At 45.7% G+C, this 72,089-nt stretch overlaps 1 protein-coding gene and 1 pseudogene across 2 annotated transcripts; both read left to right on the top strand.

Moving 5' to 3' along the window:
* Nucleotides 1-18,429: 18,429 nt before the first annotated feature.
* LOC146193944 (uncharacterized) lies at nucleotides 18,430-30,940 on the top strand (annotated as a pseudogene). Its single transcript, XR_014706499.1, has 3 exons — nucleotides 18,430-18,498; nucleotides 20,748-21,012; nucleotides 30,579-30,940. The product of XR_014706499.1 is annotated as an uncharacterized LOC146193944 (transcript).
* Nucleotides 30,941-42,787: 11,847 nt separating this feature from the next.
* LOC146193943 (uncharacterized) lies at nucleotides 42,788-49,451 on the top strand. Its single transcript, XM_084602900.1, has 4 exons — nucleotides 42,788-42,880; nucleotides 44,490-44,723; nucleotides 46,826-47,090; nucleotides 48,680-49,451. Exons 2-4 carry the CDS (start codon nucleotides 44,500-44,502, stop codon nucleotides 48,992-48,994), a joined length of 804 nt encoding a protein of 267 aa, XP_084459026.1. The 5' UTR covers nucleotides 42,788-42,880; nucleotides 44,490-44,499; the 3' UTR covers nucleotides 48,995-49,451.
* Nucleotides 49,452-72,089: the final 22,638 nt, after the last annotated feature.

Genomic DNA, 72,089 nt, shown 5'->3' with positions numbered 1-72,089 from the left:
CACACGAATATTGCGTAAACGAGGGAATAATGCACTTCAAACAGCTTTGTACTATCTGGAATATAAAATAATTTGAGTAGCGATGAACAGAGCTGACTTTATTCATAGTAGAGCGCGTTAACGAAAGAATTGAGGAACGCTTGCACAAAAACACGGATTCTATGCGCAGCTCCCGCGCGTCCCGCAGTCCCCGAGCCATGAGAGCCGACAAATGACGTCTGGGGCCTAGAGTAGGAGCACGTTAGCAGCCTGCTTGCGAGGGTAAAAGAAAATCATGTCGGTATATTGCGAATCCCGTTCAAATACACGCCTTGTTATTGGTTCCTAACTCCAAACGCAACGGTTGTATGCGTCTTGGTTACAGGGTGAGGTACTTTCTTTTGTTGTTTGGAAAAGGTGGAATTGTTGAATTCTTGAACTCGTCAAGCTGTGGTTAATTAGCACGAGAAGAGACCAGAAAGAAGAAGAAAGACTTTGATATGGGGGAAGGTGATTAATAATAATATCATACAATGCAAATTAGTTAACCCTTAGCCCTTCTGAAGTATACGTATCTGAAAAGACAGCTGTTAAAAAAATGAGATGGCGAGTGCTACCAAGCGTTCATGTAGGATGGCTCCAGCCCGAAATAGCGCGAAATGCGAAAGTTCGTTGTGTGTGTGTGTTAACTGCATCACCTCCTTACGACATGCTCACGACTATACCGAAAAACTATTAATATTTCGCCTTTAAGTCTTTAGGTCTTTAAGACGCCTTTCTTTTCGGTGGCATCAGGTAGGCCGGTCTGATGGCACGTTGCAATAGCGCAATGTTAAAATAGCACATATTATACTGATAGGGTGTTAGCAAGTGCGTGTTACTAGCGGCGAACAAACAATTCCACAACAGAATCGGTTGTGGAATCGTTTGCTCGCCGCTAGTAACATGCACTTGCTAAGACCAAATCGACCCCGCCGGGATGGCGCTGTGGTTACGGCGCTCGACTACTGTTCCCAAGGACGCGGGATCGAATCCCGACCGCTTTTCGATGGAGGCGGAAAGCAAGGCGTCCGTGTGCTGTGCGATGTCAGTGCACGTTAAAGAACCCCAGGTGGTCTAAATTTCCGGAGTCCTCCACTACGGCGTCTCTTATAGCCTGAGTTGCTTTGTGACGTTAAACCCCACAAACCAAACCAAACCAAACAACCGAATCGAATACGAATAATGTAGCTTTCCTAGCGAACTGTATGCGAATAATGTGGCTTGAAAGTCAGAGTTGAATCCAATACGAATCGACTATTTGTACCAGTATTCGCCACTTTTGCGAATATCCAAAAAAAGAAAAGGGCAACACTTTGAAACACTGAAGTAACATTGGCGACACTTCGGCACGACTATGTAACTCATGAAGGTATGCATAGGGGCATAAGTGAGCTGTTCAAAGAACCAACACGAATTCAGTATGTGAAATATCTGTGCGTTAAGGTACCCGGGCAGGAAAATTATATATTTGTTCACTGATGACGAGAGAGAATCATCTGTCTGTAGCAATATCTTGGGATATGAAGCAGGCGAGAGCTAAGTGTGAGCCACGACTTTCGAAATCGGGCATGAAGGCAAGGTTTGTTGAACCTGTACAAGTCTTGCCATGCCTTTCGATATTACGGACCCCGTTAAGCATCATGACAACTGCGGCTGTAACGGACCGCGGAGCGGCACTGAAAGCATTATCACGCGCATACTACAGAATGATTCGCCGCATAGCTGTGGGACCAGCTTTTTTCGGACAGTCGTTCAAGAAAAATGCTACGGGGACCTTATTCGAATCCTGAGCTAATTATTAAGGCGAAAGCCTTACCTGGCTATGTTCGCGGAAACGTGTCCAGAAAACGTCGAAGCAAAACATGGAAGCAAAATATAACGTGTGATATGGCAAAAAGATTGGACTGTTAGTTGTGAAGGTGTACAGAATGTGAAGTGGAATATAAGTAGTTTACACATGGTCATAGTCACTTCAATGCAATAAAAAGCTGCGCTAATCAGACACGGACGAACGAAAGGCAGGACGCACACAAACGCAGACTGACAACTTTATTTCGTGAAGAAAACCAAGGCATATATACGCGATCTCCGCTACTATCTAATCACAAAAAACAGCAAGCGAAAAAGTGACGTGCACTAAAAACACAACATATCAAATTCTGCTGCAGAGGTGATAAACGTAACTAGGGCCGGCCCGCTAAGTAAACGAAAAATCTTCCAGTCTAATTGATTATCAGCACAACCATCAAATGGTAATGCACAGTGATGCAAGTCAAAACCCATAGTACAACAAAACCAGGTCACACAAGCAGCTTAAACAAGCCTCGTCAGAAACAAGAAATGCAGTGAAAAAAGGCACCAAGTCAGGCTAAAACCAATTGTCTAACATTAATACCAACCACAACAACAACACTACCAACAAAACAAATATCGCGAAGCTATGACATCCGACCAACACGCGGCCCACAACGCAGACACATGAAAAGGCAAAAGCAGAACCTATACATGACCGTCTAAAAACTTAATTTCTTTTTCCGACAACGAAATAGAGGGCTTGCTGACGCAAACGCTTGTGGTGCTGATGAAGAAGGTCTCAATTACTAGGCGCTCCCATTTGTCCTTCGACCTAGCCAGAAACTTCGTCCTCTCAAAGTAAGGCACGCATTCCCGTTTGTTTTCTTTCTTGCAGTCAGCATAGTGCTCGACCAAAAACCCTCTTTCATTTTTCTCTACATTCAACTTGTGCTCTTTTGCTCTTTCATCAAAGCATCTGCCGGTTTGGCCTATGTAAACTTTTCCACAACTTAGGGGAATGCGGTAAACTACTCCAGAAGCACATTCTGTGAATTTCCTTTGATGTTTGATAATGCAGGGAGGCTTCCTATTCACTTTCATCATCGCACACACCTTCGAGAGTTTGCAAGGTGCGGAGAAAACGATGTTGACGCCGCCTTTCTTCGCAATTATCTTTACGTTGTGCGAAAATTTATGAATACGGGATTACGTGGATCTTCACTGACTGCTCTTCTTCATTACTTTTGCTGTCAGACTTCATTTTCTGTAGCAGTTTCTCGCACACGCTCGAAATGATATGCGGAGGATATCCAGCAGCTCGCAAACGCTAAAGCTGATAAGTTAAAGTTAAATTGGTTCACAGGAAGGGAAAGGCGCAGTAACTGTCACATTTGCACTGTGGACACCCGACCGCGCCGTAAGGGAAGGGAGAAAGGTGGGAATGAAAGTGGAAAGAGAGAAAGAGGAGCCGTAGTGGAGGTCTACGGAGTAATTTCGACCACCTGGGGATCTTTAACATGCGCTGACATCGCACAGCACACGGACGCCTCTTCGTTTCGCCTCCATCGAAACGCAGCCGCCGCGGTCGGGTTCGAACCCGGGAACTCCGGCACAGTAGTCGGGCGTCTTACCACTGCACCACCCCGGCGGGGCCTAAAGCTGATGCTGGAAACTTTCTTCAGCCATATGGGCGCATGACTTTTCCAGGGCCGACGTGATGCACAACGAAATGATGCCTCTCTTGACCAGCTTTGAATGGGCACTGCTATATGGAAGCAGCGCTTTTTTCGACCTGGGTCTGAAGAACCAACATAAACATTGTTCCCCTATGGGCGAAACTAAGTCCAGGAACTGAAGCTGTCCTTCTAAAGGAAACTCGCTGGTGAACCGGAGCCTTCACCTTCGTCTTTTTAATGTTCAGTTTAAGCCCAAACTTCTCACTCTCTTCTTGTACGCGCATCAGAAATCTCTTGAGTTCCACTTCACTTTCTGCCATTAAAGTGGTATCATCCGCATATCTAAGGTGGTTGACACGTTTTCCAGCAATCTTCACTTCAGCTGAAGACTCGTCCAGACCGGCCTTCCTCATGATGCACTCTGCATATAGGTTAAATAGGCAGGGTGACGGTATGCAGCCTTGCCTCACTCCTTTCTCAATCGGAAACCAATCAGTAAGACTATGCCCAGTTCTGACTGTGGCCTCTTGTCCATCATACCTCTACCACTTCTCAATTACTCATAACTGCTGCGGACACGATTTTGCGGACACGTTCTGCGGACATAGTTTGCGGACACGGCCTGCAGTACCAATATTTCTTTATTGGTAAATTTATTCGGCCGTATTTTTTGCGCCAGGTAGATCACTTCCTTCTACTTGCAGAATTTGTCTGGTTTAAGGACAAAAATGAGTAACTGAGATATTATCGGGTGTTGGTATTTAATGAGGTATCATCATCATCAGCCTGACTATACCCACTGCAGGACGAAGGCCTCTCCCATATTTCTCCACTTAGCCCGGTTCTGTGCTAGCTGCATCCACTTGACCCTTGCGAACGTCTTAAACTCATCCGCCCACCTAACTTTCTGCCACCCCCTGCTACGCTTTCCTTCCCTTGGAATCCAGTTTGTTACCCTAAGCGACCATCGGTTATCCTCTCTTCGCACTACATGTCCTCCACAGGCCCATTTCTTCTTTTTAATTTCCATTAGAATGTCGGTAACCTGACTTATCGCTCTGACCCACTCTGCACGCTACCTATCTCTTAATGTTACACCTACCATTTTTCGTTCCATAGCCCTCTGGGTTGTCCTCAACTTAAGCAGAACTCTCTTGGTTAGCCTCCACGTTTCAGCCCCATAGGCGAGTACAGGTTGGTTGGTTGGTTTTTGGGGTTTAACGTCCCAAAGCGACTCAGGCTATAAGAGACGCCGTAGTGGAGGACTCCAGAAATTTCGACCACCTGGGGTTCTTTACGTGCACTGACATCGCACAGCACACGGGCGCCTTGCTTTTCGCCTCAAACGAAAAGCGGCCGCCGAGGCCGGGATTCGATCCCGCGTACTTGGGAGCAATAGTCGAGCGCTGTAACCACTGCGCCACCCCGGCGGGGTGAGTACAGGTAAGATGCAACTGTTATATACTTTCCTCTTTAGCGATACCGGTAAGCTGATAGTCATAATCTTTGAGTGCTTGCCAAATGCGCTCCATCCCAATCTTATTCTTGTTATTTCCTTTTCATGGTCCGGATCTGCGGTTACTACCTGCCCTAAGTAGACATATTCGCCTACTACTTCCAGTACTTCGCTACCTAATGTAAAGTGCTGTTCCTTTCCGAGGCTGTTGAACATTACCTTAGTCTTCTGCATATTGATTTTCAAGCCTACCTTTCTACCTTTCCTGTCTAGGTCACCAATCATTATTTGCAGTTCATCCCCCGAGTTGCTTAGCAAGGCAATGCCATCAGCAAATGGCAGATTACTGAGGTATTCTCCATCTACCCTTATCCCTAACTGCTCCCATTTCAAGTCTCTGAATACTTCCTCTAAGCAAGCTGTGAATAGTACTGGGAGATTGTGTCTCCTTGCCGAACACCTTTCTTTATGGGAATTTTTTTACTTTCTTTATGCAGAACTATGGTTAGGTTAATGGGATATGTTAAGCACCAATTTCTTGGTCTCAAAAGCATATCAATTGCCTAATGAGCCAAATAAAGAAGCCTAATAATATTAAATACTGGTGGTTATTAAAAAAAATATCCTTCATGCCGAGAGTTACGGGGTCTAAAATAGAAAAAAAATAATATGATTGACAATTAACAAAAAAGAGAACTGCGAAAGTGGCAAGTAACCAAAGTGAAATAAAAGTGAATAAAATAAATTACCAAAGTATTCTATGTTTGAGAGCGTCCATAAAATTCGATCGATAAGGTATATGGAACTGTTAGACACCTTTAGACAATCAGGCAGCACCTGGATATGTAACAATGTACTCAAGATGGAAGAATTTGAACGCATGAGGTACTTTGTTTTCAGCGCGCGGGTGATTGGTGGAAAAATGTACACCAAGCTGTAGCTGCATTCCACCCCTGTTAAATGCTTATTTTACAATTGCGTTACAATAAGTATGATTTCTGCTTAGAATAAACTGAATGCTAGCGGATTTACCATGGTGCGCTGGCAACCTAGCCAGGCGAGCCTCATAGTTCGCCTTGAGGCTCTATCAGTTTCTTTTTCTGATAACGTCCCTGTTTAACCCCCTATGTTCTCACTCGAGCGTCTCAATATGAGCTATTTTTAGAGCAGCATATCTGTTTTTACCGCGCTTACCACCTAGTGACTTTTTCTGTTAAAAATGGGCCTGGAACCATCTCGTTTAAACTCCTTCCTACCTGGGCTAAACGCCGGGGAACTGTATGAGACAAACAGTGGTATTACGAGAAAAATCACTCAAAATCATTGTACCATCGCTCGCATCGCTTAAATTAAACTGTCATAAAAGACCAATAGGGAACGTCTTTGACGATCTCAAAACGGTATATGCAAAACAAAAAAAAAGAAAAAAAAAAAACGGAACTACGAGCCTGCTGAGAGAACCATTTCACAACATGCTAAAAGACTACTGATTTTAAATACAACTTCGCGCTGAAAAATGCTCCGGCCCAGAAATTATGAGTATAGAAAATGCAGAGATACTTTTGGTTATAACGTTCTATCGAGAAACCGCGAGTCACTGTCAAGAATTATAATTGGAAGCGAAAATACGGTTAATGCAATCTCGATCTGCTCTAGGATTTCAGACTGGCTTCATAGGTTGGCCTTCGCGAATCTTAAACGCTTTGTCTAGACATTCAAAGACTGGAATCACCTTATCCTCAAATTTCAGAAAGTGTTTGTAGGGTAACCATTACATATCTTATCGTGATGCTCTAACAGTCAGAGGCTGTAGTCACCTTCATATTTCGCCGTACTCTACGGCTTCTACCGACCTGCCGTAACTTCCTATTTCTCATGAAGTACGCCGAATATTAGGTATGATGAAATAAATAAACAGATGCTTGGGGCGTCGTAGGTTATCATTTAAAAAAAAAAGAACAAAACAGACGGAACAGTGGTAAGACCCGTCTGATATAAACAGGTAGTTCTACAACAATAACCATGTGAAGGTTTGCGAATACTACTCCGAATATTTTGCGCGCTTTAGATAAACCTAAAATGACTCCGTCGTACAGATCGGGGTTTACGTCTATTTGTTTCTGGATCATAGTACAGAGCGGAGAGCTCAATAACAGGTCATAGTCCTTTCGAAATTATTGCATCAGCAAAAAATATATTTTAGCGGGGCACTTAGAGTACATCTGTCGGCGAAAAAAAAAAAACACACACACACACATCTATTTCGTCTATTTCGTGACAAACTACTTGAACCTAGACTGCGCTATGACTCATGCGTGAAATTTTCCTCTTTGGGTATGCTAATGAGCTGCATCATGACTTTCATGTTATGATATCTCAAACAACACTTCATAAAAAAACGGATTTTACTCGTACTATGGGCGTGCTTCCTATGATATGGTTTGTAGCACCTTATTTCAGCCTTATATATTGTACTGATGTCATCTTAAAACTTTATTAATCCCCAACAAATGTCCGGGCTTTGGGCAACTCTCATTGTGTCGGGTGAAAATCGCTACAAATGCTAACCGAAGAGGACAGTGCGAAAGCATTCATACTGACGCCTGGCAACAATCTTTGATCTTTTGGGCATTGCCTCTGATTCGCCCTAATATCGTGACGTCACAGCTTACGTGCTTTGGTCTGCTAATTAAGCAGACCGTTCGCATGGTGTCACTGATATAACCAGCTTAAACATCAAATTATTTAATAGCGAAAAAACTACTTTACATAGTCAGACCCAGTGAAGTATGTTGAGCCTTGCACATGCCGAGCTCAGGAGAGAGAGCGATAGAGAGACAGAGAGAGAGAGAGAGAGTGCAGCAGCTTCATTGACACACCACTCAATGAATGCCATTAGAGGAATCCCTCTCCACCGTCACCCTTAGCGGTCGGCTGGAATTCCTTGGGACATAGATCAGCAGCAAGGGCTTGACCGGTGATGTCCTGCTGGATGTTAGGATCTGGGCTGCAGAGAAACCGAGGATTGAATACTTCAGGATGCCACTTGCTGTAGAGTACTGGCTTGGGAAAACTCCTTGTCTGTAATTTTCTCCACACGACCTCCTATTTCGTATTGAGGGTTCTGTCCAGTGGCGGATAAACGTGTCGATCTAGATTGCAGTATGTAGTGTGATTTCCTGTTATGCGTGCTCATCCTCTTTGCTGTTTATAGCTTCGGTATTTTGGAAGGTTCGAGGGGCTGAACGGTAAGTGAAACATCGGGTGACCGAAAGAGCCCCCTCGTTTCCTGTACGTACACGGCGTGCTAGTGCCAAACGAGCCGAACCAGCCCTCTGGGTCCTCCTACCCTGTTTATTATACGGATGGCAGTCTCTGTCATCCTCCACGATTCGTAATTTCTTACAGCGTTTTTTGACTCGCCGATGACTACGCTGACCTGATGAACAAATGCAGTTTTGTGATAGGGCCACGGCATCCGTAACTATGAGACGCCCCGACCTCTCAATGGGTGTATCTATGGCCGCTCCGCCTCTTCCGTAGCTAAAAAGCATGAAGTGCATGTAAAATCGTTAATTGCACTGTGGCTCAATGCTTAAGATGTCTAGCTACCATCCGGAATATTTGGGTTCGAACCCAACCGCCAGCGGTTGCAATTGGGTGGAGGCGAAACAGAGAGGAATCTGCTTGCTGTGTGCATGATCTCAGTGCACGTTAAAGATGATATTGCCGTGAACTGTTTAAATCTTTATTTGTTCCTGTTCGACAGCCGCTGGCATGCGGCCTTATCATTGTTATTCTGACGCGCTTGTCAATTCTGTATCCCGTGTTTGTTCATGCTCGTTGTCGCGATACGACGCGTTATCATTTTCTTTGTCGCGAACGATGCGCCGAGATCTATCTCGAAGATTTCGATCAGTCGCGTATGTTTCTACAATGTTCCAGGTTGCGCTACTAGCAGTTTGCGACGTTATCTAGATTGTTCTGAGCAGCCTTTAAACTGAGCGTTGACGAGTGCGATGGGCATTCTTTGTTCGACGATCGACGAGCACGTTTATTGCTATCGCCGCCGCCGAGTTGCTTAATTCTTTTGCGGGCGCAAGTCAGCCCAACCAAGAGTTTCTTCAGTGCAATCACCGACTCTTCATTTGTGTCATCGACCTTGTCACCACCACTTGACAATATGGTTGGTTGGTTGGTTGGTTGGTTCACAGGAAGGGAAAGGCGCAGTATCTGTCACACTTGCTCTGTGGACACCTGAACCGCGCCGTAAGGGAAGGGAGGAAGGGGGAGTGAAAGTGGAAAGAGAGAAAGGGGAGCCGTAGTGGAGGGCTACGGAGTAATTTCGACCACCTGGGGATCTTTAACGTGCGCTGACATCGCACAGCACACGACGCCTCTTCGTTTCGCCTCCATCGAAACGCAGCCGCCGAGGTCGGGTTGACAATATAATGATAATTGGTTTACAGGAAAGGAAAGGCGCAATATCTGTCACCCTTTCTGTGTTTTTGTTGTGGTTGTAGGAATAAGGAAAAGAAAGTACACGGGCCTGCAACTGGCTCTGCAGCTGAGCCATCTCTACTGCCTCGTGCGGACATGAGAGAAAGTAGAGAAGAAAGGAAAAGAAGGGGGAGAGAAAGGCGTGCGCCGCCACAGCCGTCATCCACCACCTAAGCGGTGGCGGGTGCAATGACGGCTAACAACAGATAAAAATTCGGTGGCAGGCTGGCCCCCGCCGCAAGCGGCGTTCACTTACCAGTCACCGCCCCATAGGGCCAGGAACAACCATCCCCTCTTTACTTTCTGTGTGCACCCTAACCACGCTGCAAAAGAACGGAGGAAGCTGAGAATAAAAGCGGAAAGATACAGTAGTGCAGGACTACGAAGTAATTTCGATCCCCTGGGGATCTTTAACGTGCACTGAGTTCGCACAGTATGCGGAAACCCCTCTGTTTAGCTTTCATAGAAACGCAGTCGCCAGCGGTCGGATTAGAACCCAGGTACTCCGCACAGTAGTCGAACCTCTTAAACACTGTACCACCGCGGCGGGGCTAGTTATGTATCGCCAGGTGGCCGAAATTACTCCGCAGCCCTTAACTACGGCACCTTCCGTATTCTTGTGCGCCAGAGGGGGAAACTCCACGCGCCCGGGAATTGATTATGCGTTATTGAGCACAAAATGAGAACATTTGACCTGAAGAAACAGTGAGGAAACTCATCTTCATACATTGCATGGACTCAAGGGCCTTATCATCGCTCTCTTTTGAACTTTATTAGAACAGCTAACCTTTTTTTCTTTCATTTAATACCCCCCTTTAATTTTTTACATATTCCGTTATGCCCTGAGGCAATAAACAACGTTATTAAAAAAAATAACAGTGTTGAAAATTGACGCGGATGTTAATCTTGAAAAAGGTAAGCGGTAGCAAACCGCACTGTGCTCTAAAAATGAGAAATATCTTTAGAAAATAAATTAAAATCTCATCAAAACAACTAAGAAGGTGGCTATAAGGTTTGAAGAAACAGATTCGTACGAATGACCGATAAAATATCCTGTATATTATCGGTGTTATCTTCTTCGTTTGCTGCTCATGTTTCTTGTCCCCTTTCTTCTACTGTCAAACGGAACAGCATGCCATGGATAATCTATCATCCCAATTATGCAGTGCAGGATGCGCACAGGGAACCCCCAAATCCTCAAATTTACAGAAATCGCCATTCTTTAAAGGTAAAGTGTTTTCAAGGCATTTTCTTTAGCATAATTTAAAACGAAACTACATTGTCAATATGCCCACATATCTTCTATGAGCACGCTTGTAGGTTCGCGAGTTTTAATTTATTGGCAAAAATATAGTAAACGTGTTCTATAGGGAACTACGGTACATGAACTTTAAAGAAGGATTTTGCTATGCATCTGAGTATTACATCACTCTCTTCTATGTGTTGATAATTGCATCACGCAGTATTGCACAAATCACTCATAATCAACTGGCATGCTCAAGAAAGCAGAACTTCCACACGGTCTTTCGTTATTGTAATCTAGCTGAGCTTGGACCTGCTCAGCAAGAGGGGGTGGAAGAAGGGGGGGGGGGGGGGGGGCATGGGTGAAATTGGGACCTGCAAACTACAGAATGCATTTGCACATTGAAAATCGAAGTATCGACTGATATATTTCGTATACAGGTTTTCCCGCTGAATTTAATCCTAGCGCCAGCGGAAATAATCTGAGCGCCGACTGATATAATCTAAGCGCCATGTAATTTAATTCGAATGCCAAGCATTTAATCATAGCTCCAGCATACTTAATCCACGCGCCAACTCGAATAATGTCAGCGCCAACCAATTTAATCTGAGTGCCAACGAAATTAATACAAGCGCCAGCGAATTTAATCCGGGTGCCAACCTATTTAATCCACATGTGGAAAATGAATGTAGAGGAGGGCTCCAAAGAATGAAACGTGAATTCCAGAAAAAAATAGTAATCGAGATCACATTCCAGACCATGGGACGAGTAAGCGTCACATCTGCATGCACTATTTCGCTTTGTTCATATATATTGCAACAACCAAGAACCACGTGCAGCTGAAAAAAAAAATGAGGTTTGTGACACGTCTCTTGCAGCTTTTAGCTTAGACGCATGGCAAGTGAATAAATATACCTGTCATCTTCTAATTGTTTGGTTCAGCACTGCTTATTATGCGTTGTCATATGCACTGAATCTGCATGCTGATGACAAGTGCGGCCTTCACACAACAGCCGGCTGTTTTTAGAAATTGCAACCGGTGCAGAAATGTATTTGTGCTTCTAATCATGATTTAACACTACTAGCAGAAAAGGATCAGTGTAACGCACAGTTGGTTTCGGCGTGAAGACTTAGAGTAACGCAACCACGGAAAGAGAGAACGCGCCCCTGCATTCAGTCTGGCCGCGACACGGCAGAGTGAATGAAACTATGTACAGCGGAACTTACAACCGAGGCCAGGAATAACTACTGGCTTCTCAATATGGTCACCTTAACAGCAGTACTTAATTTGCCTGGGCGACAATCCTAGCGGCGTAGGTTGCCAACAAACTATAAGCACGTACAAGCACAGTAGTAGCCGACTGAAATGCAATTTTATTTACTAGGAGTCATTAGGCAGGTCTAAATGTAACTCGGAACGTTTCACATATTGTCTTGATGCAAAGCTGCCCATATAAAAGAAAAGTTATGGCGGTCAAAAGCAGCACACTCTACCCTTTGTATTTGCTGCATAGAGTGTCGGGCAGCGTCGAGCAACAAACTGCGCCGATGATCCTTTTTAGTCATTCCGGGAGGAGTGATTAGCAGGTCTCTCCGCTGTCTGAGGAAAGCTTTGACTTCCGACTTGAACTTCGAAAAGACTTCCTCTATAGGGTTGAAAAACGGGCTGTAAGGAGGCAGCCGCTAAATCGAGTGCGGCTGGAGCGTTGTCAAAAAGAAAAACCGCTTCAGAACCAGGGCCCGCTTGCACAAAACAATCTTACGACTTTCTTAGCTAAGTCCAGACTTAACTGGAGTCTAAATAATAGGCTACTAGCATGGCCGCTTAAGACTGGAGTCAAGACTGGGCTTCAGTCCTGACTTGAATAAGTCGCTTGTATGATTACGACTCTAGTGCTGTCTTGGTTAAGACAAAAGGACGCCAGGTGTCTAAGTAGATAAATTAGGGAAATACAGGGATGCGCTGGCACTGTCCCTGCTGTAAGATGTACACATTCCGTCAATTTTCGTTGTGTAAAATCCGTGCCATTGCTTTTTGCGGCTTAAGATTGTGTTACGAGGAAAAATGCCCCAAGTGGTTGCTGAGGCCGTTCTGGGAAGCCACTCTGGTGAACATGAACCCGAAGCGTTCGACGTTCGGAACACGAGCCGTCTTAAATAAGCTTGGTCTTTCTAAAGACACCATTTAAGCCTGGACTTAGCTCGGACTTTATCGTGCAAGCCGGCCCAGGTTCTTCACTTTCGACACGGGCAGATATGTCGCTCAAAAATTTATTGAAAACGACCCAGTGAACCTTGTCTACGGCCGTCCAATGAATGACATCATTTGCGGACATGCAGGCGAGAATGTTAAGGTTTGCTCCTTTGGTGCCAGTCGTCGTCTGCACCGCAGGCTGTCCCTTCACTGCACGGCCGAAGCTCCTTGAACACCATATGTTATAGTTAGTCTCATCGATGTAAAACCTACACAAGCGAGGTCCTTCACACTGCAACTATTGCGCGTATGTTTTGCTGCTGCGTTTCACGTCGTCTCTGTTGCGGTCAATCGGCCTCTGAGTCACCAACTTCATGGAGTAACCGTGCGAATCCAGTAGGCGATCAATGGTACTTGTGCTGATGACGATTCCCGGCAATTCTTCTTCCACTGCTTGCTTTATTTGCTTTAGCGTGAAAGCAGGGTTATTATCCACAGTATTCTTTAGAGCCGTTACTACCTCATTTCCGAATTTCTTCGATGTTCCGCCTTTCTTCAACGCTTCTCTATCGCTCGCTGCAATGGATCTCGCCGTCTTTAAATTGATGCCCAGCGTGTCTGCCAATGTTTTCACATCTCCTCCACCCCTCGACACTTCGAAAATTCTGGCCCTGTCATGCTCGGATACTTTGCTGTTCTTTCTTCTTGGGGCACCTGGAGGCTTGAACGGCTGTCCCCGTTTTCGGTGCCCGATTAGTATGTCAGGGCACTGCTCATCAGCTTCCATGGAAGAAAATAATGCGCGTTAAAGTTCATGCGAAATTAATGAAAACACGCAGACTACCACCTGCCTATAGCATACGAGTACGCACCACCACCGTCCGGCTCTACTCCGTCGTGCAAATTCAGACGACAACGCGGCACACACAACGGAGGCGCGAAGATTGCCGCCTGCTTTGAAATCTCTTGTCTTCTGCGTTTCTAGCAGTTTTTGTTTTATGCTCTTGAGAAAACATTTCTATTTCTTGCAAAAGAAAGTACACCTATTTCTAATAGTGAATTCACGTGTCTGTGCTCTCATCCATTCTCCTAACATAGCGCAAAAACAAACGACAATTCGGCACAGAGTAAACGGAGGCGGAAAACTTGCCGCCTGCTTTGGAACTTTTTGGCATTGGCTGTGTAATATTTGGCTGATGAAATTACATGTAGCTAAATTAGATACGGTTGATTAAAACGTTTTTTAGTTGTGTGATAAAATAATTGTGTGTTTCATCGAAGACATTTTAATTCGGTATATATTCTGTAATCAGCAGTGCGCACAATTGTGGGATAAATTGTTCTCTTGCAATATAGAGCCAGTAAGCCACAGCTCTGGGACCCTTCAGTATTTCAGTGCCGAGATTGTGCGTTTGCCATAATATTGACGAAAGTCATCCCATAAGCTGACGCTTCACTTACTCGTCTGGAATGTGATCTCACTTTCTATTTATTTCTAGAATTCACGTTTCGTACTTTGGAGTCCTCCCCCACATTCATTTTTCACATGTGGATTAAATTTGTTTGCACCCGGATTAAATTCGCTGGCGCTTGTATTAATTGCGTTGGCACTCGGATTAAATTGGTTGGCGCTGACATTATTCGAGTTGGCGCGTGGATTAAGTATGCTGGCGCTATGATTAAATGCTTGGCATTCGAATTAAATTACATGGCGCTTAGATTATATCAGTCGGCGCTCAGATTATTTCCGCTGGCGCTAGGATTAAATTCAGCGGGAAAATCTGTAGTTAAGCTGTTTGCAGGGGAATGTTAGCTTGAGAGTTGTCAATATGGTTTATTCTGGTCTGCACCAGTGAAATATAATTTCTGGAATAATGTGGCTGAGAGTACGCACCATCCAGCTCTCGTTGCGTTGTGAATGGTTACGTCGAGCTTATAGAATTAGCCATCGTTCCAGTAGACAGTACTATTGTTGAAGCTATAGGAAAGGTCGACAATCTTGTAGCTCTTGCATAATGGCTCAGGGATGGCGCTTCGGTGACATGGTCCGTAGGGATGACCAAACAGTACACAACTGGTAGAAAGCAGCCACACGGCTGTGTTTAAACGCACCTGAAAGTGGAAACAGCATAGTTGTAGTTAAACGACAATCCTGACCTAACTTAGCTGCTTTCACGCTGCCTTGCTCACCCTTTGAAGCTGTATAAAGGCAGAATAGTAGGAAATGAACGAAAAATATATTCGCCGAAAAAATAACACTGATTTGGTTTTTCCTAATATTTTGTCTCTATTAACAAAAGAGAAACTGAGATGGACTGATCGAAAAGAAATTCTGAACAGTCCAGAACTCAAATGACTCGAAGTTAGTTACCCTATATTGAATTTCTCTAAGTCGACACAGAAACTTGAATTTATAGTAGACTCTACTCACTCTAACTTAATTAATGTTCTTTAGCTTGAAATTGTACAATAAACACCTATTTTCATTTTCACCATTGCAGTTATATGGTACGCATGACTTTACTGAAATTTCTTTAACGGCTACAAGAAAGCGCCACGGGGCACTGACCGTATCGCCATGGCTAAAAAGTGATGCTAGGTTTACATGCACCCGAATGATGTCTACTGCACGAATACCGTGCACCGTCCCTGAAAATAACCCTATTCCAGTTACATGACCGATTAAAGAAATAGCAGCGCAAGTATGTAATTTACGTTTCGCCTCGTGTACATCTAGTATGCAGTCCCCTCACAGACCGGCATCCACCTCTGTCTAAACAAAGAAATGGAAACAAATATTCAAGCTAGTTTATATCTATTGCCCACAAGACATTCAAGAGTAACTGCTCTTTTTGACAAATAGTTTTTGCTAATCTCCCGAGGACATTTCGTCCTCCAATGCTTTTTGTTCTATGTGTATGATCGTCATCTTTATATTTTTAACAACAAAACAGTAATTATTTTACTAAGCTTCTTTTTTTTTGTTCCATTTTACGAGGTTTCAGTCCATAAGAACGTTGTTACTGCAAAACGTGATGCACATGAGACGCAAGGAGATCATCTCTGTCAGCAAGGCTCGTAATATAAGTTGACCCACTTTGTTTCCTTAAATGTGAAATTCAGTACGTAAGGATCTGATGCGGATGGCATCTAAAACCTCATGAAGAAAGCGGACCGGAAGAAGCAAACAGGATAGACCAATAGCACCCTAAGAGTATTTCACTGCCTTTTCTGCAGGCTGCGACGGTTTCGCGTCATAACATATAGCTTGGTGGCTTCGAGTACACATTCGTGAAATAGAAAGTGCTGTAGAGGTTCCATGCTGTTGATGCGGCAGAGCAAGTGTTAACATCAGTGTTCATCCCCGGACTGAGTAGCAGCTGTTTTTGAGGGGTGGATAGCGTTCAAATGTGTAGCGTGGTCTAGATCTTCAATCATCGGGTGACACGCCGTCACGCACTCCTCTCTCCCAATTCATACCAGCAAGCATACCAGCAAGATGTGGCATGTCGTACGCCGCTACCCCCTATCTAAACACCCGCCTACAGTCACATACACTCTCCTTTTGTGTTTACGCGACCACCTCATCCGCGGTCATGCAAGTGCCAGCACAGCTGCAAACCCGGCTATGTCTCGCAATCTCACCCCTTTAAACAGACCAATCAGAACTTGGCCACATCACCTGCCACCTGCCAGAGTACCTGCCAGCTCGGTCATGTCACGTTACGTGTTCGCCCTCTCGACCAATCAGCTACCGAATATCCGGACTCTTGTCACATAATCATGAAACATCATTAACCTCTCTACCAATCAACAGCTTTTTTGACAGACGCAACTCGGGATAACATGTTGTGAAGCTAGGTTGCCGCTAATGGCTACTTTACGCGGATAAATTATTTTACGACCCTACTTGGCACAAAAAGTTTCAGGTTGGATCTCTGGCTACTCTATGACTAATTTCAAATTTTATTTTTGCGCGTTTAGTAGTTATTGATTAGCAATCGCATAACATGCAAGGTTAAAGACCATAGATTATTTCAAATATTTTTAGTCACTGTGACCGTTGAGCACACCTGTATCCCGCGCCTATTTACGCGCTCGATGAGCTTCTGTAGGTTCCAAACGTGCGGCTGACGCTAAGCAAAACCTGGCAAAAGCGATGCATCTAAATCCATTTCCTCCGTTAGCCCCTCTAAGCCAGGCAAATGGTGGCGCTGGCAAATTCAATGCTTGTAGCGCCGCAGAAAAATCCGCCGAGTGCGACGTTCGGGCTTTTAAAAGGATGCTTTCCAATGATAGGGCAGCGTGTACTGATTTAAACTGATTTATTTATAAGAAGGGAAAGGCGAGGTAACTGAAGTAAGTGCCACTTGAAAGTGGCTCCTTTTACGAGTCGTGGGCCGAGTGGCGCGGACTTCCGCTTCCTTCGTACTCGGCTAGCTGAAAAGCTTCAAAACGACAGGTTCGGGAAAACAATCCTGCTGAATCGTGCTCACGCGTAAAGAGGCCCCATTACGATCGAGAAAAAATTGCAACATTGCTCACTTTTGTTTCGTGATGTCATTGAACTTAACCTATGTCAGCAACGAGACAAAAACTTCTCTCGCGGCCTTCAGGTTAGAATTTTCCTGTGACAGCTGCGCCAATCTTTAGCCGCATGCTTCCTCATCTCACTTACCCGCTCGACTTTCTGCACGAGCTTGTCACAACTTCCTGTTTTTGAAGATTTGATTCACTCGCTGAAATACCGTAGCTTATCTTGTCTAGGCATTACATGCTCCGCCCATGCTCATTCTTTATTGTTTTATATAGATCCCATCCATTGATCGCGATTGCCGGTGGGGCCGTCGCTCATACTTCACAGGACGGCTCAGGGCGAGAAACCCCTCCTACTGAACTAGAGCTGGCCAACAGCAGTTTATCAGTGGAGCGGCATTTTATCAGCTAAGCACTTTATATGAGCGCCGTGCGCAAACCTTGGAAGGATCGCTGACATTTTATCAGTTTCGTGGCAGTCTCCCGGTTTTTTTTTTGCGTTTTTCAGGCATCCTTTCCAGTGAAGATATCGGTAACGTGCGGCCATAAGTGGGGGACTACTGTTTTGAGGGCGAAGTTGTGCGGACTCCGCAGCACGGATCAGTTTTCACACAGCTCAGGTTTCGTCAAGGAGACCCCGTTGAGTTCTCGAGTTCGTCCAAGTTCAAGCAAGCCACATACTTTTTTTTCGCTGAAATGAGGACTTTTTTGTTATTATGGTTTCCTTTTACAGTCTTGAGGATGTCAAACCGCAGTGAAGGGCACCGGGTTCAATGTTTCATCCCTGCATCGTGGATCTATCGCACCATTTCAACGAGTCGACCATCCACTGGGTTATTATGTGCGTGTGAAAGTGTGCGACACCAATTCTCTTTTTTCTCATTTATTTCCCCTTCCCCTCCCACACTCTGTCACCCTCATCCCTCAATCCTCATCAGGAGTAGCATGCTAGGCTTACCACCAGGCAGACATCTCCTGTTGCCATTAAAATATATATATATCTCTCTCTCATCCACTGGGATGACAACGGATACTAGAGACTCAACGTGACGATCTACGATTCCACAAGAGTTGGATGGTATGAGCATGGTACAGCATGCATAGTGCGTGAAAAAACGTAGGCAAACGTATATAGGGCGCACTTATATCATGCTGTAATGTGCCGCAAATAAAATGGTCGCGTTAGCTTAACGATCGCTGAAGGTCAGCAAGAATTAACAGCCTAATGCTAGCATTTCCCTTTCAGAACTTCTAGTTTGAACATAAAAGTGCGTTTAAACAGCAAAAGCTGCGAAAGAAATTTTTTTTGGCTGCTCTAATCAGATCCGACTTTCTTACATCGCAGATGGTTACAGGTGAAATATCAAGAAAAATAACTGAAATAGATTAATTGTTTGCTTTGTATAACTTGACGCTATTTGTGAAGCCCACTCCCTTGATATAACTCCTTGGCGCTGGAGGGTACCATCGTCAATAAAATAAAATAACCGTTAATTTCCAGCATCCCTCCTTTTCTAGTGCTTCCGAGTTCTTACTGGTTTTTGGAAGTTTGTCTACGTTCCCAGGTACCTCAAAGCGTGCTTCTTCCTCGTGCCGTTGCTTCTTTTGGCTAAACAATGCTCAAGGTACTTATTACATTACGGTTGTCTAACAACTACACCATTTTGGTTATTACAGCCTGGACTTTCCGTTGATCATACCAGCCATTGCTGTTAATAATAGGGGTACTTATACCAGATAACATTCTAGTGTTCAGAATTTTTTTTTACAAAACTTGCGAGGAATACTTCTGTGCGGCATCTATACGGAGAAGCTCACAGTGGTACAACCATTATGTCCACCCTAAATCATAACAATTAGACGAGTTCTGAACTTAAGTGAACAGGCAACATTTTATTCTGATTTCAAAGAGCAATAATAATCCGTAATTGAAGGCCGTTAACATGCTGAGTTTGCTGAGTTTTGCTGAGTTTTGAACTTTTCTTAATCGGCAACGCAGTTCGAATTATCGAACATCAAAAAGCGCCTTTAACAGCTCTTGAGCGCGATCTAAAGCATTGGAGATTTTTAAAATAGCCCCTATGAGAGTGGTATCGCCGTTGATGTTATATTAATTTTTTACCATCAATAAATACTCAAGTGGCGTTTGTATTGGATGCATTAAATGTGCGAGAAACGACAGTCAAAAAATTTTGCATCGAGGTAAATCCAACTCAGCGACCTTTCAGATGCGTGTTTTGACTTTCAATACTTTGTAATTTGAGAGTCGCCTATTTCGCAATGCAATATTTATCCTTAAAATAAAAGATAAAAATTGATTACTTAATTTTTGGCAATTGATTATCTAACCAATAAACGCTATCAGATACATAAGGTTCGCTCTGCTTTACAATCCACCTGCACAGACAGCACCAACTTATCTCTCGCAAGTTTTAAAATAAAAATTTGTAAATACTTAAACAATCACCCGTGAAAAAATATTACTTAAATTTACTCTTTGATTTCGTTGATTGCTGATTAAAATTCTCGCGGCCTGGGCAACTTCACTTTCAAAGAATCTACTTCTTTACCTCCAAGTTCAGTAACATATAAGCATTTGTGCTTCTGGGAAAAGAAAGGGTGTCATGGAGTGGATCGTAACAACTTTTGAATTAAGTATCAAGTACCGCAAGATGGACGTGGCCAAATTTGGTAAAGGAAAAAGAGAGAGGTAAATTCATTTGCCGGGTAACCTGTAAATATAAGCGGCAAAAAAACAAACACATAAAGCGCTTCACTAAAAGCCACTGGTTCAGCGCGGCTCCCATAAAGAACAAAATATTAAACGTGGTGTGCACCTTCCCAATAATAAACGAAACATGGCGACAGTGATGTTAAATAAATGTTGAAAGAAAAATGAAACTTCATTTAAAAATACAAGAAGGAACATAAATATCAATCTAACCCTCCCCCCCCCCCCCTGCAAATCAACCTATTTCTCCCATGTGTGTTCTGGTAAACAAAGGTGTTACAAAAATCAGTCTGTGTTGCTGCCATAGGGAGAGGACATTCGTACCGTGCTTATTTGTTGCTGTACGGTGCCAAGTTCCTGGACCTTCTTACAACAGGACGCTCTAAAAAATCTCGACTGAGGCAGGTCTTAACGCTTAGAGCTGCTCTCTGAAAACGTGAAAGATATTATCACATTTGATGGAATTGTGCTTTCATGGATTCCTGTTTCGAATAGTCAGCTAAAAGTTATAGTAGAGTAGCAGTAATTTGCGTACCGTAATTTTTACGTTCACAAAGAAGAGGCACGAACTGACCCAGATCTTGCTGCCCACGCAGGTTCCAGGAAGATGTCATGGAAAACGTCATCCACGGAGGTACCCATTTAGACGCTCCTGTGCATTTCTACAAGTACGGTTGGGACGCCACTCAGATACCGCTGGACAGGCTTCTGTTCCCGCCTATAGCACGTGTTGATGTGCGGGAGTAAGTTGCTCTGAACTCTGAATACCTTCTGTCTACGGACGACATAGTGAACTGGGAGCAACAGCACGGACGTCTTCCGAATGGTTGTCTTTTTGTGACTCACACAGGTCAGTCAAAGGTAAGCAAAATATTACTCCCGCTGTACCTGTGCAAACATCTAAATATCTCTGTTTGTTAGGACTAGAACGTGCAGAAGCATCATCACTTTGAAAAGTCACTTTTGAATGTACTAAATTCTTGCATATATTTAAAACTACTATACCAGCGTCGAGAATTAGTGGGATTAGGGCCTTCTACGAGCCTCAGATTCACTAACTTGGAGCTTGTTGCCCCTTACGCACGAAGCGTAAGCTACAGGGACCGACGCTAGGAGGCTGTTCCTAAATCATTGCGATTACTCAATTAATTATTTCGTTTATCGCACGGCTTACCATCATTGCTGGCCACCACCCGGCAGAAGCAAGTGAAACCGGCTTAAGGTTGCTGGCTACGATTTTACAACCTGCAACCTGCGATTCGCTTTTGCTGTCTTCCGGATCATAATGGAAGAACACTATCATATGAGCTCAAGAAAAGCAAAGAAAAAAAAACTGGTCTAGCCGGAGGTCAGCTACGGGCAAAAAAATTGTTTGGGTTTGATTGTCCATGAGGCGGGTTTCAAGAGATAAACAGCTATTGCAAACGCGGTCCATAACCGCTTCATAATTGTCTGAAAACGAAGTCATGGTCATCATCACCGTCATCGCCAGTTTGACTACAGCCACTCTAGGCAAAGGCTTTTCCCATATCTCTCCCCTTTAATCCGGTCCTCTGTAAGCAGCGTTAACTTGATCCCCGCAAACTTTCTACCAAGCCCTGCTAAGCATGCTCCCCCTTGGAATCCAACCTGCCACCCTTAAAGAACAACGGATACCTTGTCTTCGCATTACATGACCTTTCCCATGTCCATTTGTCCTTCATTTCTATTAGAACGTCATTAACGCGCGCTTGTTCCCTTACCCATCCTGCATGCTTCCTGCAGGAACGTTACAGTTGCAATGTTTCGTTTCAGAGCTCGCTGCGGGGTCCTTATTGACACAAACCCAGTAACGTCGTGTATGACGCCGTATAGAACCGCTACGTCGCAACGTCTACTAGGTGTTTCCCTTTCGTAACCTGGATATGCGGCTGTTACTTGTCATAAGTATACGTGACCCCTTAAAACTCCCAGTGCCTTGCTGCCTATAGCTAACTGCTGCTCGTTTTTGAGACTGTTGAACATTACTTTCGTCTTCTGCATATTAGCTTTTAGGCCAACTATTTCGCTTCGCACGTAGGTCATTAATCATCCTTTTGAGTTCGTCGCGAGAGCAAGACAAAGTCATCTGATTACTCTGATTACTGAGGCACTCTCCATTAATCTTATGCCTAACTGCTCTCAATCCAGCTATCTGAGACTTCACTAAGCAAACGGCGAAATACTCTGGAGAGGTACTGTGTTTCCTTGACTGGCACTCTTCCTTACTAAAATTTTATTAGTTCATTCATAGCCACTTCCTCCCAGCGGCGGTCACGAGAAGCGGAGTTTCTAGCTGCTCTAGCCTCTTCCGCCATTACGTAATTTCTTGGTTTTTGCCGCCCGCGACTAGTTCCTGATGCGTCGATTGTCTCACAGCGATGTGGAATGAATTCGATCTGAGCCCAGCGGCGACGTATGCAAGGCAGGTGAGCACGATTCGAGCAGGATGCTGCCGTTTTACGGCCGTCGCCATTATACACTCCTACTGCGCACTGTCGCCTTTTCACAGAATCCTCCTTCGACGAGGCTGATTCGCGATTCCCTTTCCTGGCGTGATTTCTTTTTCTGTAGTGCACAACGCAACCTCGAAAAAATATTTCTTGGAATTGTGGAGAGAAACGGCGACTTTAAAGGCCCTACCACGTTTACTTATGGGGCGAAGGTTGAGCGTCCTTCTAAATTTTACTTTATTCATTGCCGATCCTACATCACCATATAAGCTTTCGACTACCAGCCTAACATGACATACAGGCACATGAGCCTGCACAACCTTCTCTTTGTACCACGCATTTAGCTTATTGGATGAGCGTCGACCTGTCATTAATGTTATAGAACTCTGTATGTTATCTGCAAAGCGCTTATTGACGATATACTACATTTAGTTCTCGTCTCCCTGCTAAACCTCGATAGCACTGTAATAACCCGTCCTTTGAGCCGTATAGTGCTTCATATGTAATCCTGCAACTTCATTAAGTACCGGCTAATTCAACGAACAATCCTATTAAGCCTTCCTCACTAGATAGAGTTCTGGCGTTAAACAGCCAGATTCAGTTTCCAATGGTGGCCTGTCCGAAGCCAAATATTCTCAAACTTCGCGACGTCGCAGGCCTGACTACCGCCGTGGGAAGTTTCTCCGCAGCCGCTGGGGATTCAAGACCGGCGGTTTATTGTAGTATTTACATTAGGTGGTGGCCGATTACTACACCAGGGTGGCGAAATTGTGCATTGGTGAAGAATTATGTTGCCGGTGGTGGTCACCTGGGTCAGGCCACACCTATACCTAATTATGCAATCCCATCGACATGCGGAATTTTGTAGCGAGAGCTACACTACGCCAGCCGCTTCGCCGCGATCATCGTGGCCTCACCTTAGCCGTAGTCGCACTGACCTCGAGCCGTTGCCTAGCAACCACTAGAAGAAGAAGAAGTAGTAGTAGTATGTCGTGGGAGGCGATAGCTGGCAGTTGACATGACCGAGCACTAACTGGACCTAGGAGTTCCTGGCATCACGTTTGGCAAGAGCTGCCAACTTGGGCCTCTCCTTTCATATGGGAGGGTGATATCACAATCGGCCTGCCAAAACCTTTGCATTCAGGTTAACCCTAGGCCACGCAGGCACGTTCATACGGCCCAGTTAAAGCTGGGCTTTATATGTGGGCTTGTAGCTTACGCTATCGCGTCATCGCGAAGGTGGCAGTGAAAACAGAGAGAGAGAGAGCGGTAACACAGTGGAGGGCTTTGGACCACCGCGGCAGGTACACGACTGCATTATCTTACTGCTAAGGCTCGGAGATATGAACGTCATCTCTCGCGATGCCAGGGGCATGTATGGTGCGAAAAAAGTTTTGCTAAATCCTCGAATGCCTCACTTTGGCGAATGTTTTGCGCAGTGGAACATGGTCGCCGTTCTACTGATGCAGCAGGAACGGCATGCTTTGCAGCGAATTTCTCGCCGGGTGATTTCGCGAAACGAAAGAAGCAGCACGAAAATTTTTCTTATGGTATGATACATTACCTACTTCAGCTACAAATGTTTATTCGGCAGGTATCCCTGCAGATGCACACACAGTACCATCTGCTGCTGGCGCAGATGGAATTGCGAGCCCCTTTTCTATGCCTGAGCTGCAAATGATGAGGCGAAATGAAAAACAGCGCCTGGCCCGGACAAAATTTCAGTAGCAGGTTTACAAGGACCTGAGTGCCGTTGCACTTCCTCAACTACTAGACACTCTATACAATGTATGGCTGCATGGTGTCGTACCTGATAGCTGGAAATCCGCTGTCGTGATCCCGATTCTCAAACCAGGAAACCGCCAACAGACATCGCCAACTTGCGTCCAATCTCCTTAACATCAACGCAGTGCAAGCTTGCGGACAAAATGCTGGCTACACGACTTTCTTGGTGGCTAGAACAGACAATTTTTATCACCCCGCTCAAATTGGTTTGTAGGGTTTAACGTCCCAAATCCCCCCCCCCCCCCCCCCCGCTCAAATTGGATTTCATCCATACATATGTACAGAGGACGGGTTGGCGGTAGTGGCATCAGCAGTTCTGCCATCTACCCGCAGCCGCAATGCGAGCACCATATTGGCAGAGAAAGTTGAAAAAGCATACGACAACATTAGTCATTCTCCAATCCTGAACTCCATTGACATGCTCCACCTCCCTTTGAGAGTGCGCAATTTTGTCGCATCATTTTTGGACGGAAGAACATTTGCACTACGCCTCAGTGGTGACGCAATTGGTTCATTCGCTTCTCTACGTGACATGCCCTAGGGATCAGTATTGTCACCGACATTGTTTAATATTGCTTTCATTCCACTGGCATGGCGCTTACTTGACATCCCTGAAATCAAGTTTTTGCAACACGCTGATGACATCACGGTATGGAGCACTCACCAAAATCTGCTCACTCAGGAGGCTGCCCTTAAATCAGCTTTAGATATCACCTCTATTACGCTTATTTCATTAGCCTTCAGCTTTCTGTGTGTAAAACTACATACACGTGTGTCGCTAACCGCTGGAGACGCCGTAAACGTACTGCAAATTCAATTCGTCTCTGTCTATCCGGCACCCCACTACAGGAAGGTTCGAGAGTAAAAATTCAGGGCTTAACGATTCATTAATTAGGATCAGGGATTGCTTGGCTTTCTCAGGCAAAAAAGCAAGCTATTCAGACTATGGGTTTGATTAGAGGAATTGCTCTGAAAACGGATGGCGCTGGCTAGCCTCTTGCACGCCAGTTGGTGAGAGCGATGCTGCAGCCACGTATTGTTTATCAAGCCCAGTTCCAATATCTTACAAGAGCAACATAGAATCGCCTTTAAGCTGTGAATCGAGAAGCTATGAGAACTATTACATGCCTTCCACGAATCACTCCGGTCATAGCATTACAGGAGCATGCACAGTTCAACACCATCGATGAGCTGGTGCAGCAGTGCCATGATGCGCGCAGACTTAAAGCCCCTTTATCGCATTCCATGTAAGAAGTGAGGACGTATTCAACCTCACATATTATTCTTCAGCCACCTGAGCCAGTTCTCCCTCCCTGGAAGTTTGTACAGTTAGGCGACAACAAGCCAACAGGTAACCGTAGACCAACGTCTGGCAACTCGGCGTCGTCCCTTCGCCAGAGATTTGAAGAGCAAGATGCTCACCTTCCTCAAGGATTCATTGTAAATGGCACGTGGATGCAGGCATACAAGGCTGTGAATAAAAAACAGCAATCTACTGCCCGTGGACACCTAGTTTAAATCAGACCGCTACGTTTAAACTTTCAGAACAACCTACATCTTTCTGTGCTGAGCTCGTGGCAGTTCAGGAGGCGCTCTGCTCCGTCGCCGCCATTAATATGTTCCCTACAGCCCAAGTTGTCATCCCCACTGACGCACTTCAAGTGGTACGTTGGCTCCGACGTGTCAGCCATTGCCCAAAAATATTTCAAGACATTCACCAGCCTACGAACGCATCCCACAATCATTGCGTGTTGAGTGGGTCCCACGGGACCGTCTGCCTTCCCAAAGTCAAGCAGATTTAACGACGCGCCTCGTGACCCAAGATTCATCATTACCACAGCTCCTAATGTGGACGACGCTATCCTCGCTCTATCAAGAAAGGAACACCTCCGGTGCCGCACACGTGCTCTTATCCCTCTGTGAGCGGTATCCCTCCCCGTGGTCTCACCCGTGCAGAGGAGGTTGCGCTTAGTAGGATCCGGGTCGGGGTTGCCCTCACACCAGCTGTCCCTAGGACGTGGTCTCACTTTCGATACTTATATCCCCACCCAGGGTGTCCGATATGTAAAGACGAAAATGTAGAAGCCGACATTCACCATTTGCTGTGAGTCTGCCCAGCTGTGAAACCGACAAGAATCTGGCACTTGACGATAGCTGGCCTTTCAGCAAGCAATCGTGCCTTGTATCTCGTTTGGACGCGGGGACCACATCATCGCTCCCTCTTGGACTTCATCAAATCAGCCAACCTTTTTCCATTCAATCATTAGTTCATTCTTCATCTCATACGCTACTGATACCCTGAGGCAATAAATATCGTAAAAAAAAACTACTATGTGCAAAAGCCATGTCTTTACTTTCAAGCCAAACCTAAGCGTAGCCATGAAGATAGCTCTCGCGTAACTCCAGGTTTAGCCGTGAGCTAAACCACAGCTATTCTTTTTTTTTATTCGGGAAAATTGAGCACAATGCGGGATTCTAATCACGGTTTTCTTGCACCCGAAACGGATTTTATATCAATGTGCCGCGTTGCTAGTATAAAGAAATAGAAGAAAGACGGCTTACAAGATAAGCTCTTGAAACTCTTAGTAGTCAGTAAGCAGTTGCGGCTACGCAGTTAGTCCTGCCACGCAGTGCGATAAGCATAGAAAAAACATAGATCCTGCCACTCAGCACATAGCCTGAAGGCTGAGTATGCAATGAGTAGTTGTTGTAGTCACGTTATTCTTCCTTAACATCGCTAGCGCGCCTGCTGCGCAGTGCGCTAACGGCAGAAAAACTCGGGGCTGCGCATAGCGTCAATAACAGATAGCGTGTAACGGTTGCACTTGCCTACCCTTCGTACGCATACGGCAACTCTCTCGAAGTGCGCCAATTCCGAAGGCGCTATTCAAGCGAGCAGCCGATACTACTAGAAAATAGGAAATGTGTACAGCATGGTAGTTCTTTTACCACTCTCACATGACCACTAATTGTACTCGTAACATTAATCGCCCTGAGATGGAGTGAAACGGTGCAATTTGTGATAGTATCCACATGTGAATGAAACAGGCGATATAGGGCCAACGACGTCGGCTAGGCTGTTCAGCAGTTTGTCGTAGCTCCATTGTTTATCGCAGTGCTCGGAATGCTCGCTTGCTAGATCGAGTAGAGGGCAATTGAATTGGGTTGAAAGCGGAAGGCTCAATTTTGCATCATTTAAATTTTCCTCTTTCGGTGCTGCTTCAAAAGTGAAGATCGATTTGTTAAGCGCCAGTGGAATGTACAGGCTCACCAAAAGTGAAACGGAGCACGCGAGTGGTGCCCAAACTATCCAAAGCTGCACGCCGGTGCCCTCTTTCAGCAAGTGTTCCGCCACATAAACGTGCAGCAGAGAGCGAGTGGGTGTCAGCACATCCGGCTTTACTCATATCGAGGACCTGATGCTCGCCTTATCATCGGGACAAACGAAGCCGCGCTGCTTTCAAGCTCGCCGGCCGCCACTTGAAGCGCGAACCATGGCGGCAACGCAAACAAAAATTATGTCATTCCTGGTGAACCAGAAAGCGCGCGCTACCGAAAGTCAACATTTTGTGCACGGCGTGGTCAAACAATGCAAACTTGCATGAAGGATTCGAAGGGTCCCTGGAGAGCAGTGATGTCAGCAGCGCGGCTTGGTTGTGCCGGCGGAAAGGCGAGAATCGTCATCGAGATGGGTGAATAGGACTTGCCGACTGACTATCGCTCTCTGCTGCACATCTGCTGATTGAATGCGGTTGTATGCAGTTTTAAGGCTCATGGAACGAAAGTCTGTGCCCGAGAGCTGTGCTTCGCATCTCAGTGTTCATGTGTTATTCGCAAATAGTGGACGTGTGAGAAAAGTGGTTAAGAATGAAAACGATTGATGATGATAGTTATTGACATAGATAGAGTGTATTACTAATGCTAATGACTAACAGTGATAATTAATAAGGATTTGTAATGATGAATATGCCAAACTACCACTTGCAATGATCGCAACTGATCGGAAATGAGTAAAAACGCTTAGCGATGAGTGGTAATCACTACAATGACTAGGCATGACTCATTTTGACTGCTAATGGCTACGAAACAACCAATATATATCAAACGACGACTTGTAATGACGGCAGCTTATTGGAAATGAATAAACATGCTTAGTTATGAGTGATAATCACTACAATGTATAGACATGATTCATCATGACAACTAAACGACTAATATGTCAAACGACGAAAGAGAACAGGCAAACAGTCAGGGTAATCATAACAAGGCCGAAACAGGAAAGAAAGAACTGAAGAGGAAAAGGCAAACGATAAGAGAAAAATGGCGAGGCAAAAAGGAAGAGGAAAAGAGAGAGAGAGAGACAAACAGAAAGAGGCGAACAGAGTGAGGCAAGCGTTAATAGAAAAATAATGAGATGCAAATGACCGGAGAGGAAGGGTAGGATTTTGCCGTTCTCCTTTCAAGAGACATCTAAGAGGCCCTCTAATTATTTTACAGTTCGGCCACTTCTCGCGGCCTCTCTATTACTTTTGATGCACCTGTATGCCAAGACGCACGCTAATAATGCGAGAATCGCTCAGCACATTCGATTTTCAGTCCCGGACAGTGCGTGGCTACATGGTGAATTGAGTTCCGCATTCGACTTATCTCTGGGGGACCTAGAAGGTCCGACTACTAAAACAGCTCCCCAGAAATAAATTAGCGCTGTGCTGGCGGCCGTAGACTGTCCGCATTCAGAGTACCTTCATGCAGACAAAAATCACGCGGTCAACATTGCGACAAGCTTCATGGCTAATCTCTGAGCAAAATAAGACTTTTGAATCACGCATCTTCTCATTACTGCATTGAAATTCATAGCTCGCGGACGCGTTCAGAGCCCTTGGCACGGGTTGCTTACAAGGGTGCCCAGAACTTCACCGGTTTCGGCCTTTTGTGAACGCACAGGCTGGAAAGCGTCCCAACGGAACCGCTCGTGCGTTGAAGTACCTCTTGTTGTATACGTTTATGCAAACGATTTCGACTGCATTTCTATGCGGCCTGAGAACGGCGATTTGGGATATTGTGACTATGCAAACTTTTCGTTGAAAACAGCGGCAAACAAATCCCGCCGAGCTGAGTTTCTTTAAATGCTCTACATTCACGCATGGCTTAAGTCGTCCACAAGAAGCACCAATTACGTAGTGCCTCTATTGCATATCTTTAGCATTACACGCACGTCAGGATATAAACATACACGCAGCGACACTGCTAAAAAACTGCGGCGTAGTAACCGATGGTTTGCATTGTAAGCTGCAGTAGACGACGGCGGACAACGGCGGACAGGTGCGATGGCAGTAGGAGAGCCTGCAAGCAGCCACTGGCAATCAGGTCATGTGGCAATGACATTCCTTTCTGTTAGAGTAGAAGCAAGTAGCAGTACCAGTAGCAGTAGCAGTAGTAGTAATAGTAGTAGTAGTAGTAGTAGTAGTAGTAGTAGTAGTTGTAGAAGTAGCAGTAGTAGCAGTAGTAGTAGTAGTAGTAGTAGTAGTAGTAGTAGTAGTAGTAGTAGTAGTAGTAGTAGTAGTAGTAGTAGTAGTAGTAGTAGTAGTGGTAGTAGTTGGCTGGTTTGTGGGGTTTAACGTCCCAAAGCGACTCAGGCTATGAGAGACGCAGCAGTAGTAGTAGTAGTAGTCAGCAAGTAGTCCGGGAAGAAACGAATATTGCAGTGTGAAAGTGAAAACTCGGGAACTCGATAACAGATCACGATCTCTGGTCCATGCAACATGAGCATGAAGCCCCTCTTCTGGGTTCCGCCGATTCGCTTGGTCATGGTCGCTGTACAAAGACCGCTCTTAATGAATGTTAAGTTGTAGCTATGCTACCAATATGATCGGTTCTATGTTAACTGAAGAACTGTCCTCGCAGGAACTCGGTTTATAAGCTACGTGCACGGTGCAGTCCTTTCCACGGTCGTGTTTCTGGCATCTTAGCTCGAGTTTTATACAGGACGCAGTTCTCAGCTTCTCTCGCGATCATTCAAGGCAATGTCGGATTTGTAAGAAACAATCTGATTTGATCTATATACATTTAACTCAAACGCATGTGGGTTACCGAAGGGTCATATCAGTAACACTCACACATGCCTGGCATTGGTATTCATTTCTTTTTTTTTCTTCTTTTTTTTGCGATTAGCACTGGCCGAACCGTACCGCGTACATGGGCATCGATGCCAACGGCGAGAAGCACTTTCCAGCCATGAGTCCAGATTCCGCGTCCTTCCTTGCGACACAGCGCAACGTGTTCGGCGTGGGCCTAGACACGCCCTCCGTGGACGCGGCCACCGTCGACACTGCTCACCGGGCCCTATCCGAGGCGAACATCTTCATCCTGGAGAACCTGGTCGGCCTGGAGAGGGTGCCCGCGACGGGAGCGTATGCACTGGTGCTGCCGCTCAAGCTGGATGGTGCAAGCGGATCACCCGTTCGTGTGGTTGCACTGGTGCCGCCGTGAACTGATTATCTTTGGCGCAATAATTGGCGTTTTGTCCATTAATTCTCAGCATAAACACACCTCGAAAAATAAACGTACCTTTAGTATTAGTGAGGACGAGGGGCAGGAAGATGAGAAGGACAGGCAGGGAGGATAACCAGTAAAAGTAACCGGATTGCTACCCTGCACTGGGGGAAGGGGGTGAGTGGATATAAAAGTTGTGAGAGAGGGATGGTTGAAGTAAGTACAGTCACATCACAGACATACCACATCACATCAGGTCACATTCATATCCCTTAACATAACAGCAAACTCATAGTCTTTGGATTAGGCCTGTGCAGAGGAATCGCCCACAACTGGCGCCCCACGTTGGGCGCCAAGTTGTGGGCGATTCCTCTGCCCGAGGGATACGCACGACAAATACACAGCGGGCCGTGTAACAAAACATCTTTAATCTCACAGAGATCGTCGAAGTCGGTGCTAGGTCGTCGTCCGGGGGGCTGCGGCCTACGGGTCGTCTTCCGTGCAGAAGCTCCAGGCGCGAAGCAGGAACGAGGAGGCAGGGACCAAGAGCGGTCGAGACGGCGGCGCGTGCCTTCTTTTGTAGCCCCCTCGCGCGGGACCGGTTATCCCCGAACGAGCGGGGAGAGGGAAACAGGCCGCGCGCAGGGAGCATTGGGATAGTGGCGCGGCCTTCGAATGCGCGGCGCGCACGGGCCTTACGGATGCGTGGTGCAGGGCCCCACATCTTGGAGCTTCAGGTCAGGGTCCAGGAATTTTAAAGTATTAGTGATATCAGGCCACTGCTTATTGCACATATATCAGTACTAGTGATATATGTGCAGTAAGCAGTGGCCTGTAACACACGCGAATAGTATTTAAACCCAGGGAGCAAGATTCGTTTTGCCCCCTTAAGAAAACATGTGGATTTGTCGGCACATATAACAGCAATAGTTTTAAAAACTCACGTTTCTTTTCCCACCCACCATTTGCTTAAAGAAACATCTATATAAAATACATCAAGCACAGCATCTCGTCTTAGTTCAATTTTTTGTAGTAACAATCTTTCCTTTCTAGTGCTCCTCTTGAGAATTAAAGAGATTTCTTCCTCTATCTGTGTTCCCTTTTTCTCGCCACGCCTGCTGGAATATTTGATATTAAAGTAGCGAGTGCAGTGTGCAGGATACAGTAAAGAAAGTGGGCAGAAGATCAGAAGCGCAAGCAAACAAGAACATTAACGCCAATTGCAACGCCGGCAAGGTCCACCAGTCAGAGACGGCAAAGGTGAAGGGAAACAGTCGGACAAAAAATATATAACAAAGGCATACACCTTCACACAGGATAAGTCTCGAGGTGCCACCAATGTGTCGTTGAAAAACATTATGATCACAGGTCCCGATGAGACCGCAGAGAGCTAAGGTAGAAATAATTTGAAAGGTCGAGGATGGAGTCCAGACGTAGGCTCAACAAATTTTTCAATTTTAAAGGCGAAGACAAACAAACAGAAGTCGCTTCTTGTACAGCTCAAGCTTTTTCCAGTCCTCACATGAGCCGGATTGTCCAATTTTAAGCTGGCTAGAGTTGTTTACGGCACATTCTGGCATGTGCTGCATTTTAGTAAATAGTGTATCCAATTCGTCAAATGAAAACCAGGTAGTAAACTGAATTTATTCTTGGTGGTTTTGTTACTGCTCACACAGAACAGTTGTTTGGGGCGAGTTCAGTAATCTGTGATATGTTATCATAGGGTTCCGTATATGTATTATGTGGAGAAATAAGAAAAAAAAATGCAGAGGTAAAACGACGAAGAGGAGATGAAGGAGAAGGAAAGGCGGCGATAAGGTTAATCAGCAAAAGAAAGAAACCGGCTTGTTACCCTGCACTGGGGGAAAAAGAATGAACAGCTTGCTAAATTAATATAAGTTGCGAAGGCACTAATGTGAGGTAGTTTATCTTTGTATAGATGGTAGATATAAATAACATTGTCCCTGTTTTTTCCTTTCGCCTCACTGAGGCACTTTCATGAGGATGGCCGTGATATATCTCAGGCAAGACCAACCATGGGCCTAATATCCGGAGTGTGATGGAAACGACCATCCCATTTAAGCCTAGTACGTTGCCACTACATTCCAACATTAGGCCTATGGTTTCTGTCGCCTGGGGTGTTGCCCAATCCGCCACGAGTGACATAGATAATACGTCAAGCTCTAGCAACGCTGCACGAATGTGTCTGCAACATATAGGTGCCGCGTGCCTCTGGGATCCATGGTCCCTGGAAGGCTGGATTCTAATGTCATCCTTCCATCATATCGGTGAAGCTAGAGTTGGCAGCGCTTGTCAGTTCGACGACGATGGGAACAGTAAGCCGGCTTGACATTGGTAAGTAGCGCTTCCGCACTGAATAGTGCTTGACAGGGGCACTATTCCATTAGAGATGTGAAAGCCAAAAGAGCAAGAGGAGAAAAATAATATTTTTTTTTCAGAGGTGAAAAGGTTGACAGAAGCTGAAATTTTCTTTTTCAAGGTTGTATGGCCGTTTGTTTACAGTTTAGGTTTATTTTTCTGCTTTGGAAACCGCTAGTGTGCCTCAACGAAAGAGCAGAGAGCAATTGTCATAGCTTTTTTAGATTATATGGGGTTTAACATCCAAAACTACATCGGCTATGAGAAACGCCGTAGGAAAGTGGTTTGAATGGTTTAGATTACAGGGGATTCTTGAACGTGCACTGAGATCCGGCAGCATACAGGCTCTTCTCGTCTCGATTCCATCGAAATAATAGAGGGCGCCGCAGCCGAGCTCGAACCCAAATACTCTTGCAGAAGGCATGTTAACTCAATGCACTGACGCTCCGGCTTCCGCCTGGCCTACCCCGATGTGAACAAACTTTGATGTGCCTCTTGTGGGTTGGTGTAGCACTTACAAAATCTTATTCTTTTGTGATAGGTATGGCAAATAGCCCTGCATGTACAAACTGCGGGTGCGACGAGATTATAGGCCACATTCCTTGTGAGTGCCCCATATACAGCGAGGAAAGACAGTGTCTATGCCGTGCGCTAGAGCGTCTAGATGGACGCCCACTAACTGAAATTAAGATCCTAAGTCCCCGGCCACGGCGATCGTCTGCGGTGCAGGCCTCCCAGGCACCGCTCCGCTTTATGAAAAGCACAGGACTGATCGAAAGGCTATGATTTTTTATGTTGCGTGATATGACTGTGACGTGATGAGATGTGACCGTACTGTCATCACCCATCCCTCTCTCACCCACAACTTTTATAGCCACCTACCCCTCTCCCTCTGTGCAGGGTAGCAAACCAGTTCCTTTAGCGGTTAACCTCTCTGCCTTTCCTCCTCATCTACCTCCTCCTCCTCCTCCTACGCTGAACACTTGCAATCATATGCAATGAAAAAAGGCTGAACGTGCTGCTGCGCGATTAACTACGCACAAGACCGAAATCGTTCAGTTTCAAGCATCCTCGAACCAAGGTTCACGCGCATTAGGTATCAGCCGCAGCCGCTTCTGCCGCTTCGATCTTGGCAAGCTTCTGCGCTTGATAAGCTTCTCAGCAACGGGCTACTCTGACTTCTCGTTGATCGATAGTCAGGGCAGCCTTTCTGGCACGGCTGTGGTCTCTGCCTTTGGCGGGATCACGCACAAGTATGGTACGTATTTACATAGGTTGAATCTAGGAGCGGCGCAGATGCAATTTGAAGACGACCATGTTCAATGCACAGTGAGAGAACGTTAAGCCGTTGGAAATGGTAAAGACGACGGTTTTTATTACACAGCGCAACGGTGTGCTGTCTTTTTACACGAGGCGTGATCGGCAGCTGGCGATAGCAAATTGCTCCCATTCCTCGGCAAGACCACGAAGAAGATGATGTTTTTTTTTTTCGAAGAGTTTGCCACAAGGCATAAGTTGAGAAAGGGGGAATGGGATGCAGGAGATAGAAAGTTAAAAGAAGGAGTGCAGTCCAGTTGTGCTTATGAATTCGAGAAGGTTGGCAGTATAGCGATTGTCCATTGTCCATTTGTCATAATCACTATCGCGATTCCACCGCAGGCCCACCTTCATGATTATCCGTTGCCTGATGTGCGTTGTTGATGGACACGTCCACAACAAGTGGCGCACATCGCAGACGTCAGGTGGAGTGTCACAGTGAGGGCACCTGTCAGTCACTGGTAGGTCTTTTTCCCGCGATCGATGTCGAACAGATGGGGTCAGAGCCGCCCCTGCCCAGATCCGGCGCACTGTCACCTCCTCCTGCCGAGTAAGACTACGGGGGAGAGGGTGCGAACACGGAGGAATGAGAGCGCGTGTTCGGTGGCGCAGAACTTGCGAATCGGAAACGTGGGACAGGAACGGATCTGGGGGCAGAGGGGAAGGTGGTGGATCGGCTGATGTGTTTATATGCGTCATAGCATCTGCTTGTATGTTATGGGGATCGCCAGCATGGCCGCGAATCCAGTGTATGCGAATAGGGCATGGGTACTTTGAACATAGCAAATGTATAGACTGTGTTATTTGGAATGTGCGTCGAACGGCCTTAAGCTGTTAAAGGGCAGTGAGAGAGTCTGTGTAAAGATGAACTGCATTGAATATAGGAACTGGTGGGAGGGAATGTATAGCATTGTAAATTGCTTGGAGTTCCAGTGCCAGAGGGGTGCACGTATCCGCGGTATATGTCACGTGAGTGTTGAGATGCGGATGAGAGGGACTATACACGGCAGTAACTCCTCGCTCTGCAGTATGTGATGCATCGGTATATAATATGCACCCTTCAGGCAGATGTGCGGATGATACCGACGGGGAAGCAGTGGGGCGATTGCCCGTGAGCTGGCAGTACGACCATGGAGGTAGTGTCTTTAAATGATGTAATTGTAAAGACTGTTTGCGAGCTCTGTTTGCCGTCCGCTGATCAACGAGTTCAGTGAGCGTATTTAGCTCGGCATACTCCTGAAGTACTGGTATGGGTGTTAGGCGGGGGAGGTACGTTATTGCACGCATAGCCTCACGATTGATGGCCTCAAGGGAGTCCCACTGTCTGCGGGTGAGACGTTGAAACTGTGCCTGGTACAATATACGTGGCTGGAGTACAGAGCGAACAAGCTGGCGGGCCGTGTGAGCACGCGCGCCGCCAGAGCGCATAGCTATGCGACGAATGAGACCTAAAGTAGCGTGAGCGGTCTTACGGATGGCTGTCAGCCACGGTGTGCCAGTCCCAGAGGAATGTAGAAGAAGACCAAGAATGCGAACGGTTTGTACCTGAGGAATTGGGGTATTATCTATCATAAAATTTATATTGGGAGCTTTCCGTAAGACAGCTTTATTTCCAATTCGAATGAAACAGGATTTTGTATGCGAAAGAGTTAGGCCCAAAGGAGGGAGGCGAAATGTCAATATATCCAGCGCATGCTGGAGGGCCGCCTGATGGACAGACGTATCTGGGTGACAGCATCATAAGGTTATATCATCGGCATACGCAAGCACCCGTATAGAAGGGATGACCTCTAGGGCTCGAATAAGTGGAATGAAGGCCACATTAAATAAAGTAGGGGCGAGAACGGAGCCCTGGGGCACTCCTCTGTTTGAGGGGAAGTGACCAAAGGGCTTTCCATGGACACGCACACTGAATGTTCTATTTGTTAGAAAGGCGTGAATGGCGAGGAGAAACCTGTGAGGAAGACCAAGAGTTTGTAGGGAGGCAAGAATGGCTGAGTGAAGGATGTTATCATATGCCTGTGTTATATCTGTAGCGATCACAGTTCTAACAAGATGACTGTGCGGAGAGTGGTGAAGCACGTCAGCAGCCAACGTAGCAAGACCGTCCTCCGTTCCTATTTGCGGGCGGAAGCCAATTTGGGATTCTGGATAACAATCATGGGATTCCAACCACCACGATAAGCGAGTGGCGAGAATGTTTTCGTAAAGCTTGCAGATAGTTGGCGTCAGGGAAATTGGACGAAGGGCCGAGAGAGAAACTGGAGGATGACCTGACTTCGGTATTGGAAAAACAATAGAATGCTTCCACTCGTCCGGCATGACACCAGAATGCCACACGTCATTGAATGCATCAAGCAGGGCCTGCAAAGCAGTCCCTTCCAAGTTGCGGAATAAGGAGTTAGGTATGCCGTCGTGGCCGGGAGCAGAGTTAGATTTGAGGCGTTCAATGGAGGCCAGCAGCTCTGCCATGGTTAGGTCAGAAGTAATCTCATCGGGGGGTTCGGTAACCGGTAAGCAAGGTGGAGAAGTTGAGGTGGAATCATAGTGGGGAAAAAACTGTCTGGCCGCCTGTTTTGCAAATGTGTCCTCATCTACATTCATAGCAAGGCGAATGCTCTCTGTGTAATCAGAAACTTGAGAAGAGCGCTCCATGGCGTGAAACACTCTCCAAAGTTGTCGATTACTCTGCTTGGAGGACAGGCGCTCACACCATGAAGCCCAACGTTGCCTTGCTAGACGCTTTTCATACCGCCTCGCACGCGCGGTAGCCCGGTGAAGAGCGGGGATAGCCGATGGGTCATCGGGGTTACGAGCAGCATAATGATCTGCCTGGCGACGCAGAGCCCAAAGATTCAGGAGGTGGATGTCCGGGTTTGGCTCGTCTTCATTTACAGTGGTGGTAATCGTGTGGGACGCAAGAACTGCAGAGAGAGTAGACAATGCTGATGATGGGGTGAAATCAGATAAGCGATTGTCTGCGCGTACAGAGTCCCAAGATATTATTCGTACGCTACGGCGTATTTTACGTATCCGCGAAGGAGTGAGAGAGATAAAGATAGGACTGTGATCACTACCCCAGGTATCTGGTTCAACAGCCCAACGAGGGCTACCAGGGCCTAACCACCAAGTCAAATCAGGTGAATAAGGCCCACCTCGTGGACGGGTAGATGTATGCGGGTGGTTTAAAAGGTGAAAAGAATTATCTGAAAAGCTTCCCTGGATGTGTGCACCCCTGGGAGAATCCGATGGGTAACCCCACGAGGTGTGTGCGCCATTGAAGTCTCCACCGACTAGAATAGAGATACCCGAGTAGGTAGAACGCAGAAAACGAACCCATCCAAGATTAGGAGATGCGGAACCAGGACGGCCATAAAAGGAAACTAGTATAAGTGGCGTGCGTACAGGCTTAACTAGGAGTGCTACCACCTCTTGGCGTGTGTTACACCAGCGTGAAAGGTCGATCGGTGTGTGGGGAACTGAAGTGTGAATATAAATTGCAGATTTACCTGGGCTGTGGGAAGAGGTGATGCAACGGCGATCAGGAATGGAAGGTGAATGGTAAGCGCAGAATCCTGAAAGGCGAGGAAGTGAGTTATGCTCTTGAAGTAAGAAGGCCCACGCCTTTAGCTTTTTGTCGCGAAGACGGATGTTCACTTCAGAGGCCTTATTCGCAAAGCCTCGACAATTCCACTGCACCACCAGAGACAGTGCATTATCCATTGCGAGGCCGAAGAGCTTCTACGATGAGGGAGGTCACCTGCTCCATAAGGGCTAATATTTTATCCACTGTCGGGGTATTCGGGCTTAACGTGTTGTCTGCACGTGATTGTGGATTGTTGCTTATTCGAGGTGATTCATTTGAAATCTTATCACGAGGTATTATAGTTCTTCGAGAGGGGTGAGAGCGACGCTGTTCTCGGAGCTGGGTGAGTTCGTCTAGACGTTGTCGAGCCTCTGCAATGGCATTGTCTAAAACAGCGTCTTCATCTGCGGCATCCACATGTGATTGGTGCACTGGCCGTTTTGGTGTACCATTTGATCCACGAGGGTGGGTCGCTTGTGCGTATGAACCATGCTGAGAAGACGTATGATGAGCAGGTGGGTCAAGTAAAGGAAGTGCAGGGAAGTCGGTTTCTTCACATGTAAGAGCAGCGAAGCGATTACTTGTAGGAATATCTTCTTTTCCAGGCGGCTTGCGCGACGGCCTCGTTCTCTTCTTCTTTGGACAAGCGGGGGAGCGCATGTCATGGTCCGCCGATTTGCATAGGGCACAAAGCGCTATTGGTTCATTCATGTCGGCCACAGCTGCCGGATTAGGGCAGGTATTTTGCATGTGCCCTTCTTTATGGCAGTGATAACAAAATATACGACGAGGTCGGGAGGGCTGTGGTTTGATAATCGCACCATAATAGGTTAGGTACTCAGGCAAAGTCAGCGGGCCTTGTAGAGTGAGTAGGTATGAACCCCTGCGCCCCAGAGGCCGTGCTTGCAACACTGAGTGAGTTGAACAGCGAATGTTTGCTCGCACCTCCTCAGAAGGACTTCTGCTGTCAACATGGTAAACGACGCAGCGGAGGGTGTCAGGGCCAGAGGCAAAATATATTTGCACTGGGACATGCTCATTCGCATCCAGGGGAATTTGAGTAACTGCACACATTTTCTGGGCGTCCACCAAGGATGGCAAGTTCACCGTAATGGTGTTCGATGGGCGATGGACGACAAATCCACAGTAGTTAGTAGAACCTAGAACTTGGTCAATTGTGGCTTGGACACACCGGGGAGGGATAGTCGTTATATCAAAGCGCAATGTAGGCTTGATGGTGACGCGGAACGAGTTAGCAGCAAGTGGAAGCGAGGCTCGACTCACTGGCGGCATCTGTGGTGGTGTCAGGGGCTGACACGCTGTAGTTGGCCTTGGAAGGGAAGACTGAATCGGTGCGACGGGCACAGTTCCTTGAGGGAGGGTTACAGGCACCGAGGCGGCGGTGCAATCCATGGGACAAGCCAAAGTCGTTCCATCCGAAGACGAAGCAGACTGGGGGCATGTAAGCGTTGATGATTGCGGGGACGTGGATGTTGCGCCAGGTTGTAACACAGCGGAAATCCGCACACCTGTCGTCGGCGGAGCAGAATCCATGCAGGCGCGTAGCCCAGCCTCGCTCGGCAACGCCGAGCTAAGCCTAGCCTGCGCCTGAGGGATCCGGTTGGACTTTCTTGTTAAATTGTTAAATTTGCTGCAAAGCGCGAGATGAAACAACATGTGGTGCTCAAGTTCACGGCGCAATCTGGGGAATGCATGATGTACTAGGCCCACGAATAACGCAGAATAACGCAAAACGTGCAAATGAACGTAGTAGAGATAAAGCGCTAAAGGACATTTTCCCATCGTAAGCCGCTTTATGCGAATACGGAAATTCTTGCAGGCGGCTATGGTTCTTGTATATGTTGTTTTTTTGGCAGGGCTAAGCAATATTTATATTTGACATATACACGCGCTGCTTTCTTATGGCTATAATGGGAAATAAGGAAAAAGCTACAGCTTATAGGCCACACAGCTTTTTCATGTTTACTTTTAGCAGGAAACACAAGAAAAATGGTACTCAGTGTATGACCGTCGGCTAGCGGTATGTTGCTAATATGAGAATGGTTCGCCCGCTGCTTAACGCGCGGAAGCACTTTCTATGTGCGAGACAGCCCCTTTTGAAAGAAAAAAAGCAAGCAGTATGAAAAGGCGTAGGTCTGTTGTCATGTAACAGATTTCCTCTGACATCAAGAAAATCTACGTCAATAAAATAAAGGCGAAACATCACGATTGTTAATGAGCGCATCATCAAGACAAACAGGTGAGTCAGTAATTTTCAGAGCCAAAGAACAATACTTGCTGCAGAAAAAAAATCAAAGAGGCTGTGTCGTTCCCAGACCGTCTAAAGCAAACGCGAATTGACGCTGCCTGAGCTTAAGCATATCTATAACTTTTGAGCGAAGCTTTGCTCGACTCTGAGTACACGCAAGGAAAGCGTCATATAGAGGAAAACTTGTAAAAAGTGTCCTGTGGGACACTTCTGACAAACGGACTAATATGTGTATGGAAAGAAACAGCGCTACTAAGACAGGACAGGAGAGCAGACAAACACATGCGCATGTTTGTCTGCTCTCTTGCCCGTCCTATTAGCGCTGTTTTTTTTTCCATTCCTCATCATGTACCGACCAGCCCGCATTCTCCTTCTGCTAATATGCGAGGCGAGGCACTCATGAATGGTCGTGGCTACTCTAAAATCATTGTTTTTGTGATCAGTCTAAAGAGTCGAGAATTGTCAATGTACTGGTATGCTGCTGGGATAATGCGCGATGTGATTGAAATACTCGGAAGAAATAAGTTAGTTCCGTTAGTCCTGGACAACACCAGCAAGTTACAACAAGCCGCTGTTACAGTTGGCAGTAATTTGCACTTATAACGTGCATTGTATATGCGACTCAAGACCTAAGCTTGCTTATGGATGGTCCGACTAAGCTAAAACCATTATTGATGTTTGTGCATTTTAGGAAATTTTTCCAAGCTGTTCTAAGAATGTGCTTCTTTTTCTTTACACAATTTGCAGCTTTTCAGGAAAAAGAACTTGAAAGATACATTTTTATTAAGCCATTCAAAATTTCAGAAATTTTTAATTTAAAAATTCGAGTTTTCAGCGCAACTAGCAGGAATTGGCATATTAGTGACCTAATAACCTAACGAACTTGCGGAAGGCACGAATATATCTGTAAATAGTTACATAAAACAGTGTCGCTCTTTCAGACATACTCGTTCTTTACCTGCATACCTACGCAGACAACCAGTCGTAAAATGCGCCCAGTCACCGAACTTCTCATAAGGTGGTTGTAGGGTGTGGTGTTCATTAAAATATCTCAAAAAGGAGAGATGTTAGGTGTGGCATCTGCTAGCGAAACATGAAGATACCTAAGCTATGGCGGCGGAAATAGAGAGGGAGTGGTTAGTGAGAGGAAATAAAATAAGGGAGCAAGAGGGAAAAAGGGCAAAGCAGCGGTATAGAGGCAGTGAAAATAATAATATTCTTTACACGTACATGACGGGCGCCCACGATTGTCTTAGCCCAACCCTGCTCGTCAATACGGGCGGATTGAACTGCTCGCAAAAAAAAAAAGAAGAGAAAACGTCCGCACAAAGAAAAAACGTCCGTCGCGAGAACACTGACCACTGCGGAAATCGCGGAGGAGGGGAGAGGGTGCGGCACGTGTCGTGTCTGGTAAGTGTCTGTCCCAGTATCCTAGTAAGCCTCTTTCCCCACTTGGAGGCGCCTGCAAAAATAGATAACTGGATAAAGATAACTAAAATAAATAGTAAAAAAAAGCATGATAGCAACGGCTATCACCCCGTTTCAAAGGGGACGCTCCTATATACCATCCATCCATCCACCCAACTTAGCCGCACACGTGGCAGAAGTAAATAGCAAAACACAAATAAACACATGGCGCAGTAACCAAGCTCTGGTGACAGCCGCAGTTAATTCTCCCTTCGTGTGGGGCGTTTCAGGGAAGCCGCCGCAGAAGGGGCTCGACATATTCTTTTATACATTGTCAGCAGCCAGAGCAACTATCTTTCCCCTCATGTTCCTGCATGACACCACCGCGAGCACATCCGCATAACAGACGTTTAGCCTCAAGAAAGGTCCCTTCACATAGCCGTGCCAAAAAAAGTTTGCCGAGCTGTGCGAGCATTAAGTGTCCGCTTATCTGTCTAAGAAAAACAAAGTTGCCCGCACGAGTGAAGCCGTAGGAGCATGCATATAAAAGGTCTTGACCTCGGGCAGCGGCGGTGGCCAATGGCGTCCCAGATTAGGGGCGCCACTCAGCTCCACAACGAAACGCACCTCCCTCCCCAAATCATATCATCGTAAATAAATGATTTCTCCTCCTCTTCGTACTGCCACTTTGGTTGCATACTGACACGCTCCCTCAATGCAACTTCTGATGCAAGGAACAAGAGCGAATAGATACTACACTTTTGCAGAGCATGATAGCGAAATCCTAAAGGGGCGCCTGACCTTCTCATGTTGCGGCATCTATCTTGTACGGAGTCGAGGGCAGTGGATATCTATTTTTATTTTTCTGTGGTTTCGTAATTCTGCCTACGTAACTAAGCTGGGTCCGTCCTTATAAGCGCATGCAGTGTAGGGCTGTTCATTAAACGCCTTCTAGAGGGTTACGCCTGCCACGACAGAGACTGCGTCTGCAGCGCTTAGGAGATATAACGTGGCCGACAAACCGTAAGTTATTGAAATGTTCATTACAGAATTTGAGCTTGAACATTGAATTAAACAAGTTTAAAGTCGAACTTGACGTTTTTTAACATTCTGCTTTGAGTTCACTTGTAAGCTTGAATGCTTAAATACGTAATTAAGTGAAAGTAGACATTAATAGAACCTAAATACATGTATAAGGCAGCACCACAGCAAACAAATAGAGCTATATAATATTTGGTGGCAATATGTTGCTTCTTGTACAAGATAAATGAGTGGACGACAGGATATAAAGAAATCCCGGTGGCTGAAATCGCGGAGCCACATCTCGTAGCAGGAAAGCATCCTCTTTGTATGATTTCAAATATAGCTTATGTTTTTATACTCCCTACACTGCCCCTTTTAAACTTCTTGGCCGCTTACTGAATCGCCAGGGTCTCATTTCTGGCAATCGTAATTCCAGAGAAGAGGCAAAACGGCTTCGGCAACCTCTTCCCGCACTACATCATGCTGTTCTTGAGGCGTGAATAGACATATCCGTCACCGTGAGGCAGAGTGGCTATGATAATCATCTGTTGATAACAAGGTCGCGGGATCGAATGCCAGCCGATGGGCCTCATCATTATGTAAGGGAGATCAACACCGAACCAGTGTGCGACGTCACCATTCATTAGTAAACCTAAGACGGTAAAATTTAATGTGGGCATTCGCCTCCAGCGTTTCTTGCAGCCTGTCGCAAACTATGTGAGGAGATCCTCACCAACAATACCTCTTAAACATACTGCCACGACCTCCGCTGGGCGAATAATTCACTAGAATACCTTCTAAATACCTCCTGAAGTTGAAAGGGACAAGCAAAGAAGAACGTGTGCCATGCAGTGTGTTGTTGAGACTGTAGGAAGAAAGAAAAAAAAATGCACGGGCTTGCTACTGGCTCTATAGCTGAGCGACCTCCGCTGCCTGGTGCGGACAGACGAGAAAGCAGAGAAGAAAGTAAGGAAAAGCAGAGGGAAAGGGAAAGACGCGCGTCGCAACATTCGTCGTCCGCCCCGAAATGGCGGCGGGTGCAATGACGGCTTACAACTGGTACAACCCACGAAAGTCCTAAAGTTTATTATGTGATTCCTGTGGCAGTGCGGAGGATTCTTGACACTATGCTCGGTACTGAGTTACAAGTAACTTTCAGGTCAAACCTTCGAGTGCACCATGTGGGTGCTTATGAGCGAATTGCCTAATGGGGGTGTAGAAGTATCACCACTTTGAAGCTCTACATGAAAAGCACAAAATAATGTAGCCGAAAAGAGAGCACGTGAAGGTCCATTTCTCCGTAATGCGCTTGCACGGTCGGGCGTTAGCAGCGGGATTTTATTGTGATGTCCAAGAAAGCATGCACAAAATGCTTGATGAAATATTGGACCATGTATACCCACGTGCTATAACACGGTTGCTTTAGCCTGATTTGAAAGGCAAGCTGTGTATCTAAAGTCATACGCCGAAACAAAAGTGGGAGTGGAGGATAGGCTCTTCGATCTATGTCACCCCGTTTCTTGGAAGAGTTTTTGCACCTTGTGGTGCTTTAGTTCCGTCAAGATGCAATATGGTTCTTGAAACGACGCTATTCGCTCTGATCTCGCAGGTCTCCTCAGATGGTTACCATGGCCTCCAAGTATACAGCCCTCTTCTTGGTGTGCTGTGCTGTCGCGTGCAGCCACGTACTCGCCACCAGCGTTCCAAGTTGCAATGTCCCGCTTGTACCACCAGAGAGAATGGTTGACCTCTCCTACAGCTTCAACAACCGCACTATATTCTGGGATGACGGCACCGGATTTCAGATCAACATCACACGTACAGGAAGTACCGACCAAGACTGGTAAGTAAAGTAGATTTACAAAAACTTTTATAAGTATGTGACATTTCTAAATGAATTGCTCAAAATCAGAATGTATTGACTAAAATGCTTTTTCCGTTTGTGCACATCCGTAATGTACTCAGTACCTTTTGAGGAAGCCGTGAAATTCCAGACTGAATATTATGTTTGCTATGCTTTAAGCAAATTTTCATAACAAAAAATAAACACCGTAAAGATAAGAATACAACCTGCAATAATTGCGAGCAATAGGTTCTATCAAGATTGCTGAGACCCGAAGAACCAGACCTGTGCAACCACTAGTATGTGACCATACAAATTTGTAAATATCTTTTCCGAACTTACGTATTCATAGCGGCTTTAGTATCTATACGCGATATAAAAGTGTTCAAAAATGCTCTTTCTGCAAATTGTTGGTCCAAATTGATCCTTTTTCACTGCTTAACATTTTTCGATTTTTACCCTTATTTATTTTCCGTGTGCTTTTCTCTTATTCATCAAATTGTGTCTTGTATATCACTCCCCTCTGTAACTGCCGACCCGGACCATCAGGCTATTACAAGCAAACAAACAAACAAACATAAATAAATAGATAAATAAAAACACAGCAAACACTTCTGCATTGCAGCACATTACTTCGTGAGACACTCTGATATAATTCAAGCTAAGTTGAACTCGGTAAGAAACTTGTGCCGTGTTATCAGTATGGTGCATTTTGAGATCTCCATTTTGACGCCTCTGCTGGTTTGGCAAGCTACAGTAATGAATAAAACGCCCTATATTATCCAATACAGTCCTGAAGTTCTTACAAGTGCCGCCATTGCTGCATGCACCACCTAACCTAGACCATCAGATCCACTACCTTAACAACGCCTAGGGTCCTCTTGACCACCGTGATTTACTTCGTCATGAGTATAGAAATCTCAGGCGTTACAACTACGAATTACCCGCGCGCGCTGTCATAGATGCCACATAGCGTTAGGGCTGTTGAAACCCACTCGTTCACGCCCCGCGCGTGTACGCATTAGGCTTAAAGCTCGGTGCTAGTTCATTACATCATGTCGAACATGTTCTCTATGTCAAACATTCTTCCTCTCCAATCGACTGCACGCAACGCGGCCTCGTAATGCTAACATCTTTGTTTACAGCCTTTAAAGGGAATCCTCGTCACCCACATCTACACACAGCCATGATGCGATCGCCACCAACTAGTCTGCGCTGCATTCGCTAGTTTTTCAGCTCTATTCATCAGCCACAATGTTGTTTAGAACCCACCCAACATGATGGCAGAAATAGCGCTTGCTGAAAAGAGCCTACACTGTCGTTTGACGTCTGTGCATTGTTAAGACGCATGGTTGGCTGTGACACCTTTGGCCCCGAGCACAAGTGAAGTGGAATCAACTCACACACACACCTATCTCAGACCATGTTTTTTATGTACTTCTACATATTTTTGCCTTCTTTCTTTCCCCCGTTAATTACTGCCCTCGAAGCGTCGTTCAGGAGCTCTAAAGAAAGGACGCGGTAACAGATTTTTACTTTCTTCGTGCCCTCCCAATCCATTTGGAACTGAAATAAACTGACAATACCCCAAGTTCGCATATATACTTTGGTAAAGCACTAAGTGCGGTCACTTCAGAGCTTTTGGCGCATTGTTTGGAACTCGCACTGTACTTAATAAAACGAACTTTATTTTCTTTATTTACTACTATCTATTTTAGGCCAGTGAATGGGAGCAAACAAAGTTCTTGTTTTCGGCCAACATGTTGTTTTCACAGTCGCCTTTCTGACATTTGATAACAGTTTTTTCGATATTTATATATTACTTAATAAATTCAGTAAGCGGTGAGATGACCGTATTTTCAACCTCCTGCACTGAAATTCTGTTTGCTACAGAGAGAACTATGCACGAACAGAAACGACTACTGCTTTATTAGCGACGCGCAGCAAATCAGCATGGTATGAAAATAACAGGCTCTAGAACTTTTGACTCTTCATTACTTACCGTACCTGCTCTGCGTGCTCCTCAGTGAATTTGAAATCGCCTCACATGCGGTAAACACACTTTCTCTGGCTCGGTGTTCCTCATCTTCCTTTCCTGTTAGGTACCAAGCCGACGACTTCCTGCTGCCGCCGCGCGGAGGCACACACATGGACGCGCCCATCCACTTCTCACCGGTCAAGTGGTCGATGAGCCAGATCCCGCTCGAACGGTTGCTCTTCCTCCCAATCGTGCTGGTGGACGTCGAGAAGCAGGCAAATGAGCAACCCGACTACGAACTGTCCCTTGAAGACATTGAGCAATGGGAAAAAGAGCACGGCCGCATCCCAGAGGGGGCCCTGGTCATCGAAAGGACGGGCCGTTCCAAGGTAAGTTGACAAAGCGTGGGCAGTGTAGGAGCTCTTAATACCACGACTTCAAAAAGAAACGCCGGCGCTGGTGCAGTGGCGTTTGACCCAACATGGCTGCCACATATGAGCCTGACATCCACAGCGCAAATTTTATTGATGCAAATAATTAAATAGATCAAAATTAGGTTTTGAAATTTTGCGGGCAACTCGCAGGTCTGCTTGGTGATGTGGACACAATGTTTTTGAGGAGGGTCCTTCGGTCTATATACTTAAACTTTGCATACGTCGAAGGCTGCCATAGCCCATTTGACTTTTTCGGCCAGCATTATTCACTGCTTCTTACGATGTGTGCATGGCTGAACATGCAAGACATTTGAACGACACAACACTTCATCTGGTCGAAATTTATGCGAAGAAATATATCTTTATAGGTGGTAGATTTACTTATTCGGTTCAATTTGCGACAGCGAAAACGTCGATAAAATGATATTATGCATTCGAAAACTGAAAGCGTAACGATTTCCCGTTGAGCAAGTGTATACGTCTGTTTGCAACTCTCTATTTTGGCCGCACAAAAGTAGACTTTCCGGAATGGTACTGCTTTGCTCCTGCTCCTCCCTTCACGTTGAATTTTCTGTGACGACGTTCCTCTGCTTTATAGACCTAAGCAGCTATGACTTTCTGTTCGTAGCATTTTGCATTGAAGTGGCTACGAGATGCATCTACTACAATATTAGAAGAAAAAGTGACTACAAGAAAACGTATTTGTGGACAAATAACAAATGACAACATTATTAAGCTGCACTAAAGGATTATCCTTAACATTCCCCCCACTTTCCTCCGTGACGTGCAAAGCAGGATATTTGACTCAGAGAATGACCTAGTACATTGCTGTGTCAGGCGCGTCCACTGCATTTAGAGGCCTTTAATGTCATCTTCGCAAACTTCTATTAGTCCGGTGAAGATTTATTTCTCTTTGTCCACTGTGCGGCGCTAAAACATTCATGTTCTTTACGCTACATATCATTCGCAAGTAAACGTAACTCTCTTAGTCACAGGACATTTTTAACATGAGGTTCTTTTATAAAGGTGGTAATGAAGTCAAATAATCTGATAGGAAGATATTTGTGCAGGTTTGTAACATAGGAAATACAATTGTCATGTGTTACGAGCGCGCACACACACACACACACACACACACACACACACACACACACACGCAAAAACATTCCTGACTGTACCTAAGGAATCCTTTGCATTGATACGAAAAAGAAGGTTAGTTCACGAAATTCCTGCACTGTTGTGGTATTCTCCTGTAATCCTATCTTCTCTCCGCAATCAACGTTCAGTGGCGAAATCGTCGAAAAGAAAAGAGTAGGCAGCTTCACTTATTTATGCATGTATATGTGCCAGTAGTCCCCATTTGCCGTTGCCATAAAGGTTACCACAAGGGATTGGCAAAAACTCGGGAAAAATTGGGGAAGCTTGAACTTCGTGTTTGCGGGCATGACATGACAGAGTGAATGACCCCCGCCTGCTGCTTTCTTTTCGCATCCTTGTTTGTGCACGCTCATCCCTTCATTGATATATTCTTCCTTTTGTCGCAGCTGTGGCAAAACCGGGTCGCATACCTGGGCATTGACGAGCATGGATTGAGGCACTTCCCGACTTTCTCGACTGAGGCCGCACAGTTCCTCATGGAGCAACGGAACATCTACGGCGTCGGATTGGACTCTCCATCTGTGGATCGGTTCGGTGCTTCGTCCACGCACAGAACCCTGGCCTCTCACAATGTGTACAACGTGGAGAACCTGGCAGATTTGTCGCGGGTGCCAGCATACGGTGCTAAGGCTATAATGTTGCCGATCAAGCTCTGCCAGGCAAGTGGTTCCGCGGTACGCGTAGTGGCTGTTCTTCCATGAGCAGCCCCTCAAAACGAATTTTTAGCGGCTTGTATTTGCAACCAAGGAGCTGTCGCTATCGAGATAAAATGATTTAAATGTGACAGTTTATTTTCATGAGGAATGTGTTAATGATCTTGGGGGTCGACACCTTCGAGATGATATATAAAATCAGAAATGGTCTGGGAAAAAAAAAACAGTGAAGATGAAAGTTAAAATGCGTAAAATAGTGTGTCGCTTATTCCTGACGGGCCGTGTCAATAAAATATTGATGTGCCGTGGGATTTCATTTGCGCTTGGCAATGTCTATCCCATGACACCCGAAACTATATAAATGCTGATTTGTGATGTATTTATTTGTTAGGATGTATTTTTTCCGCACTTTCCTTCGTTCTTAATCATATGCATTCCCTGTTTTGATCATTTGTTAGCGCTCATGTGAATGTCTAGTGTCTAATAAAACGTTTTCTAAACAGCTCTCGAAAGTAAATGAAGGTAAAGAGAGACTTACATCTATCTCTCTTTTGAGCATGCATAGCGCGAAGTATGCATCTGCAGCTTAGCTACGTGACCAAGTTCAAGCAATGCCGCATTTTAAGTATCGGAAAGAACCGAAAATCTGGAATTCATTTTATAAAACGGAAATGAACCTAATAAACAATGAAATAAAGAAATCCAGTTTGTGCAGATCATAAACAGTCGAATACACAGCACCATGAGCGAATTGAAGATTGAATGCCAGTTAGGACAACAAATGTTTACGACAACTGATTCGCAAACAACTCTTCTCTTTTATGGGCATGACGTGACAAAGTCAATTGCCCTCGCCTGCTGCTCTTAATGACTACTTCCTTAATTACGGTCAATGTATCCTCACACATACTATTTAGCATGCAGTTGCAAGTTGTCCCATTTCGGGAAAGACCATAGAATATGGCAACGAAGCGCTGCTTTAAAGAGTCCAGTAAACGTGCTTGCGTTGCCTGAGGTAGAGTGCTTCATGCGTGATCTGACGGTGCACGGTCGGTTCCTGTCTTATCCCAAATTTTCTTTTCAGTGCAATTAATTTTTTTTTTTTTCAAATCTGCCAACACACCTGTGACTTCCAGTCTTTTCAACACATTCAGGTTTTTTCTATATGCCTATACGTCGCGTGAAAAGCACAGAACACATTTGAGTGAAAATACGAGTATAGCCTAAATGTTCCGGGCAAGTAAGTGCCTGTAGGACAGTGGCTTAGAAACATTGAGGCTGAATACTCTTCCGGCGTCCAACAACGAACACGCAGCGTGGAAGCAAGAAGAAGAAGAGCGTTTATTCCAGAGGGCAGCTGGTATGTATAGCCTAGCTGGTATATATAGCAGCTGCATGATAAAGGCTAGAGCGCATGCGCGACTGATACAATACATCTTACTCGGTGTAATCTTTAAAAGCATCGCGCGCGACACTTGTTGGAAATTCTGGTCGTAGTGAAGACGATTCGGCTGTCTCTTGGCGGGTGTATTGCCTTGGCACGAATTGCGCGGGCTGTATTGCAGACTTCGATGCTTCCAGGTTTTCCTGCGAAATGTCTTCGCTGCCAGAGTCATCTTCTGTTAAGTCGCTTCGGAATGGCTCACGTGTGGCTAGATGTTGTCGGTTGCGTCGAAGCACTTTGTTGTCCTCTGTAAGGACGCGATAGGACTTTGGTGCTACCAGGCCCATTACTCGAACCTTGCAGTCCCATGCATTCCCTCGTACTCTTACAACTTCATCTTTTTTTAGTTCGGGCAGATTTTGCCCTTTGGAGGGCCTTTGCTGGCGTGGTTGCGCCGGGGCTTCTGTTGACTGGAGCATGACACGAATTCTGGTAGCCGAGTGCGTAACTTTCTGCCTTGAAGAAGCTCTCCAGGGGACCGGCCTTCGGCTAGTGGAGTCGAGCGATAACCGAGAAGGCCCAACCAGAAGTCCTCGTTGAGTTCACCAGTCTTCTTGATTATTCTTTGGACAATTTGAACTCCCTTCTCGGCGAGACCATTGGACCGTGAAATCGCGGAGTGAACGTCCCAAAGCAAATTCATGTGATGAAAACTGAGGACCGTTGTCGGTGCAGACTTCCAATGGAATTCGATACCATCTGCATCTGCTTTCACTTGGGACGATATCAAAATTAGGCTACTGTGACTCTTGAGTTCACGTTGCCCCGAGGCCAAGCAGACACATTCCTACGGCTTTGTTCAAACAGGATTTTATAAGCGGGCTGTTAGCCAATGCAATCGCATCGTACCTATTATGATGGAGCTTAAGTGCCCCATAGTTTTTCGAATGGAGCAATTGCTCTAACAGTCGTCCATATATTGCCGTAGGAGGGTGACGACTAATTACAGCTTGCCTTACGATTTTCAGCAAGAGACGTCTGGAAATTAAGACATAAAAAGAAGTAAAAAGCTCTGAAAGTTTTGTGGTAATTAGAAGAGAGAGAATGTTAGCTCGTCGGACTTGGGCAGAGACAGTTTTGAATCACTAACAATGCCGCGACCACGAACACAAGAGAAGAAAAGAGACAAGCGCGTCGTGTCCGTCATCGCGGCTCTGTTTTTCAGTCAAATGATACGCCAATTCGCTAAGTTTTCAGTTCTTCAGCAACATGCTTTTGGTGTCAATGTTCGACAAAATTGAAACTTGTACAACTGACCAAACTTTGACTTTCGCAACTGAAAAGCGATGCTGTCAGGCTTCACATCGTACTCGGCTTGGAAAAAAGTATACGCTCAACAACATCGACAGCATGCGGATTTATCTGGTTTGCGGGCGTTTAAATAAGTGCGAGTGAGGAAACATGCCTACTCTTTAAAATCCTGGTTTTAGAGCTCATTTCGCTGCTAATAATAAAGGCATGACATGAAGAAACGAAGTTTACAAAAGTTGAATTCACTTTGATGGTATGAAAGAGCCCTCATATTATTAATACCCTCATAACAAAGCACAGGTTACTAAGCTCAAATCTAAGCAAGAACTCACAGAGACACACATACAAAAATTTAATGCTGATGCAACAAACACCCGGTGCATAACGAAAGGGAAGACCTGGCTTGGGAAGGAAGAATTTGAGGACTACAGGTGAGTCTTTTTAAAGAAGAACGAACGAATAAGATTGATGTGATTCTCACTTCATTTTGTCGATGTCGTCCCTGGGAGGTTGCCAAAACAAAGTCGTACTGCCACCATACCGAGCGAACCTCTTAATTCGTCCGTTAATTCAAGAGCGCGCAGACACCTGTAGTGCCGAGATCACAATTGTTTTTTCTCACCTGTAGGCGTACAGCCCCAGACAAGTCATAAGCCTGCAAACATGTAGGTTATTTTTCTCGTCAATTGAGGCATGGGTTGATGCTTACTGCAGTCGCTATTTGGCTAGGTATGCATGAAACCACCTAATCTGGAAATCTTCATCCAGTCGAATGTACCTTGGCACATATTAATGGCACGAGTGTATGGGTGAAAAAACATCGTTGTTAATGCTATTCGTGCTGATTATTCCAAAGCTTACCATCTAAACATTAAATCGCCCAGAGGCACCTGCAGAGGTGATGGAGCATTATATCGTGTTTCTAAAACACAAAATTATTTCTCATTGGTTTCTTTGTTTCTTTCAGACAGTCTTGTTTGTTGTCTAATAGGAGTTCGGGGAGGGAAGGGGGGAGGGAGGGGGGTGGACGGGGAGAGAGAGTTTCTCATTCGTATTTAGGTGATCTCGAAGAAAAAAAAAGGTTTAAATCAAATTCAATTGTATTCACACGCAAATTATTTACCCGCGCTGCTCCTAATTACGACTTGTCTTGGGCTACATACTAAATGATGTTACTTAGACATGAATATTGGCATTAGATGAAAAATGTCTTCGTAGCGGCTGAATTCGAGGGCCAAAAATGTGCGGTGTTTTATGTATGCCGCTATGCTTTACTCACAATCGGCAGTGCATTTCCAACAGCGGCGCGCCATTCAGAGGATAAAAACATAAGGTGTACTCAAGCTCCGAATTCCTCTTGCCTTCATACTCTGAATCGAATATTTCTTACGTTGTTACCATAATTCATGGACCCATAATTGAAATTTAAATAGCAACCTCAACGAGCTGAAAGCGTGTGTAACAATAACAGATTTTTCTGCTGCTTATCAAGACACATATCTGTCGACAACAACCGCTATACTTTTCTTTTTGGTAAAAATAGAAAGGCTCCTGTGTGTCACATTAACTGCACCTATCCAATCAGCACAGTGACAATAAAATATTTGTTCAATGGTTACAGCCCCCAATCCTTTAAAACCCGACATAGTCCAGGTAGCTCCCATGCACTGCACTCTCTGTGATGAAATGTCCTTGCTGGTATACGAGTATATTACTTTATATGAGCAGGGCAACAATTATGGAAGATTTGTACAACTGCTGGTGGGGCTTGCAGAGAGCTCAAGGTGAGTGATAGGGCCAGCCAGAAAAGCCGAATCCCGCAATTTTAAGCTGGGATCTGACTAGAGAAATTTTAGGACAATTTATATTGCTAGATTCTTAGCTGCCTAGCTCTCAATAAGCTATACGTATCGAAGCAACTTCAATTTGGCTCACATGCGAACCAACCATGAGCAATAAATGGAAAGCATAGCACACAGTGGGCCAGACTATTCCTTTTAGCACGAGAAAGGGGAATAGACAGGTATCTTGCTTCTCACACTAATATCAGAGGGGGGGGGGGGGGGGGGAGGGATTTTCAGTAGCCTGATGGTGGCAGTCAACGGTTTGCGCTAATTCTGAGCCTACGTTTCCCTTTAACTCCCCGTTCTCGCCTTCTATTCCGCGGCAGCGCCTGCATTTGACAAAGAAAGAAATTTCAAGCTTTTCGCATTTCGTTACGCCAACTACCTAGCAGTTGCAGTCCTTTGGGTAAAAATTTAAAAGTAACACATTTCCTACTATTTAGGATGTTATAGGTGGCATGCAGGTGTATGCAATATTCAGGTGTATGCAAAGTGACAATATGGCTGACACAGGTATGATAGGGCACGCCGTAACCGCCATGGCACATTCGTGCTTCGTGAGGAGGCGAAGATTTCGCTCCGCTTTGAGCAGACGCCCTCACTGGTTGAAGTTATGAGCCATATTTGCACTTCAAAAGCAAGAACAAGATACCTCATCAAAGAAGAAGAGATTCTGAGGGCAGGACACTTCATGCGTTGCGGTGTCAAGGCCTGGACTGCGACATCCATAACAATGCAAGGGGTATGTGCGCAGATTTATCGCGTAGTACAAAGGCCGCATGAAGGAGAGTTCACCTATGCCAAGAAATGAGCTATGAAGGCGTACGTCGTTTTATCTGTTCTGAAGGCATTTACTACAAACATACTGAAGCGTGCTTGATGCACGCTCGTTACAAGGCACGCTTGATACTTTATTGCTCTATAAACAATGAAAACAAAGCACAGCAGCGTATTAGGTATTTACTCCGCCTATCATAAGTATACGGTGCAGAAATTTGTATTCCAGTTATCAACAAAGGAGTAGACTCGGCCGGTACCTACAGGCGAGCGAGCGCTAATGACATTTTTTTATACTGGATTACTTGCAGTTACTCTAAGTTTCACGGATTACTTACAGTTTCAGGCATCTTCGGTAGCAAGGCAGGCAACTAACGCGAACCATTACGACCTAGCTACGCGACTTACCGCAGGAGAAACGCCAAGTGCGTGGTGCCTGTGCCTGCTGCTGACGAGTAATATTCGCCTGCAGTTCTCGAAGTGGAGAGACATGCTGCGCAACACTGCATTTGTAACGAAATCAGGAAGGTTAGAGAATTTGTTCACATGAAGAGAAACCAATTTATGCACGACTGCCTAAATTTCGGAACATCACAACCACCGCTCGCTCCCCAGTGGGTATCCATTTAAAAAATCTGGCGTTTGCGGAACACGAGTTTGAGGAGAATAACGAAGCAACGAGATTTGTGCACTGTGGCATGCAGTGAATACAATTATTCCTGCGCTTTCAATTCATCGCAAGAGTCGACGAGGCTAGGATCCACAAAAATACCTCAGGGGCTGAGATCGCAGTGCCGACCTAAGCCTTTCCTCGTACGAGGAACACAGAACTGACTCTTGGTCGTCAGTGAGCCTGAAACCAATCCTCCAGTAGCGTTTCTCTTCGATGTCGTTCAGTGGCGCCACCGTCTATGCAACTTGCGACTCTGAGCGATAAAGCTAATAATACGCTTTCGTTTTTAATCCTGTCTTCCTAGATCACAACTTTCGTTTCCGATGTGCAAAATGCGTTCATGATGTTTGTTTTTGTTTTGTACCCATATGCCGAGTTCCTCGCAGGCTTGATCATATGATTAAGTATCCTGTGTGCACCTTCATGCCTTGACAATATTTTTACTGTCTATCTTGGAATAAACACGTCAGCGATTTCCTTTCCAAACACGTCACAGTGCTAACTTAGGGTGTTCACCACGCGTAAGGGTATACTTCTACTGACCGATGGTATACAGGTGCCAACGTTTAGCTAACATTCGGCATTTGGCACTTACGCGCATTGGAAAGATGTTCGAATCGGAACATATAGTGGGAAGCTACGGACCCGGCTTGCAATCAGAAACGTTCTGCATGATAGCCGATCACAACGGCCCCTGACTCGGCATGATTAAGTGAAGTCCTTCACGCTTGCAAAGGAGGCAAAATTTCTCTTAAATTCTTAAAAAATATCTACATTTTATTCCCTTCTTTTAAGCTAATATAAGACGGTGGCTTTTATCTGTCGAGAATTCCTTCTCAGTTAAAATCACGCTCCCGTTGGCGAATTAGGAAGTTGGCAATGAGTGCGAAACAACATGCTTTCGTAAGAACGACATGTGATGAAGCCGCTAGAGTCTCAATTTCAGGTTTGTCAAGCCAGTTGCTAAAAAATCTTGAAGATATAAAAAAACGTGAACAGTATTTGACAAGAGGGAAAGGAAGGGAGAAAAAATGTAGAAGTATTGTTTATTAGAACCTGAAGGAGGTGATAGGTGTATAAACGTAAAAGGAGGCTTATAGGCCAAATTAGACAAGAACTTATTAGCTTCTCTATCATAAGGTGATAAAAATAACAGTTTGTTTATGTAATCATGGGCTCCAGTTGCAGTTATTGAAAGTTCTCACTTTCACTAAATTAAGAAGAGAAACTAATTACCCCCATTTTACCGCCTATAATATAAAAATGTTTCGAAATTTCCTATCTTTCTAGTAAATCGATAAAATATTTTGAGAAGACCAAACATTTTCTAACGGTAGTGTGAAGTAATGTGTTTGGTCTGATAGATAAAGCGAGTGATAAAACCTTATGTCACCTGGCGCTATAACTTTGGCTATTATACATGATTACTCATGAAGAAGGCGTAAAAAAATAAAAAGATTTGCCAAATTTTTAGCAAAAGACGCGACGAGGAATACACAAACGTTATTCTTGAATACATGTTCTTGACCGGTGGAGAAAAAGAGTGGTGTGTACGTTGCCTATATTATACATATATATATATGAAAAGCCAGTTTTAAACATGGTAGTAACTGCATTTAGCGTGAACATTTCTACTGTGAAATTGGATGTCATATACTTAGGCTATTGACTTTCGCACAATTTCCATGCCCCATTCGTCTTTCGAGATAAATATCACCATCCAGTCTGTATATACCGGCCAATGTAATGCAAATGCCCTTCTTGAACTCCCCTTATTTACTCTTTCTAGTGCCAGCTGCGGCCCTCCTTTCCCGAAATTCATATTATTTATCCTGCTTTCCCTAGCTCAGCCCTGAGAAAGTTAGACTGCGGTATGCTTTGTACAGGAGTACCGGAAATGGCCTATTCAGTGCTTGAGTGTGTCTGGCTAATTCACTAAAAGCGATTATCATTTTTCCTATATCCCTACTACTGTGACCGAGGACAGCAGTAAACACTTCCCTTGAGTACGAGTACTACGTACTTTACTGGATCCAATACTTACCTTCCCATTGTAAACTGTTTCCAATTTTTCTTGATTATTTACACTACGTTAAGCTTTCTGATACTTATTTTTTGACTGCAACTTTGGATTTGACTATGTAGGCTCTCAATAACGGTTCCTAAAGTGAATTTCTCCATTGAGTTTCTATTAATAAACACTAAAATGTAAGCAATATCTGCGTGTTTCCTATAATTTTTGTCGCGATATAATATATGTATAAGTCACAAAGAGTCCCTGACACTTCTAGATTTGTCTGCTCAATTCACTGTTTGGGCTACATTGAAAGTTGATATCGTAAACAAAATGGACATCAAATTTTCTACCTAAAGTTCTTCGAACTTTAAGAAATGGGCCGAATAGTTTCGAGATAGCCTTCAAAATTGCGCGTGGTACACAGTCATGGTTGGCACAGAAATGCTCTCAGTTTGTTACTTTTCTTGCATATGTGGCGTATTATAGATTTGTATTATTTGTTCGAAATAAATTGCTTGAATTGTTTTCAAATAACATTCAATTTTACCCCACCTAGTTTCTTTCAACTTCTTTCGCCAGACTTCTTCCCTCTGCGGAGGGGCACGCATCGTTTAGAAACGGGGGTTAAATTTTCTGGTTTTTATTAAAACGTTTCTCACTTGAAGAAATATGCCTTGATTTCTTCTTCTTCAGTGGCAAAGCTTGGGTAACAATTCGCGCCCTTCTTCAGCGTGTTCCTAAAAACACGTGGTGTAGAACGCATTCGATCGTTCATTCAGTGTACTAGCCATTGAAGAACACTCGCCCATCCTCTACAGTAATCCCTCGACTCGCGTCTACCGTTGTCGCCTCTGCCCGCAGCACAGCGCACAGAGCAACTGCTGACCAGGGCCTAAGGGGCGATGACAGGAGATGACAAGGTGAGCGAATTTTCCCCAGCACCACCTGACAAGCTCGGACATGGTCACATGGCCAGAGAAAACACCAGCAAGAAATCGCAAAGCCCATCCGGCATATACACACCCTCGCTTTCGCGACATCGCACCGCCAAGGTCGTGTGGAGACAGACATGTATACATCGCCCGGGACGCAGATGCTACGCATTCCGAAGCCTATGCCTAATATAAATACGCAAGGCAGGTGGAGCACGTACAAATGTAAATTTTGCGCCCGTATCTGCGCTTCGTCTAGATGTCATAAATGCCAGAATGCATGTTTATATCGCCGAGTTTAGATGCCAGACATAGGCACCGCTGACTGTCAGTTAAAAGCCGTTTGACCTATTTCGTTGCCTTTGATTTTCTCACATGATCGTGAAGCGAAACATTTTATACTGGTAGGTTTTCTCTCTTCCGAGTGCGTCGTGAAGACCTAAATGAACTTCCTGCTTCATATCGTATTAACGCCCCGATTCGTCAGGAGGGCAGCTGATCTCAAAGGTGGCACGAGGAGAAAAGCTGGATTGGCCAAAATGCTTTGCTGTCGCACATCGACCTGCGCAATGAAAACAAAATAATTTACGTTTAAAACGGCTGAGATGTGTGCCGAACCAGGGCCGGCTTGCACGATAAAGTTGGAGCTAAGTCCAGACTTAAACGGTCCAGACTTAAACAAGCCGCACGCTTCGGTTCGGCTCGTGTTCACCGGAGTGGCTTCCAGCTGAACGCCCTCAGCAACCACTTGGTGTATTTTTCTTCGTAACACAATCTTAAGCCGCAAAAACCAATGGAACAGACTTTACACAGTGCAAGATTGATCGAATGTTTACATCTTACCGCGAGGACAGGGCCAGCGTATCTATGTATTTTCTAATTTCGCGACTTAGGTGCCGGGCGTCCTTGTGTCTTAACTAAGACGGTCTAGAGTCGTAATCGCACAAGCGACTTATTCAAGTCAGGACTGAAGCCCAGTCTTGACTTCAGTCTTAAGCGGCCATGCTAGCGGCCTAATCCTTTACACTCCAGCTAAGTCTGGACTTAGCTAAGACAGTCTTAAGATCGTTTCGTGCAAGCGGGCCCAGAGTTCCGAGGCCCTACGTCAAACATGCTATCCACACATATATACATAGTGTGAAATAAGGCCAGGTCGAGACGCCAAAGTCGTGGCGGCAAGGCAAGGTACGCCGTGTCAGCGTTTTAATCTGATGGTAAATCCAGGCGCGTGCTGGAGCCGGCGCCGCGGGACGATGACGATGGTATGTACAAAAGAAAGAAGAAGATTATGGTATGTACAAATGAAAGAAGATCCGTGGAAGGCTCACACAATCTTCCCGGGGGGTCGGAAGCGGCCAGCCTGGCCGCTCCTAACCAACCGATGCACCGCGGCGCACAAACGGCTTCAAGCGGGAGACATGAACAATTTCAGTTCCACGGTGGCGTCGATCGGCTGGGGGATCAACAGGTGTGGCTTGGTAGTTCACGGGGGAAGTTTGGTTTATGATTTTGTAGGGACCAAGATAGCGACGCTGAAATTTATCACTAAGGCCCGGGGCGCGCAGTGGTGTGTAAAGCAGGACTTCGTCACCGGGACGAAAAGAGACCGCACGATGCGTAGAATCGTAGCGACTCTTGCGGTCTTCCTGGCGCGCTTCTGTGTTGAGGCGGGCAAGATGACGGCATCTGGCCACACGGGATAAGAACTGGGCTGGTACTGATGAGTAGTAGTCGGGCGTAGAGAAGAAGGAAGTGTCGAGCATTGTAGTGGGAGGACGGCCAAAAACGAGGAAAAACGAAGAGTAACCGGTAGTCCGCTGTACTGCTGTATTGTAGGCGAATGTGACGAATGGTAGAATAGTGTCCCAATTTCGGTGGTCCGGTGTGATGTACATGGATATCATATCAGATAGAGTGCGATGAAATCGCTCAATCAGACCGTTAGTCTGGGGATGGTAGCTTGAGGTTGTCTTATGAAGAGTGGATGAAGCATGAAGAACTTCGGCAACGACAGTCGATAAGAAGGCCGTCCCGCGGTCACTTAGAAGCACCCGAGGAGCACCATGACGCAGGACAATTTATCGCAAAAAAAAAATTAGCTACCTCTTCGGCAGAACCAGTCGGTACAGGGGCTGTCTCAGCGTAGCGTGTAAGGTGGTCAACAGCTGTTATAATTCAATGGTTACCCCCATCGGAGAGAGGTAGGGGACCATATAAGTCGATGCCGACTACGTCGAATGGCGTGGCGGGACATGGAAGAGGCTGTACGAGGTCGGCGGGTGAAGAAGTCGGCCGCTTGCGGCGTTGGCACAGATGGCAGGAAGCGACGTATTTAGCTACGGTAGAAGATAGGCCAGGCCAAAAGAATCGTCTTTTCACGCGGTCATATGTTTTGTCAAAACCAAGGTGACCTGCAGTAGCGTCATCGTGGAAAGCCGCCAGTATACGTGGGCGAAACGCACGCGGCACGACTGGGAGCCAACGAGTTCCATCAGGGCAATACACGTAGCGGCGTAGTATGCCATCTTCGAGTTTGAAATTGCGAAGCTGTCGGCGAAGCCTAGCATTGGGCGGGTTCGAAGCGTCGATAAGGCGGTCGATGATGGGCCGGCAGTAGGCATCAGCTAATTGCTGCGAGCGGAGTGCGTGTTTGTGCTCAGAATCGTCAAAAGAAACTGTTGTGATATGCGTCGGGGAAAGAGATGGTCGGCTGTGGTCAGAGGTGGAAATTCGTTGCGAAGAAAAACAGCAGGCTGATTCCGTAAGTGGGCAGCGAGAAAGAGCGTCGGCGTCTTGGTGTTGGCGACCCGATTTATAAACGACGTCGAAATTGTATTCTTGCAGGCGTAGAATCCAGCGGCCAAGTCGGCCTGTCAAATTTTTCAGTGAAGACAACCAGCAAAGAGCATGGTGATCGGTCACAACTGTGAAGTGCCGACCATAGAGGTAGGGGCGAAACTTTTGAACAGCCCAGACGACGGCAAGACATTCCTGCTCGGTAATGGTGTAGTTTTTCTCAGCTGGAGTCAAGGTCCGACGTGCGAAAGCAATGACTTTTTCACGCGAAGTTGCATCGCGCTGCAGAAGGACAGCGCCAAGACCGTGACCACTGGCATCAGTGTGCAGGATGGTAGGAGCGCTGTCGCTGAAGTGGCCAAGAACGGGATCTGATGTGAGGGCGTGCTTTAGGTCGGTAAAGGCATTGTTGCACTGTTTAGTCCACACGAAAGAGCTGCGCGCTTTAAGTAGTTCATGAAGTGGCGCAGCAATAGTTGCAAAACGCCTTATGAAACGCCGGAAATATGACGCCAGGCCGAGGAAACTGCGCAAATCTGCAGTCCGTTGCGGGCGAGGAAAGTTCAAGACCGCGCTGATTTTATCTGGGTCTGGACGAATGCTGTCACGGCTAACCAGATGTCCCAATATTTTAATTTCCTTCTGTGCAAAGTGGCACTTCTTGGTGTTGAGCTGAAAGCCCGCTGAAGAAAGACACGTCAGGACTTCATTCAGGCGCGTGAGATGGTCGTTAAAACTTGCCGAAAAGATAACAATGTCGTCCAAGTAACATAAACAGGTTCTCCATTTTAGGCCACGAAGTACCGTATCAATCATTCTTTCAAATGTCGCTGGTGCGTTACACAGGCCGAAGGGCATAACATTAAACTCGTAAAGTCCATCGGGAGTTGAGAAAGCGGTTTTCTCTTTGTCGCCCTGATGCATTGGTATTTGCCAATAATCTGAGCGGAGATCCAAGGTCGATAAATATTCGACACCTTGGAGAGAGTCAAGGGCGTCACCTATTCGCGGCATCGGGTAGACATCTTTACGGGTAATTTTGTTTAGTGCGCGATAATCAACACAAAATCGTACCGATCCGTCCTTTTTTTTAACTAATACTACTTGGGAGGACCATGGGCTTGTTGATGGACGAATAATATCGCGACGGAGCATGTCATTCACATTTTCTTCGATTACTTTTCGTTCCGAGAGAGAAACCCGGTAAGGTCGTCGGCGTACGATCGAGTTACCTTCAGTAATGATGCGGTGGTGTGCCACACTAGTCCGTCTCAGTGAAGGGGAAGTGGCATCAAAAATGGCTTGATGGGCTTGAAGCAATTCCAGCAATTCTTTGCGTTGGTGCGGCGTGAGGTCCGGACTGATTGTCTTCGACAGCATCGGAAGAGAGACGTGCGATGAATCACGTTGCTGAGGTAGCGGGGCGGTGAGCACCATCATGGACTTAGGGTGAGCATCCACTATGCATGGCAGGGAAGTTCCTTCAGTCAGCACGATGGATTCACGGGATGTGTTTGTGGCAGCTACTATCGCTGAGCCGCTGCGGAATCGTACAAGACTTGATGGGAAGGCGATTCCACGTGCAAGATGACGATGAGATGGTGCGATAAGTACATCCCCGTCAGTGATGTGTTCCGACACAACGGTAACAAGTTTTTCGCACTGTGGAGGCAATACAGTGTCAACTGCGGCAATGAGGGAATGACGTCCTTCAGACATGTCAGATGAAAAATCACTGTCTGTCATATGAATGACACGGTCACCACAAGAAATTAACGCTGACGCGGTCGACAAAACATCCCAACCAAAAATCATCTGCTGCGCACACGGTGAAAGCACAGCAAACTGCACATGGTGGCGGACCCCATCTATAACAATTCGAACAGTACACTTTGCTGAAGGATGTAGAGGGACGCCATTTGCTCCACGAAGTTCAGGTCCATCATATGGTGTCGTTACTTTCCGCGAACGATGGCACAAATCAGCGCGAATAACAGAAATTGCAGCCCCTGTGTCAATCAAAGCTTCGACCGGTAATCCTTCAGCTAAAATGGAAATCATATTGTACGGGCGATGAGGAGGACTTTTGGTAAGTTCGCAGAGTGCAGTTTCACCTCCGGAAACTGCATTGCTTAGTTTTCGGAATGACGGACAGGAACAGTTGTTGCTGGTCGAAGTGGACAGACAGAGCGGCGGTATGGGGAAACGGACCAGCGTCGGGATGTTGGACGATGTTGGTCCCACAAAGATTTAATGGGGCAGCCTCATTTCGGCATTTCGGATCTATGAGGGCTTTCCCATAAAGAGCGCACACTTAGGTTGGATTGCCCTCAAATATCCGACAAGGCACCCTTGTGGTCTGCATGCAGGAATGTGCTCTGCCTTAGCCTGTGCAACGCCGCTATGGAATCCATGCAGGAGGAACCGGGGAAAGCCCAAATGGGGCTTGCCCACTTTTGCCCCATCGGGGAAGATGCAGGTTTTATGATGGTTGCCACAGCCCCACTTGCCTACATCGGACCTACTGCGGCCCCACATTCTGTGCTACCTGGCTTGTCTTAGATTTGTTAACTATACCATCGCTCTATTTATTAAACTTTTGTTTCTGCATTACTAACATTACGTCACTTTTCTGCTTTTAAGCCACCAATCTTCCAGTCGTTTTTTGATAGCTTCCACCGCCGGTTTATTTAGCAGGCCACTGGCATCTCTAAACCCCAGAGCTTCAGGAACAGTGACTGCGCCTGCATCAACTTCCGGATGGATACCATTACATTCGAGTATAATATGGTCAATTGTTTCCCTGGAGTTACCACATACATCACATGCGTCATCTTCATTGTTAAATTTCTTTTTGTAGCTGCGTGTTCTAAGGCACCCTGATCTAGCTTCAAAAAGTAGGGCACTGCCTCTTGAGTTATCAAAGAAAGCTTCCTTCCTGATCTGCCTTTTCCACTTTCGGTATAATTCCACACTTTGATTTTTTTTTTCCATCGAATTTATCCAATTTTTACCTTCTGTGTTTTTCACCTGCTGTTTAACGCTCTTTAATTCTCCGTCCTTGTGACTAGCATACTTACTAGTTTCTTAGTTCTTTTCCTCCATTGTCAGTCAACGCTTTTTAAGTATGCGTATTTAAATACTTTAGCGGCCCATGTGTTACTGTCCAATTTCCTCAGCCGTTCCTCATATAATATTTTACTCTGAGCTTCCCGTACTTCGAAAGATGCCCAGCCTATATCTCCATGTACTACCTCATTAGTGGCTTTGCCGGTGGCACCTAGTGCGAATCGTCGAACGGCTCTGGGATTTATTTCTAATGTCGACAGTACCTCTGATTTTAGGCACAAAACCACATTTCAAAAAGTAAGTCCGGACACCATAATTCCTTTCCAAATACCCCTCTAAACCTCATACTTGTTGTATCCCCACAATGCTCTATGCTTCATTATCCCGGCATTTCTTCGCCCTTTGGCCTTAAGTGATTGCTCATGCTTTTCAATGTATTCCAATCCTTCGTTTACTCATACCCCCAGATATGTATATTCTGCTACTCTGGGTATTTGATGGCATTGTATTTTAAGACCCTGATTAGTTGAGCCATTGAAAATCATCAGACCCAACTTAACTGCGCTAAAACTGAAGTCTAGAGCGTCCCCTTTTTCTCCGCAATACTTAACTAGAGTTTTCAATTCTTCCAGACTCTCAGCTAGCAGCACAATATCGTCTGCATACATCAAAACGGGGAGGCGCTGCTCTACCGCCTTTCCACCTAATCTATGAAAGGTTAAAACTTAGGTTACTTTCTTATGTCCTTCGTTCCACGTTTATCATATAAAGCATGAACAGCGGCGGTGATAGAGGAAAGCATTGTCTTAATCCTTTGCATACTTCGACATCTTCCGTACTTCTTATCTCTTACCATGCAATTTCTACTTTGTTATCCCGGTATATGTCCTGTAGGAACTCTATTGTCTCATAACCGATACCTTCTTTTTTTGATAAGTTTCACAGGAGTTCCCTGTTTACGTTGTCGTACGCCCCGTTTATGTCCAGGAAGGCCAAATCCAAGGGTCTGTTTTCCACTCTAGATATTTCGATGCATTGGGTGAGCACGAACAGGCTAACATCTAAGCGCCTACCATTTCTAAAGCCATTCTGAAGTTCTCCGAGTATCTTGTTACTTTCTACCCACGCTTGCATTTTAATTTCACCGCCTGCATGGCCAACCTGTACATAACAGATGTTATGGGGATTTTATGTGCATCCTTTCTCCTTTCCTTTTATAAATCAAATTCATTTTACTCTACCGCCACCTGTCCGGAATTTGCTTATTCGTTATGACTGTTTCCAAAGCTTTTAACAGCGTTCCTTACTTTTTGGACAACGTTCATTACTCAGCTTGATCGGAATTCCATCTATTTCTGTGGATGTGTTTTTAGGAATATTTGTTTCGGCCTTTTTCCGGTTTAGATTGGTCAGTTCTAAGCTGCTTTGTACTCTGCTACCTTGTGATGTTTCCTGATTTGCAGAGATTACTGTATCGTCGCTCTTAAATGACTCGGCTATACCTGATGTAATGTAGTTCACTGCGTCATCTCCCTTTAAACAATTTCCCTCGTTATCTTGAATCCGATCCTGCTTTCTTTGATTCTTTTTCCCTAGCCAGCTTATATGGTACCAGAATTTTCTTGCTCCGCCTCTAGAGGCATCGTGTATGTCAGCCATCCAGCGATCGGGGGACTGATTTTTTTTACTTTGCACCTCAAGTTTCTTTGGTCGATGTGATTCCCATTTTTGGTCGGTTTCTTCCTGAGATACCTGTGCTTTCTTTGCTACTCAGTGTTCGCTTGAAGTAGCCCGTCGTTGTTCAATAGCTTCCCTGATTTCCTTATTCCACCAGCTCCGTGGCTTCCTCTTTCTATTCCAGCGGTTTGCTACTTTAACCTTCTTATTTTTCCTCCTTATGAGTAGTTCTACCTGTTCATGATCCCAGTCTTCCATGGGGCTTTTCTCTATTACTTCCTTTATGTCTGCTGCTATCTGCGCTATTTGATTATCGTTTAATTTTGCGTTTAAGTTTTGTCTAAGTTCCATTTCTCTTTTCATCAAGGGAAATGCATACTGCATACTAATACTAATAGCATACTAATACGTCTGTGATCACTTCCCAGACTACACTCCCCTTCTTCGTCTGTGTCCATTTTTGTGACCTTGCTATAAATTCCCTGCGACATCAGACAGTAGTCAATTGTCGTCTGCCTGTTGCGGAATTCCCACGTGATTTGGCCTTCGCATTGTGTTTCTCTATTTACAATAACTAGATCGTGTCGCTCACAGAAATCTAGCATTAGCTTCCCGTTACAATCCGTGTATTCATCCAGATCGTCGATGTGGCCGTTCATGTCCCCCAGCAGAGCAACATCGGCCCCGCCTCCAAACTGGCTCATATTGTCACTTAGACATTCAACAAGATCCTTGTTTTCTTGCCTGCATTGTTGTCCTGTTCCTAAATAAACTACCCCTAGCCATGTCTTTATGCCGGCAATTGTTCCTGATACCCAGATATGCTCTTTACAAATGATTTTATTCTTTGCCAATTTGTTCTCTGGTGTATCAACAACCTACCCCTCCACCATTTTTTTCCGTTCTTGTTCTGTTGCACTCTTCCCAGACGTAGCCTTCTCTAAACGGTGGGTCTTTTAGATCCCTTAGATGAGTCTCGCAAAGAGCGTACACACTGTTACGTTTCGCCACCGACAGATGGGACAGTGACGCGGCCACCGCATAGCAACAGGCAGAACCGCGAGCGGATCGGCCATTTCGGCGCCGTTCATCGGCCGCCCAACGCTTCCTCCCGCGGGCATGTCTCGACGTGATCCTGCCACGCGCCAAATGTGCGTGCGTGCGTGTGTGTGTGTGTGTGTGCGCAAACGCTGGCCAAGCCTGGAGCTCGGGGGAGAGTGCGCCGCCCTCGCCCATCTGCAGGAGGTGGAGGAGATGCGGTCGGACCACCTGCGATTGAGTCATCTCGTCGTTCCCAGATTTGTCGGGCTGTCTATTTCCTGTGAGGGCTTTCCCTTTCCCTGTGGACTGGCAAGCCTATAAAAAGCAGCGGCCGATTTCGCTGAGACAGAGACTACTTGAACGCGCCGTTGACATGACGCTAGACACCAGCTGCGTGAGAGTGTACGTCTGTATTCTCTCCGGGTCATCTTCTCTGCCCGTTTCTTCATGATGTTGTAGTAAAGGTTGTTTCGTTAGAAGACGCCTCGTCTTTGCTGGGACCGTTGTTGCAGTCCGCCGTCCACGGAGCCGCCAGGCCAACGCTACCGATGGGCCGCGCGCCGCAAGTAATAACTGGTGGCAGTGGTGCGATACTCAGGCGCACACGACCCAAACCTAATAACTGGTAGGCAGCGGTGGGACGACCAAACCGTAACCGTGGTCGGAGGGACGAGCCAGGCGATACCGTCGTCCAAAGTGAACAGCGGAGGGATGAGGACGACCAAGCCGTGACCGTGGTCGGTGAAACGAGACAGGCCTGACCGAGGTGCAACATCTGGTGGGAAGAGCGGATGTGTCCCAGGCGTGACCCGTGAAACAAGCAGCTCAGCGGAAAGCCGGGAGCAGTGCAACGAGCCCTGTGTGATGACTGGTTGCATGCAGCGGAACGACTGCGTTGAAGAATGTGAAGAATGTTGTCTGTTGCAACATTATGTTAATTTTAGTGTGTATACTTTGTGATTGTATATTTTCTGCACTGCCGATGTGAAGCTGTCATTGTTATTGTTTTGGGGGCCTGCGGCCTTGTCAAGTTGTCATTACGACAACTTTTTCTGCTGTGCTCCCTCATCCTATGTACACATTGGGTATAAATAAAACATTATTATTATTATTATTATTATTATTATTATTATTATTATTATTATTATTATTATTATTATTATTATTATTATTATTATTATTATTATTATTATTATTATTATTATTATTATTATTATTATTATTCATGGCTGCGAGATTTGGTGAGTGCGGGACTTTCTTCTACTGAGTTTTACCAGACTTTTGTTAAATAGAGAACAGAGCTGGTAATTGTGTTGTCGTTGTTGTGGGTTAATTGCAGCAAGGCAATAGTGGGCAGTAGACAAGGCAGCACTCTGAACAGCCATGGGTTTGGATTTGAAGTCGTTGCGCAACCCGAAATTGCTGGAGCTTGCGGAGGAGTTGGGTCTGGATTTGTCAAACTCAGAAAACCAGAAGTGTTAAAGGCTATTCTTGAGTTGAAAGCTGAAGATGACGAGCTGTCAGAATTAAAGGCGGGCAACCTCATGAGGTTTCGACCTCATGAGGTCAACCTCAAAATGACCTCAACCTCACGGAGTGAGGTGAGGTTGAGGTGAGGTCGGCAGCACCGGAAATATTTTTGAGTGAGGTCAGCAAATGAGACCTCAACCTCATGCGTGAGTTTGAGGTTGAGTGAGGCCGTACCTTAGTGAGGTCGGCTTGTGAGGTCGAAATTATTGTTTCCCACAGCGATAAAATAGCCGGCAAAACACCTTTCATAATGCCTGTCGTGTACAGTACTCACGGATTGAAATAGGACACTCGGAGCGCGTGGCCGTCGCTGCATGCAGCGCCGCCCGGGGATGCTCATGGAACCAAGGTGCTGCATTGTGGTATAGCTCGAGGGGGAGAACATCTAAGAAGCAGAACTGCTCCTTCCGGTCGCCAATAAGCCGGCCTGTTTACCACACTGCCTTGCATTCAGCGACGGCCACGCGCTCCGAATGTCCTATTTCAATCCGTGAGTACTACACTCTTTTGGCTACCAACGCGCACGTAACGAACAGTTTGCGTCGGTGCGTTTGCGTTCGACATGAAAAAAAAGGAAGGAGGGGGGGGGGGGGGCGTAAAGTGCAGCGCGGAAAACGAGTGGGGTCGGACGATGGCTGCAGACTCGAACGAAGGTGAAACAAGATCCCGCCACCATTCCGAGCGAGTTTGGGAAGAAAGTCTGCGCTAACTCGAAGGGTTTCCAGACCTGCGTGGGTGTGTCGGCTCTTCGGGGAAAAAAAAGCTAAAATAGTAGAAAAAAGCGAAGCGCAAGATCGAGCAACCAAGGAATTGTTTGGGGAGGATGGCACGAGAGAGGAGGTTTCTGAGAGGCATATGGAAAGAACAAGGATGCAGAAGAGACGAGAGATAAATGCACCCCACAAAGACTGTATTTTAGTAAATAAAATCTGCTTTTGCTATTGTATATGGCACGAGTTAAAACGAAAGAAAGCAACAGGACGGTAGATCGTGTGTATCAGTGCAATCCACTCTTTTATAATAATAATAATAATAATAATAATAATAATAATATTAATAATTAGTCACTAGACATTAAATTAACCCTTACATAAAAAGATAAATTTAGTGCCCTCCTCGAAGAATCATTGAAGAACAGACAGGTGACTGACGACTGCTTGCAGTCATCCCTTTCTCATACCCTTCGTGAGCTAGCGCCTTTTTCATTTACATGTTTGTTTATCGAAGGCCTCCCCTCCGTTTTACAGCTTGCCGCCAAACTGGCGGGCGCGCCTTTTGTTCGTAAGCTGGCTTCTGCTCTTTCGGCTCCGCAGCCGGTGTCCGATCTTGACTAGCGGACAAAGCGCGGACCCGGGAACCCCTCGGCATTTCTTGGAATGTAAGCCACTGCACATACATGCGCCTCTGGGAGTTTTAGGTATTTTTAAGTGCGTTTCTGTCAACGGGGCTGAGAGTTACAAGGACAGTGGCAGTGTGGGCGAGAGAGCGAGACGTGTGCGCGGTGCTCGAGAGTGTGAATGCGCGAGTGAAGATCTGCGTCTCCTCTTTTCTTTTTTTCAGTACACTTGGACCACCCCTATTTTTTCTCACTTCTGATTTTCGTTTTGTGTGGTCACTTACCAGTGCCCCCTCTCGCGTTTGTGCACCCGCGTTTACTCACAACCGCCCGTTTTTCTGCGGTACGGCCAATCGTCACCACCCCCACCCCCTCCGCCTAAGAAAAAAAAAGACAAAAGAATCAGAAGAGAGAATTCTCAGATCCTTTCTCTCGCAACATTCTTATCTTTTTTTTTTATTCTTTAGCTTTTTGTTGTGCGCTATACCTCCGGCTGGCGTATTCCTGTTGGTCTAAAGAAATATAAAGACAGGCCCTTCTCGCTTCTCGGAACACCGCGGCGGCTGCGTGGACTTCTGTCGCTTGTCGACCATGCAGGAGGGACACGCTAGTCAGTGTTCGAATTCTGCTCTTCCTCCGTGTAGACGCGTTGCCACCCTGCTCACCACCCGCTAGTCTTCCTCTCTTGACGGATATTGTGCAGTCGAAGAAAAACGAAACAACTCCCGTAGCATGGGTTAAGTGTTCGCGCTTCATTCTCGCAGTGGGCGTGGTTCTCTCGTCGCGACTAGAAGCTGGTGTCTCAGCCCCACGTTCTCATCGACACCAATCGTTCCTTGAACGTCTGCTTGGAAGTCGCCCCCAAACGGCGTCGGTGAGCCGCCCGAAATCGGCAAAAAAGAAGCAGCATTTAAACAACATGCTGTGTTCTTCGCCATTTGCCGTGGCCGTCTTTTTCAAGCGAAGACACGCAGCCATGCCGTGGTCGGCGACTTGCTGTAATTTATGACGGAAGTTTCCGCCCTTTCTAGCTGAGGTCTGCCCTTCTTCTTCGAGGTCTATCCCATTCTTCCGTTCGGCGTCGAGGGTGCATGAAATGGTTGCGGTTATGGCAGGTGTGGTATAGCTGATATAGCGAAAAAATCTAAATATACCGACGATGATGTGCGCGCGCGCAGTTGTCGAATTGACAAAGACATCGAAGGCCATTTCCGTTACAATAGCCACGCAAAAGAAACTAAAAGCACTGTAAACTTGGAATGCATTCATTGCAACAAGAAACTGTGTGGACAAGGAAACCAGCTTTTGAGCTTCTCTCGGCATCTCAAGGTAATGTGCGAATTATCCCTAATCCAACGTATTATTTCTTTAACTTACATCAAAGATAAAAGGAATGTTTTGGGGCTGCATATTCACCGTTAGTTATTATATGTAGAAGGGAGGGTAATCTTTCCAATAATTTGTCACGGAGTTTGTTCTATACAGCACAACCCACTCGTCAGGATTATCGAAAGTAGCGCAATGTCAACAGTCAAGCAAGCTTTACCTTTTCGTAACTAAGCGTCTGTGCATATGGCAACGTTTTGTTCTGTCCGCCTCTTGTGATAAGTCCCACGTCAGAAGTCAATTTGATAAAAGAATGTTATGGTACTACAACTTCCATATATACGTAAATGGTCTATCTACTTTTTTTGTAACAGAGACGTAACACTGAAGAAACATTAGATTACTTGTAATTTTGTCATCCGATTCGATTTCAAATCGCAGGAAAATGTCTTCACCAAGAAATTATGAATTGCTTGTCATGAGGAAACACTATTTGACGGTCACAGATATGTGTGACGTTTCACTTCAGACCTTCGGAGGTTCGCAGCTATCAGCGCCAAGGACACACAAGCATTACAGCGGGAATTAGGTCAAATGTCACCATATTGTTACGAAGCGGCAAGCCGATGAAGACAGGAGACAACATGACCGATGGCGATGGTAGATGACATTTAATGAATGTTCGCGGGCCTAGCGCGAGCGCTCCTGCCCGCGCCACTGCCCGCTTGTTCCTTGTCGTGCGTAACATGACAAAAAAAAATAGAAATAAAATTTGATGAGTTGAAACTGACCAATTATACTGCCGTTATTTGGTCAGCCTGCTATGAATCAGTAGCCCCGCTGGCAAATGTTCATTTCAATTTTTTTACTTTACAAGTAAGCCTCATCATATTCAATGTTGTTTAAAATTTATGTCGTCATTCTGCCGTGTCACCGCACAGGACTTGTGCCATGATGTTTTATAGTTAGTGTTCTCAAGTGAAAAACCTTTTTTTTTTTTTTGAGGCCGAGTGACCGACCTCAAACTCAAACTGTGAGTTTGAGGGGAGGTTCAGTGAGGTCGGTGGTGGCCATAGGTGGGCATCTGACCTCAAAGACCTCGACCTCACCTCAAACTCAAAAATATTTGGCGACCTCACTCAACCTCAACCTCAGCAATTGAGGTTGAGGTCCCCCAGGCGACCTCACCTCACTTTTCGGATAACCATTGGCGACCTCACTCAACCTCACCTCAAACTCAAAATGTGAGGTTGAGGTCGGGCGCTCGACCTCAAAAAAACAAAATAATAATAATGAATAATTCAAATTAACCGTAACTTAAAGCAAATATACATATCTCGGTAATCCTCGGATATATAGGCAAGCCAGAATATTGTGGTATGAAGGCTGTATTTTACTCTTAATTTTATACAACAGTTAATATCCGCGGA

Source organism: Amblyomma maculatum, chromosome 4 (assembly GCF_055883805.1).
Source record: "Amblyomma maculatum isolate TAMU_Amacu chromosome 4, ASM5588380v1, whole genome shotgun sequence".
In the NCBI taxonomy this organism is placed as follows: domain Eukaryota; kingdom Metazoa; phylum Arthropoda; class Arachnida; order Ixodida; family Ixodidae; genus Amblyomma; species Amblyomma maculatum.
Note: the sequence above shows the minus strand (reverse complement) of the source record. Positions and strands in the feature narration are given on the sequence as shown.

Excerpts from the sequence above, each read along its gene's own strand:
- LOC146193943 (XM_084602900.1), top strand. The coding sequence starts at position 44,500 with ATGGTTACCATGGCCTCCAAGTATACAGCCCTCTTCTTGGTGTGCTGT. Across the intron at positions 44,724-46,825 it reads GGAAGTACCGACCAAGACTG|GTACCAAGCCGACGACTTCC; the intron begins GTAAGTAAAGTA and ends CTTTCCTGTTAG. Across the intron at positions 47,091-48,679 it reads AAAGGACGGGCCGTTCCAAG|CTGTGGCAAAACCGGGTCGC; the intron begins GTAAGTTGACAA and ends CTTTTGTCGCAG.